Source organism: Lynx canadensis, chromosome B3 (genome assembly GCF_007474595.2).
Source record: "Lynx canadensis isolate LIC74 chromosome B3, mLynCan4.pri.v2, whole genome shotgun sequence".
Classification (NCBI taxonomy): Eukaryota; Metazoa; Chordata; class Mammalia; order Carnivora; family Felidae; genus Lynx; species Lynx canadensis.
In genome coordinates, this window is record NC_044308.2 from 95,922,680 (window position 1) to 95,994,768 (window position 72,089).

The window sequence follows — 72,089 nt, forward strand, 5'->3', positions numbered from 1 at the left end:
TTAACTACAGTAGAATAACTTCCGCATCATACAAAGAAATCACAATAGATATATTGTTATGAATGTTTATCATTTTTTTCTGTCAACTTCTGACTTATTTATACTTTTGTTTGACAAACATTTAGAATAAGTAACATGGTTTAATAGTCCTCATTAATGAGTTTTCATTTTCTGTTTCAATTTAAGACATTTTATAGGATACATTTTTCATGAAGCATTTGTTCATATTGGTTTATTATTAGCATTTATTTATTATAAATTTATTATTATGAGTATCCTTATACTAAATTATTTTAGGAAATAATGTTTCCTCATGTTTATTAACTACAGGAAATATGCAGGGTAAAAAGTGTATTTACAATCCTATTTCATAGGGATTTTTGGCATTGATGTTGTCTTATATTTATTTACACATATGTTATAAATTCCATTTGGTGTTATTTTTTAGTCAATTATATTTTTAAAAGACCTAATTCATAATAAGAATATCCTATACATTTACTCATATAGTTATCCTTTGTCCTTTTTGTGCTTTTATTTCATTGTGCAGCTCTTATATTTCAATCTATTCTCATTTTATTCTGCCTGAAAGACTAGCTTTTATTGTAATGCTGGTCTATAGGTGATGAACTCTTTGAACTTTTGTATGTCTGAAAAAGTCTATTTTGCCTCAAATTTTTGAAAGATATTTTCTCTGGATATGGAATCCCAAATTGAATTTCTTTGCAATACTTAAAGATGGGGTTCTGTGTCTTCTGAGTTACATTCTTTGAAATGAGAAATCTGCTGTCATCCATATCTTTATTCCTTTGTAAATAACGTGCCTGTTTCTTGCTGCTTACAGATTTTCTTGTTCTAAATGGCTGGGAGGGGCGCCTGGGTGGCGCAGTCGGTTAAGCGTCCGACTTCAGCCAGGTCACGATCTCGCGGTCCGTGAGTTCGAGCCCCGCGTCGGGCTCTGGGCTGATGGCTCAGAGCCTGGAGCCTGGAGCCTGTTTCCGATTCTGTGTCTCCCTCTCTCTCTGCCCCTCCCCCGTTCATGCTCTGTCTCTCTCTGTCCCAAAAAATAAATAAAAACGTTGAAAAAAAAATAAAAAAATAAAATGGCTTGGGCAATTTCACTAGGATTCATGTGTCTCATGATTGGTTTTTGTTTTGCTTCTTGAGTTTATAGTTTTCATGAAATTTGGATACCTTTCTGCCTTAATTTCTCTAAATATTTTCTCCCCCTTTCATTGATTTAGGATGCTTAAATTGATCCACAATTCACCAATGCTTATCTAACTTTTAAATTCTCTTGGCATTTAATTTTGCTAGTTTGTTTTAGTTCTTTTAAAGTTACTAACCTTTTATTCATTAATATCTAATTGTAATTAATCTCATCCAGTATATTCTTTATTTAAGACACTGTAGTTTCAACTCTAAATTTGATTTGAGTCTTGTATATGGCTTTACCTAACTTTTGAACATACGGAATTTAGTTCCAATAACTTTTAAAATGTCCTTGTTTTATAAATTAGTATTTGTGTCAGTGCTCATCAATGTCATCAATAGACTTCTCCTCACTTTGGGATATATTATCCTACTCTTTTGCATTCCTGGTAATCTGCTTTGATCCATACATTCTGAATCTTGCATTGTTTGTTGTATGCTGGGTACTTTTGTATTCCAGAAGTATTCTTGGGCTTTATTTGTGACACAATTTAGTATTTAGAAACAGTATGATATTTTGTTTAGTTATTTGTAAACAGCTGTGATGTTATTAAAATTTGTTAGGCAGTACCAAAAGAGCATTTAGTCTAAGGTTAAACATTCACCACCACTGAGGTAACACCCTTCTAAGTACTCTACCCAACACTGTAAATTTTTAGATTTTTTACACTGGCTGAGGGTCATAGATACTAATTTTGTCCCTATTTGATCTCTGAGTATTGTTTCCACTGATCCTTTTGGACAGTGCCTTGGCCTCAAGTAATTTCTACACATTCATGTACTGATCAGTTCTCTCATCTCTAATACTCTGTCTTATAATTCTGGCTACCTTGGTCTATGAAGACTCTAACTTCAATCCTCTTAACTTAAAGGCTCCACTTTGCTTCCCCTTCTCTGTGTCAGGACCTGTAAACTTTTCAGGTCAGGAAGCTGGGGCATTCCTAGGGCTAACGCATTTTTTCCTTGTCTCAGTGATTACTGCCCTTTGTGGCCTGCTGTCCGATGTCTTGAAAACCATTGTTTAACATATTTAGTTTTTTTTTCTTTTTGTTTTAGATGTGTGTCTGAAATTTCTATTTCGATAAAAGAATGTACTTTTATTAAATTGATTTTAAGCAATTAGATGCTCAGAATTAACCAAACAACTGCATCAAATCTATGTTATGTATTTATACAGACAATGAAATACACAATAAGAGAAAGTTTGTAAGTTACTATATGACTACCTTTATTGCTGTAAATTGTCAGCTCCCGAAACTATTAAAATTATCCCCATCAACCCCATTATAATAAAAAATACCCATTTTACCTTTAGATGATATCAGTTTCCTCACAGTATTACTGTAGCTTCAATTTTCAAACTAAGCCAGAAATTCCAAAGAATTCACTCAGAGAATTGGAATAACACAATAATTTCTTTTCTATTATGGAGATCAGTTCAAATGCAGAGAGAGCGAAAGAGAGAGAGAAGGTCTTAGTTAAAAATCTGCCTTTTATCTGACCTCCATTTTTAGATATTTTAAATTTTATAAACTTTTAGTTTAAGTTTTTGAAATACCATTTTAATAGCATCAGATATACAAAGTACATAGGAATGAAAGAAAATGTGTAAGAAAAAATAAATTATTGAGAAACATAAGAAGACCAAATCAATGGAGAGATTAATATATATATATATATATATATATATATATATATGAATTTTTAATCTTCAAAAATTCAATTCTCCATAATTTAATTCTAGATTTACTACAGCACTATTCAAAATCCCAGTGGAATTGACTATGGATTCTAAAATTCATATGGAAATGCAATGGACAAAAAATGCCAAGTTAGTCATAAAGAAGAACAAAGAATACTTACATTATCAGGTGCAGACACTAAAGATATGTGGTCATGAAACCAACATATCTTTGTTTGCGAACAAATAGACTGATATAATATGATTTCTCATAAATAGGTCCACATACACAGACAATTGAAATATGATGAGACGGTAATGTAAAGCAGTGAACCCATATAGCATTTTAACAATAAAAAAAACAAACCAGATCTAAGTGATATCTATATAGAAAAAAATGAAAGTGGACCCCTATCTCATGCCAAAACAAGTCACTTCTAGCCAGATCAAAGACTTGAATGTGAAATCCCAACTGTACATATTTCTAGCATGTACTATAGAAAGTAATCTCCAATATTTTATGGTAAGAGAGACTTGTGAAAGAAGGGGTAAAAACACCAAATACAAATTAAAATAATAATAAAATTTAATAAAAGTGCGAAATGCAAAAGATACTTTACAGAAAGAAAAGGCAAGATTGCAAGTGAAGAAGATATTTGTTACATACACAACAGACCATGAATTAACTAGTCCCTAGAATGGATAACGAATGCTTACATCAAGGAGAGAAAGAGAAGGAATCAGTATTAGGATTAAGTACTTCACATGTGAGGAAATGCAAATGGCTGACAAAAACGTGAAAAGGTTTTCAACGCTTGATAATACAGAAAATGTTAATTAAAAAGACAATATGTTACCACTGCTCACCAATCATAAACATGTGATGATCATATTGGCAAGGTTACAGACACACAGTATCTTCATATTCAAGTTACTAAGAATGCATATTGCTTTAACCACCTTGGAACAGTTTCGCATTATTTAACCAATTTTAAGACGCAGACACCTGTCATTTAGCAATTTTTCTCCTAAGCATAAATGCAAATCTTCTATATACTTTTCTCAGCATATATGAAGAAGAATTTTCTTTGCATATTTGTTTTTAATTAGATTTGATAATAGCACACATATATTTCATTAGTAAAATGGATTAATACAATAAATATATAAATAAATAAAAAATGCAATGAATAAATATATTCATTCAATGCAAAGTAAAGCACAAAAAATTAATAAGCAATGTAAAGTATAGGCTAAAGTATAGTTGAATTTAAGAAACTTAATTCTTGAAGAAAAAGACCCAGAATAATTCATATTTATATCATCTAAAAGTACAACTAGGGAAGAATAACTGCAGAAGATAAAAGAATGTGCATAATCTGATAAACTTCTTGATTCCTATTATATCAATCTTTCCTCACATTAACAGATAGGGCAGATGGGAATCCAAGTTTAAGGAGGGTTTGAAAAATCAGGCTACAGGAAACTCTAGAAAACAATTAACTTGATTAAACTGTTAGAAACAAAATATGGATTATAGAAGCAAGGTCAGAATTATTAAAAATAATTTACGCAATTCATCATTCACTGTGAGCGGTCAAAATAAACAGGGAAGGTATTTATTTTAAAATTTCAATTAGATGGGACACCTGGGTGGCTCAGTAAGTTAAGCGCCTGACTTTGGCTTAGGTCATGATCTCAGGGTTTGTGAGTTCTAGAGCCCTGCATTGGTCCCTCTGCTGTCACTGTACAGCCGGCTTTGGATCCTTTTTTCCCCCACTCTCCCTCTGTCCCTCCCCCACGAAATAAATAAAAGATTAAAAAAAAAAACCAAAATTTCAACTAGAAACAAGTGAAATTGTTTATTTAAATCAATGAGAAATAATTCTACTTACTGAAATATAGATATTAATATTCCCTTGATTTAAACCAAACAATTAGAATATAAATATAATTTATCTATAATCAAATTTTAAATTTTAGAAGAAATTCAAATTATAAATTCCAACAAACGTCTGGTAACATGTGCTATACTTACTTTAGCAAAGCATGTTTTATACACATTTAAAAGATTGCACAGTTGTAATTATTTTTCTATTTTTTCCTTTGTTTTATTATTCTTTTCTCTGTATATTATTTTTTCACACTGTTATACTCTTTTCCCATCCTTGGAATAAGCCAACAATAAATAACCTGTCAGGATCAATTCCAAGTTGTATAATATATGGGCTATTAACAAAGAGAGCACAGCTGGTTGTGTGCATCTTTAGTTTTATTTCATGGAAACAGTAGATAATATGGGGAAATAGGAAGAAATACATGATTTTAATATTAATTATTGACAATCAGTTTAGGGGAGGATACTCATATTAAAATACATGATTTTAATATTAATTATTGATAATCAGGTTAGAGGAGGATACTCATAATAGAGGAGGCATCTATTTTAAGAATGTTATAAATAAGTTTATTTTCTTGTACCTATGTATTTTTTTAACATACAGTAGAGGGATAAAGGCAAGATCTTGTTGAGCAGCTTTTCAAAATTCAAGGTCTCTTTTTTTTTTCCCCTTTAATCATCTTGTAAAGCCTAAAGCTAACATTTTCTTTCCCTGATACCCTTTTTGCTTTCTAATTCATATATGTCCTTAGTGAGGAGATAATGTTCATTTTTCTTTTTCTTCTTTCCCTTCCTTTTCCCTCTCACCCAAATTACTTCCTCAAATAACATATAGCATTTATGTTATAGTTATATAAACTTGGAATGCAGTTTCAGTTAACTTAAATATGAGCAGAAATTCATTACTAGATCTTAACTATTTCAAAACTTGAATATACAAAACATGTTTAAAAAATATACCCCATTGTGCAATGTACTAAATTATAATTTTGGCCCCTTCGATGCATGTCTTCTTGTGACTAAGCATTGTTTTTTTATGAGAATGAATGGGACTGCTACCGTATTCTGTCAGTAGGTTGGAAAAAACTTTCATATGCCTGTGTCTTTCAGGCAATGATTCTTCCAAATATGTTCAAATTCAGAATGATGGTTGTGAAAATTAAGACCTCTATCTATTTAGAATTTTTTTGTATGGCCCTTCACCTACACAAGTTTTATTTTAATTTTTGTTGCAATCATTTTGACCATTTAAAAAAGTTACTTTTTAAAACAAATTAAGAATTCTAACGTTTGCTTTTATCATCACATTGGTGATATCATAAGAACTTCAGTGGTTTTTCTTCTACATGCACACTGAAAAGCTTTGAAAACTTTGGTCTTAAGCATTACTTACTGTAGAATGGAAAATTCCTAGATTCTACTTGACTGTGCATTCACTGAGGTAGACGGTAGGAATTAAAAACCACACCGAAAAAATTGCCCTAAGTCACTACAGATTTGTATGTGTATTTGTATGTTGTCATATAAATCATTTTCCAGCATGGTTGACTTCTGCATTAGACCAAGCTATGGAAAATTGTATTCAAGTTAGTCAAGAAACTAGAACATTCTGGTTGTAAGAAAAGTGTCTGTAAAAGCAGAATGTGACAGCTCTGCTCAAATAGAAAGTCTCTCCTAACATTCCGCAGTGCCTATCTCTCAGGCTATTGACAACTCTAAAAAGTCTGATCATTAATTGCTACAAAATTTCCTTGAAAAAGGAAAAACAAATATATATAATTCAAACTTATTTTTCAAGTATTCTCTCCCCATGAATTTCTTCAGGATTCTATGAAGAAAATATTCTACATTTCTTTGATGACAAGGCTAAAGCAAAACTAATTCTGGTACAAATGGCTCAAATTTTGGATTGAATTGGTTTCCTGATACCCATTACAGGTTTGAATATTAATGACTTCTCTACTGAGAAACTGCATATTTCCATCTGCCCTGAGCTCCAAGAGCTCTCTGACTGCAGCTCTCAGTTCCTGACAAATATGACAAAGAGGTTGCTCTGAGCTGCTCATATGTTTCATATTCAATATGTGGGTTTTTTTTTTAACATTAGCCATCAAAATGGCTGTTGTTTTTTTTTTTTTTTTCCTAAAAGGAGTGTCAGGATAAGCTACTGAAATGGATAAAAATGTCTTTAGCACAATGTAGTTATGATGCTATGGTGTAAAATATGTTATACACATGAACAGATGAGAACTGGAAGAAGTATATTAAAAATCCTATTTAAAAAATAATGTACAGATGATGGCAATGTTTGTTATTTCTTATAGGATCTCTTTAATATATCGGTGACTGCCATTTGAAGCAATGTAGGGAGACCTGAAGGTGGCTGTTTACTGCCACACCTTATCTAGCATAGATAAATGAAGTGTGGAGGAATCTGTTCTTAGATGCCTTTTGTTAGCAACGTGATAGCATCAGTCTTTAATTTATTAAATAATAGCCTTTTTAATATTACTTGCAGTTAGCATTTTACCATCTCCCATCACATTTGGACATTTCAATTTGCATAGATTTGAGTGATTGTTTAATTTTCAGAAATTAAGCTATCGCTTTTAACTTTCAACTCATATAAATCACTTTATGGCTAAATGTTGAAAAGGACAAATGTAATAAATGCTTGAAGAAAAGGCAGGAGTATCTTACTTCTGTTCTTGTGAGTTGGTATTTGACAAAATATCAGTAATGGAGCAGGTGTTTTAAGAATAAAGAAATCACTGTTTCAGTAATTTCTAAAATTACATACATAATACAGAATTTTCAAGCTCATATTTAAAAAGAAAAGCTTCCATATGTTTCAGATTGGTAGCTGAAATTAGGTGAATTAACAGGTGAATTCTAAAGGGATATGAAGAATTACAATAATTTAGCTACAATTTATTGAACATTTACTAGATGTCAAGATCCGTACTAGGTGCTTGATATGGATTATTTCTAATACCACCAGTAATCATGCAAGATGATGAGGTTAGCTTCATTTAAGTTGTGGGAATTTAAACTTGGAATTTAAGTAATTTACCCAAGGGACACAGAAAAACCGAATTTCAACTGAAGTCCTCATTCTTAAAAAGCCCTGTCCTTTACCATTGCATATCTCAGATGACCTTAAAAACCTGAGTTACCACAATAGTCACTCCTTTCTCTTCCTTTCTCCCATATTTCCTCATCTATATCACCTTAGGAAAATGACCTCTGAAACTAGGATGTATCAAATCTTTCCCAGCATGAGTATCTGGTTTTAGTCAGAAATTAGGGCACAGTTGTCAGGGCAACATTTAAGACGTTGTATGTCCAGAAGGTATTCTAAACTCCCTAAGTTATACTGAATTGTAACTTCTATCCTTGATGAGATCTCTTTCAGGAAAATTAAAGGTGCAAGTTACAGAGGTGAGGAGTTGAAGGTGATGGGCGATAGTAGTGACAAGGTTCCCAGAAGGATTACCTGGACTTACATAATAGGACTTTACATGGGAACCTAAGTATGGAGTATTGGTTGCTATTTTTTTTTAATTTTTTTTTTCAACGTTTATTTATTTTTGGGACAGAGAGAGACAGAGCATTATGGGGGAGGGGCAGAGAGAGAGGGAGACACAGAATCAGAAACAGGCTCCAGGCTCTGAGCCATCAGCCCAGAGCCTGATGCGGGGCTCGAACTCCCGGACCGGGAGATCGTGACCTGGCTGAAGTCGGACGCTTAACCGACTGCGCCACCCAGGCGCCCCACTATTTTAATTCAACCGAAAACCAAGGCAAGACAAAATTGATCTTTTATTTAACTCATTAGATTACTTGTTTAGTTTCAGGAAACAAATCATGATTTTAAGGTCTGCAAGATGCTAAGATAAGCCACAAAATGAAATGATGGGTGTGCCTTAATTTGCTTCATATTTTTTAGAACAAAAGTGGGCAGCTATCTTTTCCCTCAATAAGTTTTGAGTGCAGTCCTATTTCAAAACAAAGGTACATATTAGCAATTCCTTTAGCCTTATTGTTAAAATTTTGTGCTGTGTTTTTCCTTTTATCTCTTGATGAATAAAACATGATAAATAAAACATGAAAAGGTGAGAAGATGTTGTGCATAGTGATGGGAATTTGCAAATATAGAAGCTCCCTCTTTGATTTCCCATCAAGTTACTTATTTAATTAATTCTGATTTAATTTCTGATGAAATTTTAGAGATATAATATGCAGTAAATATGTATTTTATATACTGAGCTTAATACAAATATATTCTGATTAAGCCTGTACAAATTACAATCTTATTTTATTATTGTAGAATGATGTGATTAGGGAGTGTGAACCAGTGTGGAAACACTCACCAACAAATCATACATCCTGCTGAACAAATTGCAAATGGAGCCCAGTCAACATAAACACCTATATCTTGCTTTAGTTCTATGGGTAAGACATTAGAAAAAAAGCAGTCTAAGGCTATATTAGTCATGAACATGACTCTTATGATTCAAGCATGTCTTTTCACTTTGTTTTCAGCTGACACCATGGCTGCTGACAGCCTTCCTGTCATTCCTCAGTCACCAATTTCATAAGCCAGTCAGTTGAAAAGATCAGTGTGGATCCCTGAGAAGTCCCCAGTTGTGCTTCTCAATAAAACTTTAGAGCTAAAAGCTTATAGAGCCCAGGAGGGGAAATAAGGAAACCGGAGACTGCAGCACTGCACAAATGAAAAAAAAAAAAAAAAAAAAAATCCCTTTCAAAAAATAATCCCGTGGCTTCCACAAATTCTCAGCTCCTCACTCCTCTGGGGTGTTGGTGAGGCCCAGTTATCTGGTTGCTTTCATTATTTATTGAAAAGCACCGTGGGGAGCAACACATTGCTCCCCACAGTGTTATTCAATGGATAATGAATTAATGAACAGAAGCGCAAAGAGATTTGTGCTTCAGAAGGAAAGAAAAGATATTTGTGTGCAGCAAAGAGGCTAGAGGAATAAATAAAAAAAAGTTTCTGCTGAATGTAAAAAGGGGTAGTCCTGTAAAAAGGGTATTGTCCCAATACCTTGCCTCCTTCTCTTATAAAACTGAAATAATAAGAGAAAATAAAATATAATTGAATAATCCTAATATCTAAGAGGCCAGCAATGTAACCTTTGGGTTTGAACACTGATATAATAAACGTATGTCAAAAATTAAAAAAAAACAATCTACCCAATAGTTTTGGTTTTAAAAAAGTGAAAATAAATGGTTCATGAACATGTGTGGCCATTAATGTGAAAGCCAATATTGTTGTTCCATGATAAGCAGAGAAGGTCAATACAGGGACCCAATGGCATTCAGAAACTACACATTTTCATTTTTTCATCTCTGGACTCTGTATTAGTTTTACTCTTCTCATGTGAGGATGTCTCCTCTGATTCACTGGATTTATTTTCTTCTAGGAGCCATGAGATGTTAAGATTGCTGGATTTTTGGGTATGGTCTTTCATAAAATTTTCTTGTAGTTTACTTGGATACAAACAGATCTACAGAACTGTTAATAAATAATCATATATCTGGGGGCGCCTGGGTGGCTCAGTCGGTTAAGTGTCCGACCTCAGCTCAGGTCATGATCTCATAGTCTGTGGGTTCGAGCCCCGCGTAGGGCTCTAGGCTGACAGCCAGAGCCTGGAGCCTGCTTCAAATTCTGTGTCTCCCTCTCTCTCTGCCCCTCCCCTGCTCATGCTCTGTCTCTCTTTGTCTCAAAAATAAATAAAAACATTAAAAAATTAAAAAAAATAATCATATATCTGATATTTCTACTGTGGGATAATTGGCAAAACTCCTTCACTTGGGATCCAAAACAAATCCATCCATGGTGAAAAGTGCCATGTCATATTTCAAATATATTGCCACCACTGTAATTAATATAACAACTCTCTTTAAAACTTGTCTAACAAATATTTCCTAAATATTCCTTATTGTAAAGCTATATGTAAGAGTAGTGCTCTCTGATGCTACGTTTTTCTTCCTCAGAACAGGAAGAGTTCTTTCTCCTCACCAATTAATTTGAAACAGTTTTAGAAATATGGGCGCAGATGGATTCAATGGCTGCCTTATGCACATGCATAAATCTGAATAGGGACCCTCATACACACATAGACACACATTTGAAGAAAATATGAAACTTGGAGTCAGCTAACAGGGTGAAAGAAGCCTCAAGTTCACTGTCAGATGAGTAAGAAATATGAATAAAGCAAAATTGTTAAAAACGTTAAGAGTTTGCAATTGAAATGAGGTGTGTTAAGTAAGAATGGACTAAGAATCCAGAGGGCCAATTAAGAATCTCATGAAGAGGGGCGCCTGGGTGGCGTAGTCGGTTAAGCGTCCGACTTCAGCCAGGTCACGATCTCGCGGTCCGTGAGTTCGAGCCCCGCGTCGGGCTCTGGGCTGATGGCTCAGAGCCTGGAGCCTGTTTCCAATTCTGTGTCTCCCTCTCTCTCTGCCCCTCCCCCGTTCATGCTCTGTCTCTCTCTGTCCCAAAAATAAATAAACGTTGGAAAAAAAAAAAAAAAGAATCTCATGAAGAAAGTAGGGCATTAAGACAGTGTCTGCAATGATAATGTCTTTGTTCATGCAGTGAAATTTAAAATACTACAAATTAAAGGAAGATGATTTACATGAAACTTTTTAATAAACTTAAGCCCATTTAAATAGCTAATCACCAATGTCATCCTAATGTACATACAGTGCTTGATATGAATTATCAGTATTTCCTTTATAGCCAAGCCCTCCCTCATTTTTCTTTATTATCTTTATTATGCTTGTGTGGAAATAGTCCATGTTCTAGAGGAAGAGAGATTAAACTCTACGTAAGAGTATTCACTTTTGACCTTATGTAACAGTCTAGGAATCTACTGGTAAATGTAAAATATATAGGTAAAAGTTCTAATATCATTAGATTTTGATAGCCAGGAGCTATAAAATACATCTGACACTAAATGAGCAAACAATTAATGTTAGCTCATACTATTTATTTTATGGTACTTAAAAAATTCTTTCTCATTAGTTTATAAGGTCACATGATTTTCAGTTTGCAATATTTTTTCCTAGCACTTGTCCAAAGTTTATAAGCTATTATACTTTTCCTTATTCTTCATTCATTTCAAAAATTATTTAACCAATATTTCTAGTTTTAATTTTTTTAGTTTTAATTCTTAATATTTTAGTCAAGTTTCTTTTTCTTCTATTTCTTCTATAACATTAACATTTAATTTTTCTCATTTCCTTTAAAAATTCTTATGATTTTGTATTAAAATTTAATTCTTCCTGGGGTGCCTGGTTGGCTAAGTTGGTTGAGCATCCAACTTCAGCTCAAGTCATGATCTCATGGTTGATGGGTTTGGCCCAGTGTTGGGCTCTGTGCTGACAGCTCAGAGCCTGGAGCCTGCTTCAGATTCTATGTCTCCCTATTTCTCTGCCTACCCCCCACCTCCCTCCTTGCACTCTCTCTTAAAAATAAACATTAAAATTTTTTTTAAAAAAAGTGAATTCTTCCTATTTTGGGTACCACTGTATTTTTTTTTAACTTTTCACTTTTAGCTTTTAGTTTTTGTCCATCGGTTTTGTTTTTGTGAGTATTTTATTTTACTGTATTTATTTTTTACTATAAATACTTCTGAACTTAATGATATTTCTTATTAAAATTTACATAAATCTTGTCAGCAGAGATTTAGGAGCTACAGGTTTAAGGATGGTCAATTTAATTTAATTAATTTAATTTATCTTAATGTTTCTTTATTTTGAGAGAGAAAGAGGGGAGGGGCAGAGACAGAAGGAGAGAGAGAATTTTAGAGAATCCTGTGCTGTCAGTGCAGAGCCCTATGCAGGGCTTCATCTCACCAACCATGAGATCATGACCTGAGCCAAAATCATGAGTAAGATGCTGAACCTACTAAGCCACCCAGGTGCCCCGAGAGATGGAAAATTTCATTAAAAAAATTTTTTTAACGTTTATTCATTTTTGAGAGAGAGAGAGAGAGAGAGAGAGAGAGAGAGAGCATGAGTGGGAGAGGGGCAGTGAGAGAGGAAGACACAGAATCTGAAGCAGGCTCCAGGCTCTGAGCTGTCAGCACAGACCCCAGCGTGGGGCTTGAACCCACGAACCGTGAGATCATGACCTGAGCCGAAGCTGGACACTCAACCAACTGAGCCCCCCAGACACCCCAGGGATGGAAAATTTTAAAGGCCTATTTACCCCATCACATCTAATTTCCTGCAGCTCTATGTCTAGGACTCTGCAATAAACCTCAAATGCAAGCAAACAGGAGGGAAGGAAGGAAGGAAGGAAGGAAGGAAGGAAGGAAGGAAGGAAGGAAGGAAGAAATATGTCCCTAGGTTGCATACAAAATCTGCTAGTTATTTCAAGATCTTTTCTGTAGATTCATGATAAACTCAGCATAGATAGTTTACTTGAGTGGTTACAGTGTTTTGACATCATCTACCATCCAATGTACTTTTGGGTAGCTCTTTGCTTTGAAATCTGTCCAATATAAAAAGGCCGTGGATTTTGAGCATGCTATGAACATGATCTCTGTGATCTCTGTGATTACTCTCTGTGATTACTGTGATCTCTGGTACCCTGAGAGAAAGCTCTGATAAATTGTTTTATAAATACATGAATTAAATTTTTTTAAATGTTTATTTATATTTTGAGAGAGAGAGTGAGCAGGGGAGGTGCAGAGAAAGAGAGAGAGAGAGAGAATCTGAAGCAGACTCCAGGTTCTGGGCTGTCAGCTCAGAGGCCTGACACTGGGCTTGAACTCACAAGGCATGAGATAATAACCTGAGCTGAAGTCAGAGGCTTAATCGATTGAGCCAGCCAGGTGCCCTTATATGAATGACTCTAATTCAGTTATGCTGAATGTTAAGTTCTGCCTTAGTATTTATGAGATGTCTTTTGTGATATGACATAACATTTAGTTTATATAATTCACTCTATTTAAAATAAAAAACTCCCAAGTTCCTGAAAGGTTTGATTTTGTCTCTAAGTGTTTGGTTTCAGAGTTTGGAAGCACTTAATATCATTTCAGAACTTTTTTTCTCTCTTTTAAAACATATACAATCAGAATAAAAATGGAAAAAACTAGGCAACTTAAGAGTTTAAGAATCTTTGAAATGAGGCTAGGAAAAATAATAAATACAGATAAGAAAAATAATTACATGCATAGACCAAACACTACATGTGTGAATTCTGAATGATTGGTGTATATAATTTCAGATTAATTTTCATGTATTGCAAAAATATTACTTTAAAGACACTAGTTCATTAATATAGAAGTTTCATGTTTTATACAGACGACTAAGGTTCTTATACTGGGAATCTTTTATCTTTGCCTTTGTTCTGGGTTTTCTTTTGGTCATGTTGCTGTAGTTGCTTTTAATCTAATTTAATTTTAATTCTAATTGTGGGATGTTTAAATTCTCTTTAAAAATGTCTAATATTTTCTCTATTAAAAATATATTCCATTGTGTCTACTATGTATATAATTAATACTTCAGTTTATAACTCCTGTTGCCCAAACTTTTACAATGAGGAAAATCAGAGGTAACTCTGTGCATTATAATTTACTTCAAGCTTCTGTATGATATACAAGCCTTGCTAATGTGTCTGTAGATATTTGTGGATGTTTTAAAGGAAACTGGCGATAATTTATACTTTTTAGGTGCCTTCAAAACACTTCAGTGGTACAAAGATCACAAATGCCAGACTTGTCTCCATTTTTCTAAGAGAAATTAAATCTATTTACAACATTCAAAAATTAGAAGACTTAACAGAAGTATGGATTTCTGGATTTTCCCGCAGAATTAAGTTTTTACAATACTAGCAATATTTAAAAAAAATTTTTAACGTTTATTTATTTTTGAGAGACAGAGTGCAAGTGGGGGAGGGGCAGTGAGAGAGGGAGACACAGAATCCGAAGCATGGTCCAGGCTCTGAGCTATCAACACAGAACCCGACGCAGCGCTTGAACTCATGAACCCTGAAATCATGACCTGAGCTGAAATCGGATGCTTAACTGACTGAGCCACCCAGGTACCCCAATACTAGCAATATTTTATCATGAGCTGTGACTGTCACAGTAAGGAGGGCATGAGCTCCTCAGTTCACCACAGTCTCTACTTCTCTCTGTTGTGGACCTAAACCACCTGGCTTTGGTTTTTTTTATGATCGATAGCCACTTGGTCTCTGTATGCATTTAAAATGGAAATCCCAGCTTTATTGCTCTTTCCTGTTTTTCATTATCAACATCCTTCCTATGGGGCAATCATATTAATTCCCCGAGGCTTATCATATTTTGTCACACTTGGTTAAACTGGCTGCTTAACTGTAACATGTTCAATATACCAGGGTTACAAATGCATTAACAAATCTGATTTTCTTTGTAAAGATGCTGGAGCGTCCTTTATTTCCTAATTAGAAGCAACTGGTGAACTATGATTGTGATTATCATGGTATAGATACCTGCAATATATTAGTTTATTGATTTCATTAAATTATCCTCCTTCTCTGGTTTAGAATGGTAAGATAATAGTGAATGCCTAGCTTTGGTCTATATTCATAGATGTTCCATCAAATGCAAAAAGCAAGGACAAACCTTAGCGATCACTGCATACACGGCTTAACCTTGAAGCTAGTTTTGTGATAAACAGCAGGGGCTAATGAGAAATGGCAGCTTTCTGCTTGCATGAGGATCACCCTGGCCATCAGAGCTCAACAATGCCTAAAATAAAGCCAACAGTGAAAAGGGTTGAACTGATTCCAGAAAAAGTCTGGAGGAATTAATAATTCAGGAAAAGCTAGAATGAGAAAAATATGTAGGAAAGAGCAATTTTTTGTGAATATTGTAAAAAGTAAAATGCTAGGTAAAATATTAAATATAGAAGTAGTAGTGACTTTGGGGCAGTAAAATATGGGTTTAAATCTTGGCACTTTTGATATTTAGCTGTTTAATCGGTGGCTATTGGCCTAGGGAAACTAGTTAACCTCTGACAGTTTCCTCATCTTTATAGTGTCAGCTATATATGCTTAGAGAAAAATGTTTGAGATACACATATATTTGTGTGTGTGTTTGTATATTTATACATATATACACATAGCAGTCATCCAATAAATAGCATCAGGAGTTGCTGCAGCTGCAGCTGAGGCTACTATTTCCATTACATTACTCCTACTAATTCTATCACTGTATACTATAGTCTTGCACCTGTCACTTTCTATCACACTAAACAGAGTTTGTGAAGAGCACCGAACTCTTCCATGTGCTATAAGGAGACTACCTTCTACACTCTGGGACTGCTGACCCATTATGATCTGTTATATTTAATTACCACCTCTAGAAGAGTCTGCACTCTATAACAAAGAAGGATGCTGTCTTCTAATTCTCACTGAAATTTTGGGAATTACACCCCAGACTTTATATTAGATTTATACTCCCTTACTCACCATTTGACCATGTGAGCTAATTTTTTTTTTTCAATATGCCAGTATGAACAAAAAATAATTTCCCAATCGTTTGCAAATCCAGTAAGACATTTGTTGAAAAAGGAATGCTAATGTTTGACCAAAAAGAAACAAAACCTCTATTTCTATAGACTTCAAAGAGGTCTCAAACACCTCTCTTCATAGCTTCTCTAACATCCAAGATTCTATTTCCTGGCTCTTGAGTTCAGGAAGGAAATGGAATGGAGAAGCTGGTGTTCGGTTAGTGATTACTATGCAGATCTGTAACCCTTGACCACGGACTTTTTAGCCTTTCTTTTTTGACTCAGACTCAGAAAATATATCTCCCAAAATGGCCCTTGTCAGGTATTCATTGTTTATTTCAAGGAATAATCAGGAAGGAAAGAATATTGGCTGCCTTCCAGACCTGAAAAAAATTATTTAGTTGTTCTTTTTGTCCTACAGTTGATGTTAAAAAATAGGAATAAGAATGGCTAGAACTGGATTAAAGTAGCACTTGTCTTATGTAAGTAGTATATATTTACTTTTTAGAAATCATCTCTGCACTAAACATAATTGTGGGGACTGAAAGCTATCTTTTCTCTAGTTACGAATACCAACTTAGGAGCAAGAGGACAGACATTCAAGAAGATTCTAATGTTGAAGATTTATATTTATATGATGTGATTTATAATAAATAACTAATACCTTTTGACTTATTATAAATAATGTCATTACAATCAAAATTAATATAATTCTATTGAAAATTATAGTTTTATACATAAATATTTTTCCTACTTCGTTTAGTAGTGACAGCAAGCTTTGTGCAGAAAATCCTTCCTATAAAGGCGTCATGAAAATCCAACCAAAGAAATAGTTTTAAGACATCAGAGAATTCTAAGGCAATGAGATTTATAAGCCATGGTCTTTTAGAGAAGGAAGTAAAGCTTCTCTCAAGAGATATGAGCTAAATATGGAGCTTCCCCCTCTTTGAGATATTTGTTGGTTTAAAAATTGCAAGAGAGGATGAGAAGAATTGGGGGGCTAAAACAAAATAGATCTGCTGGCAATTTTACAGGATCAGGAGGCATAATATGGAATTCTTGGGATCTACACAAGAGAGGATCTGTGTGATAATACCCCAGGGTTTTATTAGGGACCTCCACAAAGGTGTAGGCCTACATCCTAGAAATAGATGAAGAGGAAAATAAACAATCTTCTAAAAAGGACTGGAACAGAGATAATTTCCATTCTTTGAGTAAATTAAGTATTTGCTTGTTTAGTTTTGTTTGTGTGTTTGTTTTGTGAACAAAAGTAATCTTCATTGGAGGAATGTAATATCAAACAGAGGCATAAATTGTCTCTATAACTTTTCATTCCAAAATGTATGGCAATCAGATCAAAATTTGCAGAACTGCCACAAGGATAAGATGTCTGACATAAGCCATATAAAATAGAAAATAAAAAGAGACATGCAGGATATATAGGTTTGAATTTATCAAACAACAATTTACACACGAGAGTAATAAAGTTCAAGAACTTAGATAACAACAGGGACAATTGCAGTTGGAAAATAGAAAAAAGTATCCAGTGGCAAGTCTAGGACTTGAACCATACCATGACCGTGAATGAAATTAAGAATTGAAACTTTATTTTGTAACAGGGTAGAAAAAATCTAAAGAAAAAGAAGTTAGCTACTGAACAGAGAAAATCCCAACTATAATACTGAGAGAAAAAAGAGTGAAAAGTACAGATAGAGGTATAAAGAAAGTCCCTAGCATATATCTGTACATATATGGTGGAAATGCGAAGAGAAGCAATTTGATGTAAGTAATATCTGAAGAGATAATTGATAAAATTTTTTCTAAATTATATTAAGCCAGAGCTCCAGAATAAATTAAAATAAAAAACAAAACTTCATCAAGCAAATGAAAATATAACTTCTGAAAAGCAAAAGCAATAAAAACCTTAAAGGCAGACAGAGGAAAAACAATTTCAGAGAAAACTCTAAAACTGACTCAGCCTTTGCAACGGACAATAAAAGACTGAAAGAATGATATGGCCATCTTGAAAGTGTGAAACAAAATAACCACAGATCTAGAATTCTATTCCAGCAAAGTCTGCTATAAAAATTAGTCTTAAACTAGGAAATTTTGATATAAAAATGAGATAATCAGCAACATATAAGTATAAGAAAATACTAAACTCTTCTGTCATCAAAAGGAAAATAATCCCAGATGGATGCAAGAATATGAAGAAAGGAATGAAAAGGGGTAAATGTGATAAATAAAGAATAATTATTTATGACATGTTGAGGGTATGGTAATGTATTTTTTGTAAAAATAGAAGATTACTACATGGTAAAAATTGCATAAAAATTGGAGATATGAATGAATTAAAACATTTTAAAGTCTTTATATTGACTGGGATTGGTAAAGTAAAATTTTCACTATACTTTAAGAAATCAGTAATATATGTTGTAATAGTTGTGGAAACTGTTTGTTTATTTATATATATTCAAATTTGCTATAAAATACAGAAACAGTATAAAAATCAGAAACATATAGTTTAATTATCACAAGGTTAACACAACTGTGTTAACAACTTAGAGAAAATTTCATATATATATGTAATTACATATTATGTATATGTTTAAAATACACATGCTGTTTTCCTCTAAATGGTTTTTTTGTGTTACTGGGTTTATATATATATGTATATATATGAATATATATATATACACACACATATATAGACACATATACATATATATTTATGTGTTTATATATTATATATTATATAGTATGTTATATATATAATATATATATTATGTTTATATTATATATAAATATAATGGGATATCTCTCAAAAAAAGATTCATTCGTGTTCTTCCACTTTTTATGTGATTTTAGCATGTAGTACTCTTTCTTCATTTTATACATAAAAAGAATTATTATACCTGTAGTGTGTCATAAATAATTATCTGTATCATATTTACTCTTTTTTCATCCTTCATATTTGTGTTTCTTTCTGGGATTATCTGGGATTATTATTCTTGGTTGCATAACTGGTTATGTACTATATATATGTATGCACATGTTCAAGAGAAACACTAAAACCGACTTGGCCTTCTCAGTAACAATAAAAGACAAAAGGAAATGAATGTGCTATTATATCCATGTATCAATGTTCTCCAAAACATGGCGAAGATAGTCAAGTTATTCATAGTAGTACTAGTCACAGCAGCCTCAAAGTTTAAACAGTTCAAATGTCTTTTAATAGTAGAATGAAAAAATAAATTGTGTTAGGTATATAAAATGGGATATTATATATCAGTTAAAATCAGTAATAAAGCTACTTGCAGTAGCATGGATTAGCCTCACCATCATAATGCAGATTATATGAAGGTTTTGTGTTTTCTTTTGTAAAGAAAATATATTATTATTCCACTTAAATGTAGTTCAAAATCAGGTCACAACTAATCTGTAGTGTTACAACTAGCAGAGTGTTTTCCTTTGGAAACAGATTAGGGGTAATACAGGAAGTGATTTGAAAGGAGCTACTGATATGCTGATAATTTTCTATATCTTGATATGGTAGTAACACAGTGGTATACATTTTGTGATAATTTAAGCCACATGCTTATGAATTTTATACTTTAAGTGTATTAAACTTGAATAAGAGTTAAATTTAAAAAGTATACACACTGTTTTCCTGGGCATCTTACATAAAAAATAAAATGTGATATCCCATAAAAATTAATGACACGGGAAGTACAGATAAAATCAGCAACAGGGTTGTACATTAGAGAGGCTTCTAAATTGAAAAGGTAGTGTTTTGTTTCATAATCTTCTATCACTAATTAACAGGAAGACTTGTCATGTCACAGATACATGAAACAGCAAGTTCTATATGTCTAAAGGGAAGTGGGGTAGAGGTTGAAGGGAAGTGGAAGGGAAAGTAAAGAGTTCTGAGTTATGGGGCTATGCACCAGATAATGGCACCAGATCATGCCATACTTTACAAGAAATGTTTAGAACTTTGTAATTTATCCAAAACTCTTAAGAAGTACTAAACACACACACAAACACACACAAAAACACACATATTGGTTGTTTTTGAGTATAACAATGAACATATTTTAAATTTGATGTTATCAGTAACATTATTTAAAGGTTAGCTGGCCAGACTGTCAAAGATAGTTTAGATTCTAAGGGAAGACAAAATACTCAGTTGTACCATGGCAGAAAGCCAAGCAAGAATAGATTAAGTCAGTAGTAGTGGAAACAACATGGGAAATGGTAGAGATTTGAGGAATATTGAGATTTAAACGACTGGATTTGCTGGTTAAATGTGGGAAGACAAGGCATGGGCAAAACGAGATCAGATAAATATAATTTTTCTTTTTGTGGGCTGAATGATTTTGTGATTCACGGAGATGGAAAATACAAGAGGAGGAAAAGCAATGACTCAAAAACAGAACATTTTCCTTAATTACTAACAAACCAGTACTCCCAGTTTGATGCCTTATATTTTTTTCTGAAATGTTGTTCCGATATTTATTACACAGATCCAATAGAGCCAATCAATTATATCTGTAAGGGACTTGTAATGCATTGCTTTATAGAAATCTCCATGAATGAAGGAGAGAGCCTCTTAGGAGAATTGAGTGGTGGAAACTAAATACACTAATTTCACAGCTGATGAGTTGAATAATCTAACCAGGTTCTGTATGACAGCCTCTTGTTTAACATTTCAAGGGGATCCTATAACTAAAATAAATTTTCTAGACACAAGCCGTCAATCTTTCTTTTTTGCTTGGCTCTAATCTGAGGAGGGAATCTGAGAACCAAAAACACAGGATTGAAAATGATGCATGAAATAAAAATTTCGAAATATATTGAAAAGTGAAAGGATGACAAGATTGGATGTGTTTCCTAGTTACCAATTTGTCTCCCTTCTAAAGAATCACACTGTAATAGAGGTCTTTCAGTGTTTCTTCCAGATGTACTTACACTGTTCACCCTAAACCATATTCACACCCCACCCAATATAAAAGCAATTTGATTTTCCAACTCTACTTATGGAAAAAAAAAAAGTTCCATCTTAACTAATTCTTAATTTTCTTGGTGCCCTTGATCCATATGTTCCATGTATACCTGGATGTGAGGGGACTCTAATGGAGTGAATGGCTGTAAAGGAAGTGTGACGTTAATTGAGGGAAGCAGTGCATCATGATGGAGAGAGTATGGAATCAGACACATCTGGGTTCATATCTACACTCCGGATCTTTGTGGCTGTACGATGATTATCATGTATGAACTTTAGTTTCCTCATGTGTAAAATGGAACTAACATTCAACAACTCTCAGAATTGGTGTGGTTGTCAAGTTAAACACATACCTTAAATTTAATGATATTAAATGAAAATAATCTAATCAGAACATTTATAAAATGGTCTAACACAAATGCTAAGTCAATATTTGAAAATTACATTATCAAAGTGTTAATACCATTAAGTACTTAATTCATACCTTTTTATATAAAGTATAAGATTATTACTTTAGAATCTTACCTACCTGCCATATTTGAAATAATTATAGAGTAAAAAATTTTCATTTTAAAAATAATTTTCTAGATTTAATACATAAGTGAATTTTTATGTGCACTTTGATTAGAAGTATAGAATATATAAAAATTACTTAAAATTGAAGAGTTATACTCAAGTCTCTTTTGCTAATCTCTCTCAAATATCTATCTATACTATTCACTTTCTAAAAAATGATTTGAATTTGTGTATATTTATCTGTGCTCATGTCTATATGTAGGGGAAAATTTCTTTTTCCCCCCAAAATATATATGTATTTTTCCATTTCCATTTGAAAAATAGAAAAATTTGAAAACATACTAGTAATATACTTTAAATTGGGAGTGTTTCCTGCTGCTGTAATAAATTGGTTTTGAATATTATTTGATGCCATTATCATCTGTTTTCAGTATTGCTGCCCAATAAATAGATATTAAAGAAAATATAACAGGAAAAACAGTTAAAAAGTAATACATCACAAAAAAGTCTGGAACTGGATGTATATAAATCCCCAGAAGCAGATGGAATTTCCCTAAGAGTTTTAAAAGAACTGAAGGGTGAAATTGTGAAATTGTTAGCCAAAATGAATTACCTGTTGGAGCAAAGACTGCAGTGTTAGAGTACAAAAAGCCTGCCAATGTGACTGACATCTAGAAGACAATCTGCAAACACAATTGTTGAAATTTGATTTTCTAGTGCCCAAGCCAGTAGAAGATATAAAAAAACAGTGGATCACAGATCTTTCTACATTTTGAAAAACAACTTGAATTCTATAAGCAAAAATAAACCTTACTAAATTATATTTTATTTTATTTATTTTTAAAGAGTAGGTTTGGGATGTCTGAGTGGCTCAGTTGGTTAAGCTTCTGACTCTTGATTTTGGCTCAGGTCATGATCTCAGGGACATGGGATTGAGTCCCGCATGGGGCTCCATGCTGGGCATGGAGTCTGCTTAAGGTTCTTCTCTCCCTCCTCTCTCTGCCCCTCCCTCACTCACATGTGTGAGTAGTCTCTCTCTCTCTCTCTCAAAAAAAAAAAAAAAAAGGAAAAAAAAAGACTGAGTAGCTTTATTCAAGGTCATATACCTAGTTAATAAAACAGGTGACATTAAGATCAAGGACAGAGGTCTTCTGAATGAACTCCTGGCCTTTACCATTAGCACAGGCTTTTCTTGGAGATCATGTACCCTTTCCTAGACATACCTTTTAAAAAAAATAAAGCAGTTTTTGGTTTGGTTTTGGTGATACTTCTTTGATTATTTTTAAGTCTTTATTAAAAAAATTAATGTATTTAATGTTTTTATTATTTTGAGAGAGAGCAAGAGAGAGAGAGCAGGGGAGGGGCAGAGAGAGAGGGGGACACAGAATCTGAAGCAGGCTCCAGGCTCTGAGCTGTCAGCACAGAGCCTGAGGCGGGGCTTGAACCCTTGAGCCTTGAGATCATGACCTGAGCTGAAGTAGGACGCTTGACTGACTGAGCCACCCAGGTACCCCTTATTTTTAATTCTTAATTTTCTTATTTGAGTACATTAAGTATATCACACAATATTTGTGGTGAGCATAACATAATGTATAGAGCTGTTGTATATGTTGTGTACCTGAAACTAAAATTCTATTGTAAATTTAATTATCTAGGATTTCAAAACGTCTTTTTGACATGTTCTTTTGCTAAAAATAATGAAACACTTCTATTTAGATACTAGGAGATTTTTTTTAAGTTTTTGATTTTTTATCATGTGTACCCCTTAGAAACAGGAATGAAAAGAGTTAATGTCTGGATGTCAAAGTGTCAGTAGTGATGCTTCACTGCAAACTATGTTTCTTATCTATATTTTAAACATTAATAGGAAAATAGACTACAAGTAGTAAAATCCCACATATAAAATATTTATATTTGTAGGTTAGATTTTCCATTTAAAGTCATAAAAATCATTTTCAAATTAATGAACACAGTGCAGAATACTAGAACTAAAAGCTCACAATGAAATAAGTAGTTATTAGCTAAATAAGACTACAGCAGGTAGCAAACAATACTGTCATTATCCAAAGTGCTACTGAAGGCTAAAATATAAATGAAAACCAGTGAAGTTATTTCATGAGTTAGCCAGTTTTTACACAAAGTTGAGGATGCTTGAAAATTATTAAACCTTATAAATTTCCTAGGTGAAATCGGTCATTGATGGAAAATAGGATACCATTAACTCATGTATTTATTTGGTCAGACAGATACATTTGTCTAATAGCTAAGTTTATCACCTCATCACAAATATAAGTACACCTCTGAGATACTGCAGATTTGGTTCCAGACTGCTGCAATAAAGTGAATATTTCAATAAAGTATATCAAATGAATTTTTTGGCTTCCCAATACGTATAAAAGTTATGTTCACACTCTACTGTAATCTATTAAGTGTGCAATAGCATTATTTGTAAAAAAAAAATGCATATCTTAAAATATTGCTAAAAATGCTAATCATCTGAACTTTCTTTGAGTCTTTTTTTTTTTTTTTTTGGACTGTGGAAGGTCTCACCTTGATGGCTGACTGAACAGGGTGTGGTTGCTAAAGGGTGGGGTGGCTGTGGCAATTTCATAAAATAAGACAGCCTCATCTGTTGACTCTTACTCTCACAATTTCTGTGTAGCATGCCATATTGTTTGATAGCATTTTACCCACAGTAGAACTTCTTTCAAAATTGAAGTCAGTCCTTTCAAATTCTGCTGCTGCTTTATCAACTAAGTCTATGTCATATTCTTAATCCTTTATTGTCAGATTCCACAATCTTCACAACATCTTCACCAGGAGTAGATTCCATCAAGCAAAGAAACTGCTTTATTTGCTCATCCCTAAGGAGCAACTTCTCATCTCTTCAAATTTCATCATGCATTTACAGCAATTCAGTTGATGCCTTCAGACTCCATTTCTAATTCTCTTGCTGTTTCCATCACGTCTGCAGTTATGTCCTCTACTGAAGCTTTGAACCCCTCAAAGTCAATCATGAGGGTTGGAAAACTTTTTTTTTTTTTTTTAGGTTTCTATTTATTTATTTTGAGAGAGAGAGAGAGAGAGAGAGAGAGAGAGAGAGAGAGAGAATGAGTGGGGTAGGGGCAGAGAGGGAGAAAGAATTCCAAACAGGCGCTGCACTGCCAGCACAGAGCCCAACATGGGATTGAACTCACGGACTGTGAGATCATGACCTGAGCCAAGATCAAGAGTCAGACGTTTAATCGACTGAGCCACTTAGGTGCCCCAAGAGTTGGAAAAACTTCTAAGCTCTTGTTATTGTTGATATTTATACCTTTTCTCCTGAATCACAAATGTTCTCAATAGCATCTAGAATGGTAACTCATTCCAGAAGGTTTTCAATTTACTTTGCCCAGATCAGCTTCTATGGCAACCATAGTCTTACAAAAATGTATTTATTAAATAATAAAACTTGAAAGTCAAAATGACTCTTGATCCATGGGCTGCAGAGTAGATAGTGTATTAGCAGGCATGAAAACAACATAGTTCCCATTGTCCGTCTCCATCAGAGCTCTTGATTGACAAGGTGCATTGCCAATGAGCAGTCACGTTCAATGGAGTCTTTTTTTTCCTGAACAGTAGATCTCAGCAGTGGGCTTCAAATATTTAGTAAACCATGTTCTAAACAGATGTGCTGTCATCCAGGCTTTGTTGTTCCATTTATAGAGTACAGCGGGAGTAGAGTTAGCACAATTCTTCAGAGTCCTAGGATTTTCCGAATGGTCACTGAATATTGGTTTCAGCTTCAAATCACCAGCTGCATTGGACCCTAACAAGAGAGTTGGCCTGATCTTCGCAGTTTGAAGTCAGACATTGACTTCTCTTCTCTAGCTGTGAAGGTCCTGGATGGCATCTTTTTTTCTTTTTTAATTTTTTTTTAAATAGAAGTCTGTTGGTCTACATTGGAAATCTCTCATTTAGACTGGCTACCTTTGTTAACGATCTGAGCTAGATCTCCTGGAAAAATTGCTGCAGCTTGTACAGCACCGCTTGCTGCTTCCCCTTTCTCATTTATGTTATAGAGATGGCTTCCTTCCTAAACCCTTGTGGACCGACCTCTCCTAACTTCAGTATTTTTTTTTTTTTTTTTTTTTTTTTTTAATTTTTTTTTTCAACGTTTATTTATTTTTTGGGACAGAGAGAGACAGAGCATGAACGGGGGAGGGGCAGAGAGAGAGAGACACACACAGAATCGGAAGCAGGCTCCAGGCTCTGAGCCATCAGCCCAGAGCCTGACGCGGGGCTCGAACTCCCGGACCGCGAGATCGTGACCTGGCTGAAGTCGGACGCTTAACCGACTGCGCCACCCAGGCGCCCACTTCAGTATTTTTTTCTGTAGGCTCCCCACATGTCTCGGCCTCCATAGAATTCAAGAGAGTTAGGGCTTTGTTCTGCATTAGGCTTTTGTTTAAGATAATGTTGTGGCTGGTTTGATCTTCTCTCTACACCACCAAAAACTTCCTCTGTATCAGCAACAAGTCTGCTTCCCTTCCTCAACATTTGCATATTCACTCTTGTAGCATTTTTAATTTCCTTCAAGAATGTTTCCTTTGCATTCACAACTTGGATATCTGTTTGCCACGAGAGGCCTAGATTTTGGCCTATCTTGGCTTTTGGCATGGCTTCCTCAATAAACTTAATCGTTTCTAGCTTTTGATTGAAAGTGAGAGATGTGACTTTTCCTATCACTTGAGCACTTAGAGGCAATGATGGGTTATTAGTTGGTCTAATTTCAATATTGCATCTCATGGGATAGGGAGGCCTGAGAAAAAAGAGAAAGACGGGGGAAAGGGCTAGGAAGTGGAGCAGTCAGGACACACACATTTAACAATTAATATGCCAACTTATATGGTTGCAATTTGTGGCACTCCAAAACAATTACAATAACATCAAAGATCACTGATAACAGATCACCCTAACAAATGTAATAATAACGGAAAAGTTTGAAGTTTTCTGAGAATTACCAAAATGTAACTTAGAGATACAAAAGTGAGCAGATTCCACTGAAAGATGATGCCGATAGTCTTGTTTGACGCAGGGTTGCCAGAAACCTTCAATTTGTAAAAAAGTGCAGTATCTGTGAAATGGAATGAAGCAAGATATCGCTGTATTGTGGAAAAGGAAATCAATCTTAAGGTTTGGCATAATACTGACTATTTAAGCAATAGTGTGTTTAATAATAATTTAATGTGTTAGTCACTGAAGATAGAAAAGAAATAAATATCCCTGGTTCTCAAGAGTCACACAGTTAGACATTAAATGGGGCAGATGTGCACATATATATTCTTTCCCTTTATTCATGGTTTCAGAATTGACCAGGGCCTACAGATACTAATATGAATAGAAGCTCCAAATTCCCTTTACCTTGTGTTGCCTGGAAGAGAAGAGTGATCTGAGGCACTAGCAATCTGGCTCCATTGAAGGAACAGACTTGGGTCTGATTCTATCTAAGGCTCATCCAATTCTTGATCCTATACCTTGATTTCTCTTTAATCTCAAGGGAAAACACAAGCAAAGAGGGGAGAAATGAATTTTGCTGATATAAATGATGAGATAATGGCATGTAAGAGCTGTCCTCTCTTCTGAATATAATTTTCACAATCAAGTAAGGAAACATATTTCAGAGAAATGGGAGAATAGACATATGGAATGAACTTTGGATAAACCTGAGATGGGTACCTGTGATGAAATGTAGCCAGACAGAAAAAAAAAAAAATGGCTTTGCCAGGAGATAATATAGAAAATGATAAGGAAAGAAAATGGAGAGAGAAGCTGATTCATTTCTTTGATATTTTTGGAGAGAAGCTAAATTTCAGCAAGTTGTTTTGTTTTCAAAACATCTGCCTGATTTTGTTCTCCTGTGATTCTTACAATCATTTTGGTAGTTAGCAAAGCTTCTCGCTTGCGTATATGGAACTGATTATTTGTCACAGTAGGAGTAGGTACATTTAAATTTCTTCTTGGCTCTGGAGAAAAAAATGTGTTGCTTTATGACAGTACAAAGAGGGGTCAAAGAGATCCAGATATTAGAAAGAATCATTTCCAAACACATACTGCTTGCTATTTCTTAAATAGCAGGGTGACATTTATTTTAATGCTATTTAAATGCATCTAGATTCTATTACACTGTTCTGCATGCATGTATTCATGAGAAAGTCTACATTCTGTGCATAATGCATGGAATTTTGAGCTAATCATGTTCCATTTTTACATAGTTATTAAATATAAAAATATGTTTTCATTAATCAGCTGGCATTTAATTAATGTAAAATATCCATTTGATTAAACCTCAATAAGATGCCTATTCAAAACAGTGACATTTCATGTGTTATTGGACAACCTTACTGCCCACACAGATGGCATGCAATAAAAACATTAGCCAAATATTTTACCATGACTGGTTGAACAAACTAAAGCACATCCATCTTAATAAAATACATTATAGACCAGGCCTCTGCAATACAGCCAACAATGAAATTATCACCATAACAGATTGGTGTTCATTCTAACATATGCTGCCAATCGAACATATTTTGCAATTGTGTGTGTAAACAAGCAGTTGCAGATGTGTAATGTTCTGACTTTGATCTTGAGCACATTTACTTAGTATTAAGTAATAAACACCATAACAGATGGGTCATGGAGTTATGAGTTTGAGCATATCTGATGACCACTTGGGTAATCAGAATAGCACCTTATAGCATCAGAGGTATGATATTAGAATTATTAAAATGAGTTATTAATCATAATGTGGACATTTGTCAATAGAAAGATGATATCTTTACTTTTTTATTAATAGATATTTGGACAAAAATATATCCAAGACAGAACACAATAGTATTTATTAATAATTAGACTAAACATTATTATTAGAATATATCGGGTATTATTCTAAGAGTTTTACCTAGATTATGTAGTTAAATACTTCAGGGGCACCTGGGTGGCTCAATTGAGCATGGGGCTCTTGGTTTTGGCTCAGGTCAGGATCTCAGGGTTTCATGAGTTCAAACCCCACCTCGGGCTCTGTGTTTCTAGCGGGGAGCCTGCTTGCAATTCTCTCTCCTTCTCTCTCTGCCTCTTCCCTGCTCGTGCTATTTCTCTCTCAAATAAATAAATAAACTTTAAAAATATATAAATCCTTCAAAGATGCTGAAGAAATATTAATGTTACACCCATATTTTACTAATAGAAAAAAGTAAGTGTAAAGATATGAATTAATCTCCCTCAATGTTCAACTAAAGTTAGTTGATCATGCGGCTGGGATTCAAATCCAGTGTTCTGACTTTAAAACCCATAATTTTAAACAATGTGCTATTTTGTCTTCAAATACATTCACTCAAAGCCAGACATCACTATTGTTCACTGAACTTTGGTGCCACTGGGAACTACTTTATAGAATAGACTGTAAGATCATTAAGTAAAGGGATAATTCTTGTTGATTTCTGTAATCCACAAACCTAACATAGTGCTTAAAATAAAAGTAAACATTGAATATGCTTAAATGGTCAAATGATTAAACAAATGATCTATTGATTGCTGAGTAGCTGATATATGTGGTGATGTATACAATGATGTGTGTTTTCTTAGAAATATTGACATTTTTTCTATTTCATGTTTTTAAATTAAGATTTTTTTTTAGAGCACTTTAAGGTTTATAGCAAAATTGAAGAGAAGGCACAGAGATTTCCCATATACACTTTGACCCCACACGTGCATAGCCTTCCCCACTATCACCATCCCCCACCAGACCACATTTGTTACATTGATGAACCTATACTCACATATCATAATCACCCAAAGTCTATAGTTCACATTTATGATTCACTCGTGGTGTTGTAAACATTGATTCTTTAAGACACATTTGTTGATCATATGCTCATACAAATGTGTTGATTAGTTGGGTCGAGACTTATGATTAGAAGACTTCTGAGAATCACACGTATAAAAATGTATACACCTACACAAATATTCATGTACATATATATATATAAATATAGATGAAAACATTTGCTTAAAGACATTTTACACATTGATGCAAACATCAAAAAGCTAAATTATACTGTCTACCTTTTGCAAAGAACTCCTGTTTCTTTGGTGAAAGGAAAAAGTCTGCTTTAGAATATAAATTGAGCCTGAGTGCACTTTGGTGAATGAGTGAAGGCAGTAATTGCTGACTTATCACCCTTTTCATGACAGGAATCTCTTTCAGCCATTAGCTGGCATGACAGTATTTGTTTCTCATTTTTCCTCTAATGATGCAGCTCGATTTACCTTTTTTCGATACTAAGGGTGAGTTGGTTAACATTCATGTAATCATATCATTGTTTTGACAATGAAAAATTACACAGTACACTGGGAGATCATATACTAACACTCCATGCACTGTTTTTAAATACTCAAAATTATCACAAACCTTAAAATGGATTTCCATTTTATTTCCACATTTTCTTAAGTTTATTTATTGCTTTTGAAAGAAAGAAGTGGGGAGGGGCAGGGAGAGAGATAGAAGAAGAGAATCCCAAGCAGGATCTGTGCCATCAGCTCATGTCCTGAAGTGGGGCTCGAACCCACAAACCATGAAATCATGACCTGAGCTGAAATTGAGTCAGATGCTTAATTGACTGAGCCACCCAGATGCCCCTCCACAATTTTTTAATTAGTGGAAATATCAGGCACAATGTGTCTGTTTTCAAAGCAATGGCTATGTAATCCACTGAAACATATTATTCACCATAGCATTTCTCTTACAAAATGATTTGGAAAAGTTACAGTTTCCCTGATTCTTTGTTAATCATAGAGTGAGTTGTTAAGTTGAATAGTTCCTTCATAAGGAGAGGCATTTATTTGGTAGGTATTAGTCTTTGATATTCCATTTTCCTCCATTCCTCTCTACTAATTCATTTTCCACATCACCTCTAGATTGACTTGGTTTATTAAATGTCTCATTAGGTAACTCCATCTTTCAAAACACTCATTATTTCATTGCTATCAGAATTATTTATCAAGGAAAGAAATATTCATCAAAGGTGGATTCCCTTTCCCACCACTCTTCTTCCTGACTACTAATCTCTGGCTGCAATGTTCTTCCCTATTTAAGATTTGTGTCTGAGACAAAAAGATCAGTTGAACGGGCCTCACAGTCATGTGTGACTTGGAGGTTAACAGGGGATAAAGTCAGATTTGGAGTAGCATCCCAAAATAAAATCAAGGGTGCATTTCTGTATTTCTGTAACAAAGACACAAGGCTATATTCAAGAGAATATCTGTGTTCAGAATCAGATGACAGTTCAGTTGGAAGAGGGCAAGCAGAGTAAGCAGCGAGTTCCGTGCTTTGGAAATATAAGAACATAGGAACAAGGGCAAGGTGTGAATTCCACTGAACAATTTGAGTCATTCATCCAAAAGAGATAAATCATAGGATAGCTTTTTATATGGTGTCCACGCACTGCATTTCAGTATAGACAGGTTAATACAACTATTTAAACTTTGTGTTGGAGTGAGCCATGGAAGGCTATAGCATATTTAAAAATCCTTTAAGAATGGAATGTGAGCTTGCCATGATGCTAGAACTGAACTGATATCTGTGGTAACATGAGGCAAAAACCACCTATATGGGGCACTCTAGATCTTTCTTATTTTTAATATTCATTGTCAGATGAGATTCTCAAAGCAGGGAATTTTAAAATCTGGGTTCAGAAGAAAATAGTGAAATACAAGACTAATGTACTTGAGGGTAACTATGTGTTCCGAAATTGGGATTGTTAGTATAAGATACTTGGACCGAAGTGTCATGGTTCAATTCTGGAATGGGCTCCTTAGCAAATGACTTTTTCACAAAAAGTTCTGGTAGCAGGTTTGGGGCCCAGAAAGGGACTTTTAGAGTTTTATAAACCTAGAGTTGCTGGCTGTCAGAAAGTTTTGCCATCATTTAACAATTTAGGAAAAAGTCAATGACTGTCAGGATTATCATTTCCATACAGGTGTTTTGAAATTTAGGAAGGGATTTTCACAGGAGACTTGATCAACGGGAGGGGTATAATTATCTTGATGGGGGAAGACATAACACTTAAGGACCTTGTTCAAAATCTTAATTGTGTCTTCTGTCTGGATTTTGCTTTGGAAGAAACAAATATTGGAAACAAGTTTTATAGGGACTTGAAAAAGGCTATTAATTGAGAAAAATGTCCAAGAATACAAGAATACTACAAGAATATTTTTGAAAATCTCTTTGCTCATTTTAAAAAAATTTAAATGGACATATTAATCGTATATTCAATAATTAGTAAATTGATATAATTTCTAATGAATTCCATAAATCCCTTGAAGTTTTCTCCTTAGAAAATGAGATAATCTGTGAGTAGTGGCAGTTTTGTTACTTCTGTTCAACCCTTTAGTTTTTTCATTTAACTTATATTATTACTTAGCTAGGTCCACCAATACAAGTTCAATAGAAACTATGTCAGATACTGACTTTTTTCTGATTTTAAAGAAAAATTTCTACTATTCTTCATTTAGGGTAATAATTATTATAGGTTTTAGTAGCTACTCTTTAGCAAATTAAGAATGTGAACTTCTAATACTATATTTGAAATTTTTCATTTGCTTATTTTCAAGAATGAATTGTAAAATTATCAAATGTCTTTTCTAAATCTATTAAAATAATGGTTTTCCATTTAAGCTTGTCATATTAATTAGTTACAAATCTTTTTAATGGTTTTGTTGTTTTTGAAAGTAATCATAGACTGGGTGGGCTAATATTTGTTAAAAGTTTTCCATTATTTTCATTAGGTGAGATTAGTTTATAATTTTGCTTGCTTTTGTAATCAAGATTATTGTAGCCTAGAAATAGCTGAGATAGAGTTTCTGTTTTTCTTTCTTATCTATAAGAGTTTGTATAAGACAAAATTATCTCTCCTTTGATATACTGGCAGAATTCACCTTCAAACACACCTGAGTTTATGTTCTTAACTGTTTTCCAATTCATCAATATCTCTGTAATTATTTATGGTATCTAACTTTTATATTTTCAAAATTACATTTTTCTAGAAATTTTTCTTAGGTTTTAAAATTTCTCAGAGCAAAGATTTTTGTATTATTGTCCTCATTGGTTTATTTGTGTCTTCAGTCATTCAGCAATAACACAAGATATTGGACAAGTCTTTAAGAAAACAATCTATATATGTATTTTGATCATCTCTATTGTAACATTGTCTTTTATCCATTACTTTCTGCTCCATTGTTTACTTTTTTTTCTACTCACAATGATAATTAACACTTCTTTGAGCATATAATGATTCAATTGTTTTCTTATTTCTTTATATACTGATTATTAGGATTTTTCTTTTCTAATGTAAGAATGGAAGGATATAATTTCTCCTCAAAGTATATCTTACTCAGAATTTGTACTTCTGATGTATAATGTTTTAATTTTTATTCAGCTCAAATATTTAACCTATTAGCTATTTAATCATTATTATTTAGGTTTCTAGACTATGGTTAACTTTTTTTTTGCCTTCCAAAACTATTGTTAACATTTTTTTGCCTTTCAATCATTGATATTTAAATTTAATGTCATTGTAGTCACAGAACAGTGTATGACACATATTTTTAAAATTTTGTTGAGATTTTTTTATGATTCTTTTTTTTTGGTTGTTGTTTTTTGTAGCTTCAAGGTTTACTTAAATTCCAGTTAGTGAACATAAAGTATAATATCTGTTTTGAGTAGAATTTAGTGATTCATCACTTACATACAACATCCAGTGCTCATCATAAGTGCTCTCCCTAATACTCATCACCTAGTTAGCCCATTGCCCTGCCCACCTGTTCCATGTGCTTTTGGACAAATTGACATAATCTAATTTTTGAATGCAAGGCTTTATAAATGCTCATTAAAGGAGTTGTCATTTATTTCATAAATTCAATTTTATAGTTGTTATACTGACCTAATAAATCATGCTTTTTAATCATTTTGTATGTATAACATGATTCAGAATAAATTTAAATAAATAAGAGAATATGCATATAAGATTCAGTGTTGTATATTTTTAAAAAATACATACATATTCAAAGGCTTTAACAGTTAGAGTGGGTATAAATGGGAAGAGTAGGAATTAACAGCGAAAACATTTTAACTATAAAAAAATAAGTAAAGTCGGAAGGGTACCTCAACCAAACTCTTAAATTACCATAAACTGAGAGGGAAGATTGTCTCTCAGAACTATGTGACTCAAGAGATAGAGAGAGAGAGAGTGAGTGAGAGAGGGTTATTTTTAGAGAGAATGGTTAAAGCCTGTGACCCTTTAGCAAAGTTAAATGCTTGAGGAATTTCTTAAACATTCTGAGCATTTGTTTCAAAATTTGAAAAGGAAATTGAAGTGCCAAACCAAACACAAATGATAACGTAAGAAAATATTTAGGGGCACCTGGGTGGCTCAGTCGGTTGAGCGTCCAACTTCCGCTCAGGTCATGATCTTGCAGTCTGTGGGTTCAAGCCCCGCGTCTGGCTCTGTGCTGACATCTCAGAGCCTGGAGCCTGCTTCGGATTCTGTGACTCTCTCTCTCTCTCTGCCCCTCCCCCGCTCATGCTCTGTCTCTCTCTCTTTCTGTCAAAAATAAATAAACATTAAAAAAAAATTAAAAAAAAGAAAATATTTTATTCAGATATTAGAAAAAGCAAGTAGCCAAAAATAAAAGGAAAGTAGGAAATTCCTTTGTTTAAAATTTTGGGAAGCAAAGCACACATCACTTCTCCCCACCGAAAGGAAAGGTAATATAGAAAATAACTTTACCCTAAGCTTACTTTCCAGTCTTGTAAATAATTACTTGTGCAGTCAGTTATCCATTTATTGATAAATATTTTCATCAACATAAACAAAACACTGAAATTATATAACATTACGCCTACATCTAAGAGGAAGATGGTAGTCTTTACCACCATCAAAATTATTGATTATTTTTGGTATAGTTAAGACTAGCTTTCTCATCATAAAAATAATACATTCTCATTTTATAACAAAATTACCAGACACATGTAGATAACTTGAAACAGTGTAAAAGACTTTTAATTCCCAGGGCAGAGATAGCCACCATTGGTATATGTATAGTTATAGATTATTCTCGTATGTGTATGGAGAGGCAGGTCATATCTTTCCATTTCAATGAATATTGAAGACCAAAAAAATTTTCATTGGGTACAAAGTATCCCACAGTAAGGTGATTTATTTAATTCGGTCATTTCTGTTGTTTCTTAATCATCATACGATTACTGTTACCATCCTACATTTTTTTTTTTTTTGGTGGGGGGGACTCATTTTCAGAAATGGTATCACTAGAATGAAGGAAATGAATACTCTTAAGGATTTTTTAAAAAAATTTTTAAATGTTTATTTGTTTTTGAGAGAGAGAGAGAAAGAGAGAGCGAGAGAGAGAGAGAGAGAGAGAGGGGGAGAGAAAGAGCATGAGCAAGGGAGGAGCAGAGAGAGAGGGAGACACAGAATCTGAAACAGGCTCCAGGCTCTGAGCTGTCAGCACAGAGCCCGATGCCCGGCTCGGCTGAGCTCTCAAACTGTGAGATCATGACCTGAGCTGAAGCGGGATGCTCAACCAACTGAGCCACCCAGGCGCCCCACTCTTAAGGATTTTTGAAACGATTTGCTATCATTGGACTAAATCTGTGCTCTTATCAACATTGAATTTTTTTTTTTGAAATTGAAACTGTAAGAATTATGTGTAAATACCTGGATAGATGTAGTAGATTTCTTTTTTTAATATTGCACAATTACCTATTTGAATTGAATTTTTGTTATTGAAATATATATCTTTATATTGCGATTTAATAAATTATTAATCATAGATGACAAAAAAATAGTTATCCCTCTGAAATACATTTTACATGTATCTGATTCACAAGTATGTGTGTTTTTTTGAATCTATGAAATAGTTCTTCATATGATTTTTTTCTTTGATAAGTAATTTTCATTTTTTTATGAATGTAAGAATTATTTGTTTCCCTATATGAATAAATTAGAGCCTATTGAATGATGGTTTAAAAAAAAGAAATTTATTGTAAGCAAGATAATTGAAAATGCTTTGTATTTTTTAGCATTTGAATTAAGGCAAATCAAATAACATTGCATTCAATTTAAAGAAAAAAAATCGGTTTTTGTCTATGAATATTATTATAAGATAGGGTAAACTTTAGAATTTTATCCAAATTTCAAAATATTTTTATTAGTATATTATTAGAATTCAAACATAAAAATAACTAAAAATTAGCTTTTAGATATCAAATTTGACAGGTTGTTATTAATCATATTGTCTGTGATATTACATTTGAGATTCATAGAAAATGTCCCATTTAATATGGAAATTAGTAATGTTTCATATTTCTGATTTCAAACCCTTTAATTTTCTGAGGATAGAGATTAAGGGACTTGTTTGAACTATAGGTTGGTGCTTGCTCTGTTTAATCTTGGAACAATTTTATCTTCATGATATTACTGAATAATTTTATTAATCTTGATATTCTCTATTCCTTGGGGCAATCATCACTTCTGAATCACCCCAGGTAAATGAAGTGAAGTGACATACCTCCCGTTATATTTCATCACAGCACTTGTTTTTGTTTGTTTCTTTGTTTATCTTTAAAAAAATTTTTTTTTAATGTTTATTAGAGAGAGAGAGGGCATGCATGGAAATGAGTGGGGAAGGGGCAGAGAGAAAGGGAGACAAATCCAAAGCAGGTTCCAGACTCTGAGCTGTCAGCACAGAGCCTGACATGGAGCTTGAACTCATAAACCACGAGATCATGACTTGAGTGAAAGTCAGATGCTCAAAGGGTGCCTGAGCCACCCAGGCACCCCTCTGTTTATCTTTTGTAAGAACTATCACTATTGTAATCACTGCTTTCTTTCTATTTTTTACTTTTTTATAATTATAGAGACAGAATGAGAGAAAGTACACAAGCAGGGGAGAGGGGCAGAGGGAGAATCTTAGGCAGGCTTCATGCCCATGACCCATGACCCATGACCCTGGGATCATGACCTTAACCAGAATCAAGAGTCAAATAAATCCTCATCTGATTGAGCCACCCAGGCACCTTTTATCTTTAAAAAAGTTAAAAAAAGAGGGGCACCTGGGTGGCTCAGTCGGTTAAGCGGCCGACTTCGGCTCAGGTCGCGATCTCGCGGTCCGTGAGTTCGAGCCCGTGTCGGGCTCTGTGCTGACAGCTCAGAGCCTGGAGCCTGTTTCGGATTCTGTGTCTCCCTCTCTCTGACCCTCCCCTGTTCATGCTCTGTCTCTCCCTGTCTCAAAAATAAATAAAACGTTAAAAAAATTAAAAAAAAGTTAAACAAAGAAACAAACAAAAATAGGTGAATAAGGCACTAAACTCTCTGAAGCCGAAGACATATCTATTTTATTCACTCTAGAATTTAGTATGAACAACATACTCCTGTTGTTTAGATTTAGAAACAGTTAGGAAATCTTGACTTCTCTTTGGATATGGAGAAAGGAAAGGCAAAAAGCAGAATTCCACAAAGAAGTCAGGGAAGATTATCTGGCTTGCAAATTGCAACCTGTATCATGAGAATCCGGAGAGAAACAGCAGGCTTCTGGCGACCCAAAGTTACAGTGAACATCAGTGAACAGGGGCTAATGAAAAAGATCTATGAAAGAAGACAAAGTTTCCTGTCCAGAAAAGGTGACACAAGGCACTGGAAGAGTTTAAGACTTAGGAAGAAAATTCCAATTATCTTCTAAAAATGCCACCAGCCAACCTGCTCCACCAAGACATCCTGAGGGCCTGGTGCCAGCAACTAAAGCTGAGCACCAAAAGCTGGAAATTAGACACATATAAATGATTCTGTGAATATGCTTACTTACCCTGATCATAGGAAGAACATTCCTGTCACCGCAAAGGAGGCCAAGATTCTCACACAGTCACAAAGAAGATCAAAGATGGACAAGGGAGAAACATCTCTGGAAAGGTCTAAAAAAAGACATTTTCTGATGGAACCTATTTTCCTCGAGTGGCTGCTCCCCCTGAGGGTGGGATGCCTGCCTTGTTGGGTCTGATGCTCTCCTGGAGACAGCCAACGCCATTGTTGTGACAACTTCAGCCCCAGAAGCTGTGTTTGCCTCCCGGTCCAGGATGGCAGCCAGGGCTGGGAAGATGGAGACAGTGGAATCGCCACGGGAGGCCTGTGGTGTTTAGTGGTGTCTGATCCATGCGGGACATCTGCCTACGGACACAGAGGGATGGGTTGGCCTTCAATTTCACGCACGACAAGCCTGGATGCCTAAAACGCAGGGATGAATGTGTGCACTCTTCTTGCTACCTGCTTGTGGTTTTCCACCCCCACACCTGGAGGCCAACAGGCTGTGCCCAGATGTGTTCGGAGGAATAAGATTTTAATGAAAAGCCTCCAATGAGATTACGATCCCAGGAAAAGGGGTCTAGTTGTGATTATAATTAATGGTAGAAAGGGAACTACAATCAACTCCTTGGTGCCACTGACAGCTGGAAGGAATGCAGGCACTCCACACCCTCCATGCTTCCTGCTTACAGGGCACACAGGCTGGTGGGTTGTGGATGTTACCCTCAGACCCCCCAACAAGGCCCGTGGCTTTGTGGGTTGGGATACAGAGGCTCTTGTGTTTTAAACTGGAAAAGCATTTCAGAAATTACCATTCATTCCAGTTAATAAGATGAAAAAGTCATTCATACTACCAAATGTTTACTTTTCTGAAATAGAAGTGAACTTAAACAGTTCTTTTCTTCTTTCTTTCTTTCTTTCTTTCTTTCTTTCTTTCTTTCTTTCTTTCTTTCTCTCTCTCTCTCTCTCTCCCTCTCTCTCTCCCTTCCTTCCTTCCTTCCTTCCTTCCTTCCTTCCTTCCTTCCTTCCTTCTCTCTTTTCTTTTTTTTTAGTTTATTTTGAGAGAGAGAGAGTGCGAGATGGGGAGGGGCAGAGAGAGGCAGAGAATCCCCAGCTGTCAGCACAGAGCTGGATGTAGGATTTGAACTCACAGAATAATGATATTATGACCGGAGCAGACATCAGGAGTCTGATGCTTCACTGAGGTACCTGGACACCCCAACAGTTCTCTTCAAGTGAGAGACGGAGCTGACCATCGTGGAGGAGTAGAATGGAAAGCAGGTGTGTTTTCATGCTGGATGCCCCTTCCCGGGATTCATGACTTTAAAACTGTTGAATATTTTAAACCAAAGGGAAAGCTGTTATTCTTTCCCCATTCCCAAAAACATATTCTTAATATACAAAACAACATTTTTTGACATTTTCTTAATAACCTGAGACCTCTATGGTATGTCTCAAGGTTAAAAAACAGAATATTTTGCCAGTATTATTTCCACTTGTAACTGTTATGCAAGTTCTACTGCTTGAAAATACTTAAGGTTACTTATGAATCATAAATTCATAATGTATTGGATTTTATTTATATATATATTTATTTTAAAGTTTATTTTGAGAGAGAGAGAGAGACAGAGCACAGAGTGGGGGAGGGGCAGATTGAGAGGGGGAGAGAGAGAGAGAATCTCAAGCCATTTCCACACTGCCAGTGTAAAGCCCAATATGGGCTTGAACCCATGAACCGTGAGATCATGACCTGAGCTGAAATAAAGAGCCAGATGCTTAACCGACTGAGCTACCCAGGTGCCTCCATAATGTATTGGATTTTAAATGTGTATATAAACTCATCTATGGTATATAGGAGACCATATGCACTATGAGCAAATTATTGTTAATATTCTCAATTCAGGATTAAGCCAAAAATTATGATTTTATTTGGCATGATTCTTTTTTTAAAACCACTCAAATGAAGTATAATTGGACATAAAAAAATTATGTACACATGCACATACAAATTATGTATACATGTATGTACATGTACATACAAATTATGTATACATGTAAATGTATACATTTAATGTATATAATTTGACGAGTTTGATTCATTTTAAATTTTTTGTACTTCCTGAATTTATAGTCCTGTGACTTAGAAAAGATGTATTTTTTCACTTGTGTTTTCATGGCAGCTTCCAACATTGTTTTATTGTTATGAATTTTTGAATTATGAGATTTTCCCCCTCTAAAATGTACTGGAAAGAGTAGTAGAGTTGGAAAGTTTGTAACCATCATGACATGGAGAGATTTGGGCAAGACACCTCAATAAATGTTAAAAACTAGAGAGGAATGTTTGTTGATGAGCAAGGTATTTCCATGATCTTTCAGTGTCTCCCCACTGACTACTCATTAATAGTCAGAATCTTTCAGTGTAAGTAAATAATATTCATATTTAAAAAAAGAAACTATTAGAATCATGCTTACCTTTATTAAAATCATTTCCAACTTCTGCAAAAATGAGACAAGAAGCAAAGCTTTCTTTTAAAAATAGTACTGGGATATTCTATCGTTTTGATACCTGGAACAAAGAACCTAGTGTTTTTGTAGGGAAAAACAAACAAAGAAACAAACAAACACATTCTTGAAAGTTTATTTTCATCACATCTAACGTCATCAGCTATATAGGTGATTGCCCAGGGAGGTATCAGCCAATTATTCTTGACTAAATGTTTTCAAAGTAATTATTTTAAATTGTGGAAGTAGAAAAAAGGGTTGGAAGGCAAATTTCTTTTCATATCTCCCCATGTTGGCACTGCTGAAAGCAGTTGGGGTAGGTATAATACACTTTCAAAACCCTGGAATATAGTATTCACATTAAGAGGTATAAATGTGGCAATAAAATGTATCTTTAAGATCTCTCTGACCGCTTTCATACTTTTATCTTTATAGCTCTTTTGCCCTTGCAGTATTTTTTTCTTAATGCTTATGTTGGAGTTATTGTTTAAAGATTTTCTGCTTTAAAATTAATACCTATAATACGCCTTGAAAAAAATTTAGATATTGTCTTGTGTATTCGTTAATTTAGATACCATTTCATGTATCATCAGTATCACAAATAACTACTGAGGTCCTAGTTTTTTCAATGATGTGATTTGATTAATATTTTTCTTAACAAACCCTAATTATACATGTTAGTTTTCTTTAGTAATTATGAAACACAGATGTACTATAATATTGCATTTAGGATTACTATTTTTTATAATTTATTTAATATTATATACACAATTAACAATTTAAATATATGAAAGCCTATGACAGATAGGAGATCATAACAGGTAAGACTGTTAAAGCAGTCTTTTTTCTTTTGTCTTTCTCTCTCTCTTTCTATTTGCCCTTCACCTGCATCAAGTGACTCATGTTACTAATCTAGTATGTACCCTAATGTGTTTTTCTCCTTGTTCATATAATCCTATTAAGCATTTTATAAATGAAGTGGATTTGGGGTACTTGACAAAAATGAATTAATTCTATTAGTTGTTCTACATTTTGTTTCTTTCACTCAAAACTTATCAAGCCTTGTAAAACCCAATTATTTTTCATATAGTCTCTCATTGTCATCCAAAGATTGTTTTATTAATATTGCTGTTATTTTTGTGCATCATGTGAGAGATGGACCCAACTTCCCCCCTCCGCCACCCACAGATGAGTAGTCAGTAATATTAACACCACTTATTGAGGTCAGGTCTGGCTGATGACTAGAAATGAAGGGAATCCATGGCAGGCTGCTATGCCTCCATGAAGGCACCAGGAGGAAATCATACTGCTCCCCAGTCTTCTAGGACTTTCCCAGACTTCTTTGGGTTCTTGGTGGCTCTTCCTTGTGTTCTTGGTGGCCCATGAGACCACACCTACTCATGTTAAGCAGCACTAACGTTACCCCCAAAGGGTGACAGGTTTATACACCAAACTCTTTCCCAAATCCCCAGCATTTTGATCTTTACCTCAAGTTTCATTAAACATGGAATGTTTTCTAATCAAGTATTTGCTAACCCAGAGGGAAGAAAATGCTATAGTATTTTTTCCTGCTGGGATTTCTGTAGAGTCCTGATTATCAACCAAGAGTCAGCAGTCAGGCATGATAGTTTCTGTGCCGTGGAGAGGAACACAGATTAAGGAGGGAAAGGAGGGAGAAAAACTCAAGTTTGCCATTGTCTCAAGGATTCTCACCCATATTGCACTAATTAGGAACAAAAAATATGAGACAGGAAAAATGATATGTTATAATCAAATAATATTTAAAAATAGCATTTTACTTAAACTCAGGATGTGTGACCTTTTCCTTTTTGTGGACTGTATAAATAAGGTGGTGTTATTTCAAAGTATACATATGTATATGTATACACAAACAAACATAATTCTATAATAATACAGCATTATACATATGGAATATAGAATATATTACATATGGGATACAGATTTCCATATAGAATATAAAATATATTCTATATTCCATATAGAATATAGAATTCTATACAGAATTATGTGTATATGTATATGTATTATATATATATGTGTATAATATATATGTATTATATATATGTAACATACACACTAGTGCACATCTTATTTTGGTTGCAATGGTTACCATACCTCTTATAGCCATCAGTCCCAGTGTACTGATGGAATGTAACAAAAACCCCTGTACTTGTGTCTGAAAATTATTGCACCATAAACAGTTGTATGTTCTCTAGAAAGAAACCTTCCTTTATTGATTCTTTCAGATGTTTTCTGCTGCAAGTTATCAGCAACATTTTTACTGGGCATCTGCATCAAAATTCATGTGCAACTAGTCTGCCTAGTGAAGCATTGTATTCTTTACTTTATATTCAAGACAGTTGAATGATTCTACTTAGTTTGAGTGGCACTCTGCCACACATATAATACAGAGCCAGGAGAAGTCGGAGGAATCACTGAAGCTCACCGTACATTACATGCATGGTGCACACCAGATGTCTCTCCTTACATTGTTATGGTTTCATAAGCTACGCTGACATTGTCATTAAGTTCAGAAATTTGATTCTGCTTACTTTGCCAACCTTAAAATAGATGACGCTGAAGGTTGTTGCTTTAACAAATCGAATTTGCACACAGAGAGAGTTCTTTCACAAACATATAAATAATTATGTTATTCCATTTATTTGTAGGAAGTAATGAAACAGTCAATTTAGAACTAAGAAATCATACCAACCACGAGCCTGAAGAAACTCTAAAAATTCTGTCACTGAGTTTTCTTCCCTACGGTATTCTAATATAAAATAACCACATCCCTATCTCTCTTTTACTCACTTTTGGAGGCATTTATTTTTTTATGGTGTGAACTAACATATATGACTGAGTCTGTAAAGTACCATGGATTGGATAAGACTGAAACATTGTCCTCATTAAAGTTTATGTAGCTTAGTTATATAGCTAAATTTGACTTTGTGGTGTAACGCTGAAAATGCCGATCTTCCCTTAATTATGCCATTGATGACTTTCTGACTTGTGGACCTAATGTCTGAGCCTGACCATATGATGTTTGCAGCACAGGAAAATGCTCGTGTGCTCAGAACATTGCTTTTCCATCAGGCTATAAAATGCTGCGGATGTCTCAATGAGTGGCATTTTCCAGTAATCAAAAATTCACCTATGATTAAAACCTTGCTGTTTTAGAAATAGGCATTATATGGAAGGATTGTGTGTTGGGATGATGAAAGGGTTCATATATATTTTTTTCATTTATTTTGAGGTTTCCAAATAAATTCACTGTTGACTTAAATTACTTAATGGTTTCTTTATTCTTAATGCTCTGATAACTTTTTTCAAGTAAATTGTGAATTAAAACATACAAATATTATTTAAGTATGTTTCACTCTAATTGAGTTACTACTAGTATTGCTTATTTAATTTTATTCTCCTGTTCACATTTTTAAAAATAAGCATCCCAGAGAGTGGTTCTTTATTGCGAGACACTAATACTTCTCTTTCCCCTTCAATACATATTTCTTTTTAATTGGGGGCATTTGAATAATGATTTATCTTCATGACCAGATTAATGCTTGAGTCCCATAGAGGGCAGATAGGTTTTTTTTTTTCTATTAAATATGCTTTGGTAAATTGCAAATTCTAATTTTTATAGAGAATAATTTTATATGATCAAAATTTGGTTTCAATCACTTCTATTTCTTTTCTGTATTATCTTGCTTCAGTTTACTTTTCCTGCTCCTTTCTAAACTTTAGAAGTTACAGACATTTAAAAATGTTCAAAGTAGGTTGACTAATGCATTTACCATTTATTTTATTTTAATTTTGAGTATCTTTTGAGAATGCTAAAATAGAAAACCTCTTATTCTTTATCAGGATTTACTACTGTAGTATTTCAACTGTACTCGCCATTACCAAATAATAGTCTTATGTATAAAAAAAGGATATCTTTAAACCTTGAGAAATGATCAGAATTTCAAATCCTCTGTAGATGGCCAAATTGGTATATTCACATGATGAGGTGTGAATTTAAAAACTTTTTCTTCTATACAAGATTGAATAATTTTCTCCCATATAAGTAACCTGCAAGATGAAATAATGTAGTCATTTTATTTTGTTGTCTCTGACTTCCTTTTATTTTGTTTTGAATAAATAGTTCTTTCTCTGCCTGAAATCCATGATGACTTAATCACTCTTCAGTAATAAAATGTTGCACTTCATTTTCAATCAGAAAACAAACATTTAATTCAATAATTAAAATGTCTACCCACATGTATTGATCAAAAGTTCCTTCTTGGAGCACCTGGGTGGCTCAGTCGGTTGAGCGTCTGGCTTTTGCTCAGGTCATGATCTCACAGTTTGTGAGTTCGAGTCCCGCGTCAGGCTCTGTGCTGACATCTTGGAGCCTGGAGCCTGGTTCAGATTCTCTCTCTCTCTCTACCTCTCCCCAACTTGTGCTCTGTGTCTCTCTCAAAAATAAATAAAACATTAAAAAAATAAAAAAGTTCCATCTTGATTTAAAACGGAGGCCTCTCTCATCCCTCAGTATAGAATGTTATATGTCAGAAGACTAGTTGAAAACAGGACATGATTGAATTTTGCTTACCTAGTGTTTAGATTTGTGACTACTTGAAGAAGGAAGCATTGTAGGGGAGGAAGTATGGGAGCAGAATAGTTCTTTCCTGATGAATGTCAAGGTGAGCTGGCATTAGTGTCCTCTGAACTTAGCACATGCTTAAAGATGACAGTGTAGGTACTACCTGTTGTCTTCTGATTGCCAAGCCCTCTTTTTTCATCCCTTCTAAACCAGTGTTTGGGTAAAAGTGGGAGGTCAGCCAAAGATTAACAACCTTTCTTTTCTATACCTTCTTTTTCAAATATATATATGGGGATCTAATGTCTCTCTTTGTAACCTGGCATCTATTATGTTAATGCCTCAGCAGGAACTGGAGCGGAAAGCATCCACTTTTGACATCCTGTTCCATAAATATTTGACTACACCTCTAACTTGTTAGAGTTGTTGCATTTGTTTTATTTCTCCCCTTGAGGATAGACTGAGAAAAAGTGTTCCTGCCCTAGATGACAAGGAATATTTCAAAACTCACAAGATAAATTGGAAGGTGATTTTTCAGAAAAGTTGAACCAATTTATAATCCACTAACCATGCTCATAAAAGCACCTATTAGTAAATTCTAGCCTCCAACATTTCATTATTATTCTTTTGATGATTCCATGAGTTAAAAATGGATTGTCTGGATATTTTAATTTACATGAGTTTAATTATTCTCAAGATTTATCCTCTGTGCATATGTTTACCAGATGTCAGTCTTAGATTTTATCTAACCATGTCATTTGTCCAGTTGTTGAGATAGCAATTTTGCTCAATTCTTTAAATACATATGCGGAATAATGTATAGTACAGTATAACTAATAAGCCTAACATATAATATAATTAGTAACTAATTTAGCCATCACTTAACAACAATAGCATGGCCTACACATTTGGAGCCCATATGGTGTGAACCTTCTGCTCTAACAAGACAATTTTTATCAACAATAGTTGTACAAGTATTTTAAGGAGTTGCTTTTAAAAATTTATTTTTATTTACTTATTTTTAGAGAGAGAGTGCGAGAGTAGGCAGAGGAAGAGAGAGAAAGAGGGAGTCTTAAGCAGACTCCTTGCTCAGCGTGGAGCCCCACATGGAGTTCAATCCCACCATCCTGGGATCATGACCTAAGCTGAAATCAAGAGTTGGATGCTAAGCTGACTGAGCCACCCAGACACCCCAATTGTTGCTTTTATTAAGCATTTTTATGTATAACTTTTAAAATAAGTTGAAAAAATTAATAAATATTGAGCATGTTGTATGTAAATTAATTGGCAATAGATTTTATGTCTGTGTAATTTCAATCTTACCATCCAGAGTATCTTTGCATTTACTTAAATCTAAAATATACTTCTGTAGTTTTACTTTTTTCATTCAGGTCCTTGATTTTACTTATTTTTTATATATAGAATGCATCATTTATTGTTATACTAAGAGTTTTATTATATTTTTTAAACTATTTTGTTCTGGTATATTTGAAAGCAATTGATCTTTCCAAATATATTTAGTGACTGGCCAGCTAATTGAACTTTCGTTTCGTTTCCCAGTGATTCTCTTCTGTAGTACTGGAAGGCAAATATATATTTTATTAGGATGATTTTGTCTTTTATTTTCCAATAGCTATTAATTTTATTATTGTGTCTTGTCATATCATAATGGGTATGCTTTCTTGTAATAATATGATCTTATGTCCATAAGGTGAATGAGATATTTCATATCTCTATTAATATTGTTGATATTTATTGAGGTGTATTATTTCAAAAAGTATCTTTCTTCATTTCTCACTTATTTTGTTTTTTATCAGAAATGATGTTTTGTTTTTTTTTAAATGAAAATATTTTACATCTTTGAGCCAGTCATTTATCTGTCATTCAATCCAAAATGGTGCTACTGTATAGACATTGTGACTTACTTTCTGGATAGATTAACTTCCTAAGGAATTACAAAAAAAAAAAAAAAAAATTGACAAGTCTTATTTTGTTTCCAGATTCTGGCTCACACAAACTTGGACCCAGGGTAGAGGACTACTCGTCCATTTTCTGGAAGCTAGACCTTCAGTATCTACTCTGACAGACACTAGAGCAGGTAAGCACTTTTATTTTTGTTTATTTTCAAGCATGTTATTTCATATTTTATAGCACATATGGATCTATAATTCCATTTTTTCTTCCACCACCACTGGCTTTGGGGTTAGTAAAAATTACTTCAGATTATGGAAAAGGACCAAAGTTTATCTGAGTATACACATATATTTTTTTCCCCATGGGACTTGAGTACTCTCACAGAACAATTTTGATTATTGTTTTCTTTTGGGATTAATTTTCATATTATCAAATTATATTTTTATCAGAGTAGAGTGGGAACAATGAGGGTATTTCAGTTTTAATTTTTTATGAGTTCATACTATTTCTCAATAAGTATATTTATAAGAAAATGAATCATTGTGATCAGTATATAATACTCCGGAGGGACAAAAATAATCACAATATAATACTAGAAATAAACCAATGATTTTTATCCATTAGGATGTTTCTGACTGTAAGAAAACTCAAAATTGCTTAAACAATAATATAATGTATTGTTTCATACAACATGTAGAACAGGCTTCTTGATTGGTCTAGTGACCTAACAATAGTATTAAGGTCTCAGACTGTCAATCTCTCTGTCTGTTGTCCATATTGTAAATTTCCTCAGCTTATATCTATAGCTGATTGTAGAAAGGCTGTCAACTTTCCAGGGATTACAGGTTACCTAGTTCACATCTGGCAGAAAAGAATTGAGAACACCTCTTTCCCATCCCTTTCCTTTAGTCTAATTATGCCAGCCTAGCACACATGCCCTACCAAAGCATTAATCAGTACTAGGGGAAATCCTTGCGATGATTCTGTGTGCTGGGCCAGCCCTGGATTCCTGGACTAGCAGTGAAATTGGGATTACTAGTGATGATTTTCACTAATCAAGACCCACATCAAAACCCATTGCTGCCAGAAAAAAGGGAGGAACACAGTGTATGTTGGGATATTGCATGTTGTGTGCTTCCCTAAACTTTATCATTCACTATCTTATATTGAAAGTATCTTTGCGTGTGCATCTATGCTCTCTTCCAGTGGAAACAAAGCTTTTTAAAGGTAGGAACCGTTTCTTCTTATGTGGTAGTATCCTTTTAGGACTTAACAGTGTTTTATAATAGCTATCTCATGAATATTTGCTAAGTGAAGGGAATAGGTTTCTACTTCCCATTTTAATTTATTATTTTTTTAATATTTGGGACATAGACCAAATATTGCACATGCTCTTTTGTCATAATCATAGTTTCATTAGTTTTTGCTTTGAAATCTGCTTATTGGGCGTGCCAGTTTGGCTCAGTTGGTTAAGCGTCCAACTCTTGATTTCAGCTCAGGTCATGATCTCATGGTTTCTGGGATCAAGCCTGGCATCAGACTCCACAATGATAGTGCAGAGCCTGCTTGAGATCCTCTCTTTCCCTCTCCCTCTGCCTCTCTCCTCTCTTTCTCTCAAAATAAATAAATAAATTTTAAAAATCTGCTTATTGAAATCTCACATTATTCTATATGATTTTCCTAAATATGGTTCTATAGGTAAGTACCCTACTTATATATTTATTCTGTGGTTATAATAGGTATATATAGTGTCTTTCACTATATAAACTTGCCCTGATGTGTTCTCTTACTTTCAAATGCCTTGCTACCACTGTAAATATGATGTTTCTATTTTCTAGAATATTTGGTGTTTATGAGATCCTATATTGCTCATGTAAAATCCTTAAAACAGAGTTTGTGTTTTCTTTGGAATTGAAAGCATTTTCTCCTGTTTAAAAAAACTTCCATGTGCTGTTAAACTGATTTGTAATACTATAGGCACTTCACTAAAATTATATTTGTGGGGTGCCTGGGTTGTTCAGTTGGCTAAGCATCTATCTCTTGATTTCAGCTCAGGTCATGATCTCATGGGTTCGTGAATTCAAGCCCCACATTGGGCTCTGTACTGATAGTGTGGAGCCTGGTTGGGATTCTCTCTCTATCTGCCCCTCTCCAACTCATGCTCGCTTGTGCTCTCTCATGCTCTCTCTCTCCCCCTTACTCTTTAAATATTTAAATAAACTTAAAATAAAACTATACTTGTGAAGAAATATACATTTTACTTTGTGTATCTACTTTAGGAATGGTGATCTACTTGTTAAGGCTAAGGTTTATAGGATTAAATTAGAAATGGCTTATACTTTTTGGCATGTACATGTATCTCACATGTACATCCTGTGAGATAAAGTATGGCAGAATTAATTAGGCGTATACATTGATATATAATTTATAAATCATCATGTTTAATTTTATTATTATAAAAAATTAACATCACCTCATAAATTCTCTTCAGTGTAATTCTTGTTATTAATTTATTTTTAATAGGAATGTGTGAACTATAAGAAATTCCTTATCCATTATGTCTATTTTCTCGACATTAAGCATTAGCAAAAAATGCACTATATACCAAGCACCATTCAAGCACTTGGAATAAAAGATGAATAAAACAGTCTCCATATTAAAGGAGCGCAAAGTCTACTAATGCAAATGACAATAATGAGATAATATACTACACTAGAGTCATTACAAAGTTGCCATGATGTGGAAAACCTTTCTGAAATACAGAAAATCTTTGTGCAATTCTGGGGGAGTCAGGAAATATTTCCAGATGATAAAACCTAAGTTGAAACTGAAATATGTCTATTTTTTCTTTATATTTTTTTCACTTAAACTAAAAGGGGTTTAAAAACATATGGCTATTCTGCAGGAAAAGAGATGTAGAGTGTGCTGGTTAAATCTTGTCACAATTAGACTACAGAGCAGGAAATGGATTAATAGATTTTCATTTTGTGCAAGAATTCAGTAGCAAAGTTATTTCCTCATTCTCAAATTTGTTTGATATTTAGATAACAAGTGAATCAGACAAATTAATAAATATATATGAAATGTTTACAATCAGCCAGAAACAGAAAAGGTATGGAAGCTCACAAATTTAAGGTGAAAAAAACCCAAAGTATTGTTAAAACAAAAACAAAAACAAAAACGAACAAAAAACAAAAAACAAAAACTTTGAGAGTAGAAGAATATTTCCTTTAAGGAGGGAAGAACCCCTAAAAAGAAGATAGAGCTGAACAAGAAGAGGCCAATAAATATGAAATAAGTAACTTTTAAATCCCATTTGTTCAAGAAATACATAATCTAAGCTGTAGAAATCATTCATATGTTACAAACACTGCATGCCAACTTTGTTTCCTGGTCTCGTTAACTATTACATACATCCTTAATCCAGAATTGTTTGTCTTGTTATTTCTACCTTTTTGTTTGTTTATTTATTTTGAGAGACAGAGCGTGTGCATGAGCAGGGGAGGGGTAGAGAGAGAGGGAGAGATCCCAAGCAGGTTCCATACATGCAGAGCGAACCCTACGCATGGTTCCCTTGAGATCATGACCTAACCAGAAATCTAGAGTCAGGTACATAACCGACTGAGCCATCCAGGTGCCCTTATTATTTCTATCTTTTGAGGTCAATTCCCCTGCACTACATTACTATTCAGGTAAATGTTCTTTGCATCTGTTTTAAGTCTGCTCAACTTTAAAGGTAGCAGGTTTGGAGACCCTGGGCAGCTCAGTCTGGTTAAGTGACCAACTCTTGATTTCGGCTCAGGTTATAATCTCACCATTCATGAGATCAAGCTCTGCTGGGACTTGTGCTAAGCACGGAGCCTCTTTGGGACTCTCTCTCTCTGTTTCTCTGCCACCCTGCCCCTAGTTTGCATGTGCATGTGTGCACGTTCTCGCTCTCTCTCTCCCTCTCTCTCTTTCAAAATAAATAAATAAACACTAAAAAAAAATAAAAATAAAGATAAAAACTAAAGGTTAGCAGTTTTGTTGACATCCTGTAAAATATTTCATGTAGTGACATCATGGCTCTCAATAGGTACTCCCATGCTTAAGTACCAGCTTTGTACTGCAGTTATCTTTGCTAATTATTGTCTTTTATAATTTGTAGAGTACTTTGACTTATGTCTTCTAATTTTACCCCTAAAACGTAGTCAGAAGTTATTAGGACAATTTCAGATAAATGCAGTGATTCATTCACTACGTTACACTGCCTCCTATATAGACTGCACAAGCAATTTTTCACTTCTGGAACTTTACCTATATTACTCATTATTTACCACCATGTTATCAACTAGCCACACTCATCCCATAACTGCTGTATGTTTATTAACTTTCTTCAACCATGTAGTTCATATAACTCCACAATATAACCTCTTTTGGTGCTGAGACTGGAAAGACCTGAGAAAATGGGATGTGTGGAATCAAGCTGAACTAAATACTGGTAGGAAAGAAGGAGAAAAATGAAAAGAGCAGTGGAAGTTGTATTCTTATTTTAAAGTATAAGATTCATTTTTATTTCTTGTTAATTAGTTTAATTAATTTGTTAGCTCTAGTGACAATTCCAAAAGAGCACTTCTGAATGTTTGAAAATTTAGCGACATTGTTTGCATACAGGATTTCCACTTTTTTCACTAATTCTGTGAAGGATAGCTTGAATTGGATGGATACGTTGTGATATTATTATTAAAAGACAAACTGATTTAATATTTAAAATTCTTATTACAAAGAAAAAATAATGTCATAGAAATGATTGAGTTACTTTATTAAAACTATCAACATATAAATATTCTTAATATATTTTAAATGCACTTCTGGTTGAGATGGAAACATCTGATTTATTTTTTTGTCAAAATAGCAATTTATAATTTTAAGCTTTTAGCCAGCATTAGAAACAAATATGAGATGTTTTGACAGTAAAATAATTTTACACAAGATCAGATAAACTGACCTTTAGGGGAAGGAAAGATTTCCATGGATTTTAACAGCAGGTGAACTCTTATCCTTTATCATTATAAAATCCCAAGAAAGAATAATACGTTCTATTCTGTGCCAGTCATTACAGTAGTCAATAAATTAAATTCTATTGCCTGTACTATCATAGGAGATAGTGCATAGGAGAAATCAAAAAATAAAATCATAGGAGAGATTCACAAAATAAAAAAAAGAAATCAACAGAAATCCATGAAAGTGTTTCATTAAAGTAGCTATTCATTGACCCAACTTATTTGTTTTTAAATATCCTTGAAGAGAACTGTTAGATCCTTTATTTGTAATATGGGACAAATATAGCACCTATAGCATGCAGTTTGTGAAGATTAAGTGGGATAATCCTCTTTATCTCAAAGCTTAGCATATTTCCTGGCAAATGGCTAGGTATTAGTATTATTATTTCAAAATACAATATGTGTATATATGTGTGAATGTGTGTATTTATAAACCTAGAGATAATGCTACTGCTTTGACATGTATATTTATACACCTATTTAAATGGAAAAAACTTAAATTTGGCATGCATATTGCTGGCTGTAAAACTCTTCAGCTTGATTAAAGCAAACACTCACTTAGTGTCATCAGGGTATATTGAAAGAATAATAGGCTAAGGTATCTGAAATAAGTGCCATGTTTACAAAGCTAATTGGGGCCAATGCATGCAATAGGATGTTTTGCAATGAACAATGATAAAATACATTTTAATTTTGTAATGAAAAACAGTTATTGATAACACAGTGGTTTTACAACACTTAGGTGATAGTAATCTCAAAATAATTAGATTTGAAATCAAAAGTTGGAGATGAAAAATGTTATTAGTAAGATAAAAATGCAAATAGTACAAAGTGCAGTGTTTTTGTATTAAGGAAACTATAAAGGTTAATTGGGAGCAAGAACTGAAGAAAAACTATTAACAAGAATTTGGAAATATTCAGAGCTTTATTGGAAAACAGAATTTGAGTCTAATGCCTCAATCTACTAAATTTCACATGTGGATCTCTCCTTTGTTAATAAGCTTTGCAAATATTCACAAGCATTTATAATATGCATGTTTTGTAGAGAAAGTTAAGAGTTTAATAATGGACACTTAAAAATTTAAAGCACAAAAAAAAGCATTTTGAATGAGTAAATGGTAAGAATTGACTATAGATATCTATCTTTGGTAAGATTAGATTACATTCCCAATATATATTTTTCCAAAGCTGTACAAAGAATTAAAATTCCTTGCTTTTCCTTTTATAGAAATGTTTATAAACAAGGGACTCTCACATATCCATAGGAGAGGAAAAAGCACTGTCAGGCCTTAGCTCTTCCAGAGCAATGAATCTGATATTAGCTTTCTAGCTCTCCAGACAAAATGACATAAAGAGTAAGAGCTACAATATACCTTTTACATGTTTTTCTCAGATTTTTAAATTCAATCTTGCTTGAAAAACCAAAAATTATATAAGTGAAATAGTAAACTTTGATAAAAAAAATCTGTATTTCACTGATTCACCTACCGAAAGTGTGACTCTATTTCTCTATGGTATTTTATTATTTAACACATCAGTCACAAGTAAAATATTCTTATTTTCCCTGTAATTTTATCAACTTTATGGCTTTAAGTAGAAAATGTCAAATATGAACCAGCTATTATGATCCTCTATTATACTTATTTTTCTATAGTGGTAAGTAAGTGATGGGAATTGCATTTTGCCATATAAAATTCATTGTTTTGTTGTTCTAATATGCTACCAACAGGTAAATATGACTATAAAGATAAAGGAACTAATCTCATAGTTAAGTGCTAATTTTCCAAAACAATGTACATCCATATTTAGGTTCAAAAAAATGATTTAAATGAATTATATATGGCTCAGTAGCCACTCTAAATTTATAGGTAAATTTTAATTTTCTTTGTATCCTAATGCTGTTTTAATTCATTTGAATAATTTATTGATTAAAGAGGAATTGAACTCAATTTTACTATTGCACTTGCTATTAAAAGTCCCAAGGCCTATCTTTGACAGTTGCTGGTCATGTGACTTAGCCACTTTCTAAATCATTATTAAAATTTTCACACTGACACCCTGACATAAATTTCTGGATCTGTTTTGAAATTATAAAAGCTTATTTTTCTTTAATTTTCCTTTTAAACATTTTTTATTTGTGGTATTTTGTATAAAGTTAAAAATATGAATACCCTAAAACCCACTGCTTTCATTCTTAGTAATATTGTATAGCAGGTTACAAGTACAAGAGTGTTGATATCAATGCTACTTGTAATTGATCCACATTGGAAACTATTCATATGCAATCAACAGTAGAACAGATAAAGGTATTGATGCATTATTCTTTAATTCTATACAAGAAGAATAACCAAACCAGAGATATGTAGGATAACATGTATAAATCTCTAACAATATCTTAATTCAGTTATCCATGTCTAAAACAAATAATAATATTGCACAAATACAATAATTATGACACTTTCATTTTCTGACACTTTTAAAAATCATAGAGTACTTGATTAGAAAAAAGCAAAGTGATTTCCAGTGAGATCAATATGTGTATTTAGAAAGACCAAATGCCTAAGATATGTCCATTAAAAGTCCTATTGTAAAGACTTTAGTACTATTAGAAATAATTTAAAATCCTATGGTTATACAAAAGGAAATGGAAAGTTCTTATTTGCAGTTAGAAAAATTGGAACATGTCTGCTTTCTTGTCTTTGAACAGGTATTGCCTGTACCTGGTATGCTCTGAATTCTGATTTAGTTCAAGTGCTATCGCTTTCATGGAGTTCTCTATTAAAAGTCAATTGCTGGGGTGCCTGGGTGGCTCAGTCAGTTGAGCATCCGGCTCTTGACACTGGCGTAGGTCCTGATCTCATGGTCGTGAAATTGAGATCCACCCAGGGCTCCAAGGAGGCTGCTTAAGATTCTCTCTCTCCCCCCCTCTGCCTAGCTCCTTGCCCTGCTTGTGCTCTCTCTCAAAAAAAAAAAAAAAAAAAAAAAAAAAAAAAAAAAAAACAATTGCCCATCACAATAATGTTCTGTCAAAATGAGGCTTACCCTGGGTGTGTTAGATAAACCTGCATCTGTAGGAGTTAATGTAATACCCTATTTTGAAGTTTCTGCATTGAATCCTATCACATTTCTAGTAGCAGAACCACAGTTCTCTTAAGATATTGACTATGAATTGATCATCAGACTAATAAAGAATTCTTAAAATATAAAATTCATAATTGTTGCATATTTTTTAAATGTTTATTTTATTTCTGAGAGAGAGATAGAGAGAGAGAGAGAGAGCATAAGTGGGAGGGGGGCAAACAGAGGGGGATACAGGATCCAAAGCCAGCTCTGTGCTGACAGAAGAGAGCCCAATGCGGGGCTAGAACTCACCAATCAGGAGATCATGACCTGACCCGAAGTCGATTGCTTAACCGACTAAGCCTCCCAAGGCACCCCTCTTGCATATGTTTAGTGTGTGAAAGATAGAATTAAAAAAAATCTTAATTTTATTTAGTTCAGGAATTTTCTGAGTGGATGTAAAGATGTAGCTCTAAAAAAAAAAAGGGACTTGTTTTGCAGAAAGCAATTTCTCTCCCCCCATAATAATTTATGAAGAGGTAGACAGTAGTTTTCCAGTGTTTACAAGTATCCTGAAGTTCAAATTGTAGATCTCTCCTATGGAAAAGATCTACTCGTGAGATCTCATGAGATCAACTCATGAGATGACGAGGCAGTCAGCAGTCTGTCTTAAATTACAGACAGGGCCAAACCACATTTACATGTGCATTACCTGCCCTGATACATTATTTTACTTTAATTTTTAAATTTTCATTTATTTTTGAGAGAGAGAGAGAGAGAGAGTGAGCATGAGCAGAGAAGGGGCAGAGAGAGAGATGGAGACACAGAATCCAAAGCAGGCTCCAGGCTCTGGGCTATCAGCACAGAGCCTGATGTGGGACTCGAACTCATGAGCTGTGAGATCATGACCTGTGCTGAAGTAGGATGCTTAACAGACTGAGCCAACCAGGCGCCGCTGCTCTGATACATTATTTTAGAGCAACCCATAATATTCCCCACTAATCTTGACATTTCTTGGGCCATAGACAAGCTTTCTTCTATCTTCATGATGGAGCATTGTGTTAGAACAATTCTAAACTGGATGATAGCGTTTGGTTTTAGTCCATCTTCAGGGTACTTATCTCTTCCTTTTAAGCTCATTCCTCTAGCGATCTCCAACAATAGAACTGGAAAGTTCATCAAAAGCTTTAGAAAACACAAACGTATAACCTATCCAGGCAGTGAGAAGGGACACAGTCATTACAAACTCAAGGACAGATTTTCCATTCCTGCAAAGATGTGGAAATCACTATATAACTTCCTTTTGATTCAGCCCTCTATCATCTACCTTCCATTGCCTACTTACTACACATCTCTCTTCTAGATTAGTTGTCAATAATTTCAACAAGAGTAGACAAAAATTCTCAGTGCCCTTGCTGCTAATTAAGCTTTGAAGGGGTGACTTTCAGTATTATTAAGTGATTCATTGCAATATCATTTAAAAGTTATTTACCTTTGCATGATTACTTCATAATTCAAACAAATGTCTCATTCTTACATTTTAAGGTTGGGTCTATGTGGTTGGAATGATTAAAAATATAAATAATGAAATAGATAATAAAATCCAAAGGACTTTTAACATCATTAATTTTTAATTAAAAAAATTTTTAAGTTCTAGAATTTTGGTAATAGATAAGCTACAAATAAATATATGAGTCTGAAATAAATTTATGTACTCAAACATGATTAACAAACAGTAACAGTTTTCCAGTTTTCTTTATAATTATTTCTTTAATGTTTTTTTTATGTGAAAGAAATGAAACATCACAGGTAAAGTCGAGGAGCTAATTTTTACCTGCCCTCCCTCCCCAAGAATTCACTTACCTTTTTCTGAACGGGAAATTGCTATTATATATTTGCTATATTTTTTCAGTCCTTTCTAAATTTAACTTCATATAAACGAGTCCATGAAAATATAATAGCTGTGTGTGTTTATTTCATTTACTTAAAAGCCATTGTACCGTGAATTGTATGAAATTTCTTGTTTTTTTTTTTTTTAAAGACACATTTATTCAGCGTCATGATCTATTACATTTAGCAATCAACAGCATGGGTGCCAAAAAAAAAATCTACATTAAAACTCTTTGTTGGAATGCTTTACACTTTCCACAGAACAGAAACTAAAATAACTCATTATACAAGTAGTCACAAATACAGTCCTTGAGTTTTTTGCCTGTACACATGAGTATTGTCTAAAACATGTCTGCTTTGTAGCATCTAGGCCCTGTCACCACTGTGCTTGGCTGAATTCACAAATCTGTTGTAACCTATAGCTTCCCTGTCACTTCTCTGGCTCTCCTCTCTTGCTAAGCTTTGTTTCCTGGCAGTAATTAAAACGTTCTGCCACTGCCATAGCTATTGCTGCTGCTGGAACCACCATAGCCACCTTGGTTTCTGGTTGGGCAAAGTATTGGCCTCTACCACCACAGGGGCCAGAGCTTCTGCCTCCAAAACTTCCTCCTTTCATAGGTCCAGAATTTGAAGATTGATTGTTGTAACTGCCAAAATAATTATAGCTTCTACCACCTCCAGAGTTGCTTCCATCATTACCAAATCCGTTATAGCCATCCCCACTGCCACCATATTCACCACCACCTTTACTGCCACCAAAGTCACCTCACCCACTGAAGTTTCCTCCATGGCCAAAGTTGTCATTCCCACCAAAACCACCTCCACGACTGCCACTGAAGTTCCCAGAACCACTTCAACCTCTTTGGCTGGAAGAAGTACTAGCCATCTTTTGTTTAGGTAAAGCTTTCCTTACTTCACAGTTGTGGCCATTCACAGTACGATATTTCTGAATGGCAATCTTGTCTACAGAGTCATGGTCATCAAATGTTACAAAGGCAAAGCCTCTCTTTTTGCCACTTCCTTGGTCAGTCATGATTTCAATCACTTCAATTTTCCCATACTGTTCAAAATAATCTCTTAGATGCTGTTCTTCAGTGTCTTTTTTTTTTTTTTCTTCAGTGTCTTCTTTAATGCCACCGACAAAAATCTTTTTCACAGTTTCACACCAGGTCTTTGAGAATCTTCTTTCAAGACAGCCCTCTTTGGTTCTAGAACTCTTCCATCCACCTTGTGTGGCCTTGCATTCATGGCTGCATCCACCTCTTCCACAGTGGCATAGGTGACAAACCCAAAGCCTCTGGAGAGCTTGGTGTTTGGATCTCTCATTACCACACAGTCCGTAAGTCTTCCCCACTGCTCAAAATGGCTCCTCAGACTCTCATCAATTGTTTCAAAGCTCAAACCTCCGATTAAAACTTCTGCAGCTGTTCAGGCTCTTTGGGGGACTCTGACTTAGACATGATGGCGGTGGGAGGGGAGACTTTCATGAAGCTTACTCGGTGACGCCCATGGACAGAAAGGAAATTTTTTCTATATTTTATTTAGCAGAATATTTTTAAGATCCATCCAAGTTGATAAATATACATCTAACTTCTATATATTATTTTGTTGTTTAACTCAATAATAATTTATTAATTGCTTTTTCTAATGTAAACCTTTGACTTTTTCTCATTTTTCTCTATTATAAACAATTCTGCATTGACCTCAATCGTATTTGTGTTGTCATGAGGACATATCATCTTAAAGGACCCCAGGTTCCTTTCAGATTTATACCTAAGAGCAGTATTACTCAGCCTTTTGCTATTTCAAATCTATTAGATGATGTCAAGTTATTATTCAAAGTGGAGATCCCAATTTGCTTTCTACAAGGTGGTTTAAGAAAATTGTTGTTTCCCATATTCTAGCAGATGTTTTCTGTTAAGAGAATTTTGACTTTTTGTCTACAAATGTGGTTTATTTGATAATTATTTGTCTTCATTGAAACCTATTTCTTTTAAATATATTTGCTCTAATTTAATATTTTATACAAATAGGTCATTTTAACTTTCTGATGCTGTTGACGTGAAATTTGGCTGTCCCATGGTATACATCAAGAACAGGGACTGTTCATAGCCCTGTTTGCAAATATTTCCCCAGGAGTGTTTTCGATGGCTCTTTTCTTGGCCTCAGGTACTTTCTTCACAAGCATGCACTGATCACAGTATTCAGCAAAGTAGTTTATTATCAGAAAATTAATAAACTACAGCTACACTTAAAAACAGTTTAATTTCACAAACATTATGTTAAGTAAAATAAACCATATAGAAAAGAATATATGACACAAATTTATTAATTCCTGAACCAGATCTAAGTAATATTTGAGGTTAAAAATTATATCATTTACATAAGAGTAGTTAGTGATTAGAAGGGGGCACAATCAAGACTTCTGGGTTGGGAAATATATTCTAGTCACTGGCCAGAGTGATAGTTTCCAGGTGTATTTATTTTGTGAAAATCAATTAACATGTACCCTTATGATTTATGAATTATTTCTTATTTTGATGTATTTTACATTGTGATTATATTTTATATTGGTTAATAAACCAATAGAAACATTGGAGCATGAAGGTGAGAAAACCCATGAAAAAAATTTTTTTTTTTTTTTAATGGATGAAACAGAAAAGAAGAAAGGGAAGAGATTCAAGGAATCAGTCCAGGAGGTGAAATATCAGAGTAATTGAAATTCTAAAAAAGAGTACAGGAAAACTTGAGAAAATAGAATTGTTGAAGACATTACAAAAAGAGAAATGCCTGGATCTGAAAGAAGTGTCTTCAAATCAAGAGTGAACTCAGAGCCTTGTGTAATGAATGTGCATCTTGTGATATTAAAATTAAACAGACATTAAAGAGAACACCTGAAGGGGTCTATAATGAAATTTAAAGTACTAAAAATAAGTAAACTAAATCATGAACAAATAAAAACTAAACACAAATGGACTGGAGTAAGAATAGCATCAGACGTGTCATCAATAGCTCTGGACATTAGAGAACAGGGATTGATGCCTTTAACTATCAGTAAGAAAACAATTTTCTACCTACAAGTCCAAAATGAAACAATTAAATGTAAAGGAAGAATAAAGGCACTTTCAGTCATGTAATATTCACTAAGTTTACCTTATAGGCACCTTTACTTAGGATTTGACTGGAGGATTTATTCCCAGCAAAATAAGACACTAAACCAAGAACAGTCTTTGGATCCAACCTAGAACACAATAAGAGAAGATCTAAAACCATATATAAACAGCAGCTTTTAAAATGTAATTGCAGGATGAGAATTTAGAACAGCCCAGACTTATGATAAAGATAATTAATAGATGGTGAAAATGGAAATTCACTTGAACTTGATGCAATGCATATTCTCTGTTGAATAATATGGGAGTTTAGAATTAGGGTCACACTCAAACGCAATATGTTTATATTTTAACTTGACACTACCTTAAAAAATCTTATTTATGGGGTCAAAATTATCTATATAATGTTATTAGTTTTAATCTTTTACAATCAGTCTCAGAAAACCGTGTTTAGTAGAAGAAGATATGAAAGTAAAGGTATTGGTGACAATACAGGAGATGAAGAAAATGTGAGAAGTGCAGGAAATGAGGAATATGCTAATGTTCTTATCTAATACTGTAGAGTCAAAAGATAGCGTTTGTGGTTTATAGAACAAAGAAATGTTTGAACTTATTTGAACTAGTAGAGGTAATTAGAAGAAGGAATATGGGTATCAGTATAACTATTAGGGGAGGTAGTAGTAGAGAGAGAGAGAATTCAATCTAAGTCCTGTCTTCTGTCATCAACATCTGCATCACAACTCCTATGCCCAGAAAAATATGTATCTTAATGTCTTCTTAAACTATTGCTTTTATTATAGTTTTATAAAACCTTTTTTTTTTTAACAAAAACTATTGTTTTTATTCTTGAGCCTCCACCTAGCTTCTGATGGTTGTTCTGCCATTGGCAGGATTCCATGGCTGATTCAATGTAGAGTCAGCTTTGTTCAGAGTTCTTCTTGGTTGATATGACCTCAGTTTGGGTCCCTCTGGCTGAAGCCTCTGAAACACAGCTATATCATGTAAGCTTCCAGCTAACTTGGCATACTCTGCCTAGGCTGTCATGTGGATTATTTGATTCTGGAGTCCTTATGGCAGGTTCATTACCTGCCCCTATTTAGCAGAGGGCTTGGAAAGCCAAACTTCAGACTCCATCTGCCTAAACAAGATTGTGCAATGTTAAGGTAGTATGGTGGGAGATTGGCCTGCAGTCACTTGCCAGGGTTCTGGAGAGATCTGTGTTGGTATCCTGTTGCTGCTGTAACAAATTGCTGCATACTTAGTGGTTTAAAACAACACAGTTATTATCTTAAAATTCTAGTGGTCAGATGTCTGAAATATGTTCCACTTCACTAAAATCAGGGTGTCAGCTGGTTTAGATTTGTTCTGGAGGCTCTAAGGAGAATCTATTTTGTTATCTTTTTTGCATTCTCTGCATTATTTAGCTCTTGGATCCTTAATCCATGTTCAAAACCAACAGAATAACATTTTCACAGTTCTTGCTCTCTTCTTTCTGCCTCCACTTGTAAGGACCCTTATCATTACATTGGATTTACAAAGATAATCCAGGATAACCTCCCCATCTCAAAATTTAGTCACATCTACAAAGTCCCTTTTACCTTGTAAGGTAACATTTTTGCAGATTCTGGGGATTAGGGTAGGGACATCTTTGGGAGACCATTCTCCTTACTAAGGAACCAAGGCAAAAAGTCCATTCTGTCCTAAGTGTCTCTATATTTCTAATGTAACTCCTTCCCAGGAAGCATAGTTGTCTGACAGTTTGCTGTCTTGCCAACTCCTCAATGTCCCCTTCGGGGAGATTTCCCAATGTCATTTGTTCCTTTTTTTTCTGCCTTCACCATTACTGTTGAGCCCTTATGATAAACAGGCATATTTTTTTTTATATGCATTTGGACAACTTGATGTTGTCATGTTAAAGCAAAGGTAGGACAAGAAAGGTTAAATAAGGGTGCCTGGGTGGCTCAGTCAGTTAAGCATCAGACTCTTGATTTTTGGCTCAGGTCTCTGAGTTCGAGCCCTACATCAGGCTTCAAGATGGCAGTGTGGAGCCTGCTTGGGATTCTCTCTCCCATTCTCTCTGCCTCTCTCCTGCTTGCACCTTCTCTCTCAAAATAAATAAATACCTCTTTTAAAAAAAGAAAAAGTTAAATAAATTTAGAATATTTTTAAGGACAATTGCATGGCTCCCAAGATTAAAGTCTTTTTAGATAATCCTTTTGGCAGAAAGGAAGCTGATTTTTACTTTATTTTTTCTCTTTGTTATTTTTTCTGCAACAAATTCTCATCTTCTCTATGTTGGCTAGATGTCTCTCACTTAATAGGGAGAAGAAGGTCAGATACTCAAGAGGCAGCAAAAGAAATGTACAAAAATATCCAAATAGTAATGTGTTAGGAAGTCATTTCTATTATATAGTAAGTAGTAACAAATATGAAAAAAATTATTGATATCATGTTACTTATTAGAAGTGTCAAAAAACACCATGATTTAAATTCTCTAGAATTGTAGGTATCGGGAAAAGACCTTCTGTATTATTTGATTCTTTATCTATCTCTCTATCTATCTATGATTTATATAGGAATAAAAATGTTGAAATAAAATCTTAATAAAATACTAGACTTTTTAAGATATTGATCTGGAGAAAAGTGGAAGTTAACTCTCTTAGTTACAAATATTCAATAAAGGGAATGCTTGTACAAAGCAGAAAATGGTACTCCCTCTGGGTAAATGGAACACCATGGGATACACCTTAAGAAAACAGATGTCTTTATGCTAATTAATAAAATGTGCTACTTTCTCTGGGCAGATGCAGTCATACACATGAGCTCATAGCTTGCCAAACAGAATTTGGGCTAGATTTCATCCCTCATGGGCCACCAGCTGGACATCCTTCTAAAGTCTATAGTCAGCAAAATCATATGAGGCATTCCTGCATGGATAATTCAATTGTCCAATTTTCCTAGTTATATTACTACAAATTGGCAGAAAAATGCAATCTATGGAGCTTCAGAATTCAAACTGTTGGTGCTTATATGCACTTCAGTTGAGTTTCAATATAAACACATTTATGATTTCATTGGCATCTATGCTGTTTTCAGAAGTCTCATTGTTGTACAGCCAACAGCAGCATTGCATTCTTTTTTCTTACCTCATAAAAGTCAGTTTTATGCCAAGAACAAAGCAGTCAAAGTAGCATATCCTTGTGCAAAGAGGTGGTCCCTTGTCTGTGGAGAATTTTTAAATAGTCAAATCATCTATAAGTCACTTTGCTTTATCTTACGACCATGAACTGGAGATTCTAAATAACATCCATGAGAAGATACTTCTCCCTGAAAAAAATAATTTTTATTCAAATTATAAAGACAATTGCCTATAGTTACTAATGAATTTTAGTGGCATATATACAATATCAAAGTAGCTCGTTAAATTATCAGTTAATTTATCACTTTATTATGGTCTTATACTTTATTCTGTTTTTTCATACTTACTTTCACTAAGAAACATTGTATCCTATGTGAAAAGTAATATGGAGAAGTCATAGTTATACATATATTCAGTCCCTGGCATGCACAGATTCAGCTCTCTGCATTCATTTCCAGAGCACATTTGGAATTGTTCCAGTTTGATTCTAATACATTTTATATCTCCAACTCCTGTACTGCTACATTTCACTGACTTTAATTAGTAGTTTTGGAATTAAAAAAATAACTTTTAAGACAGAGAAAGAAACTGATATGCCAGTTCTATCACTCAATACAATCACTTAGAGATTTTATTTGTATTTAAAATTTTAAACAGTGAAAAAATACAAGCTGTAAGATATAACATTTTTGTTTAATATACACAAATTTTAGGTTATATGGAAACTTTTACTGAATTTGTTCCTAAACTGTGGTCATTAAAACCAGAGGGAAGTCTGATACATTATGTAGGCTAATAATGTAGATTTATACAGTTCTATGTGTAGGAAGGAAATAGTGACTCTCTGGAAAAGAACTGATTACAAGGGAAGAAAGAGTTGAGGTGTATAACCTGGGATCAAGGCAGACTGGCAGGAAACAGTATTTGGATCCAACCTTATTAGTACCTATCATTTAAATTATTCTCTTTATTCAAGAAGCCCATAATTGTGTGCTATAGCAAGGATTTCACAATAGGAATGCAGAAACACGTTAAAACATTTATGGAATGAACTAAAGTTCTTATCCACAACTGCACATGATATTAAAAAAAGCAATTAGTATGCAGGTGTGTGTTTAGTAGTGTTGTCAGTTATACTGGTCATAATGGCAGTGGAAAGCATGATCCTGGCATTGACAATGGTGTCCTTGGCCTGTGCCTCTGGTCCTGGGGACACATCTCAGCCTATAGGTCTACCGCAGCTGTATCTCAAATAGTACTCCTTTGTTACTAACAGAAAACCGATTTCATGTCAGTGAACCAGAGTTGGAAGAAAGAAAGTGAAAGTCAGATGCTATGGTGTCAACTAGTTTCCTGTACTCAAGTAAGGTTCTTTTAGATAACTATTTAAGTAGAAGTTAGGAAAGGATGAGAATACCAGGTGCAGATGGGGACGGAGAAGATCAAACATTTGAATCTTCATTTTCCCTTGTGTATCACTGTGTATTTACAGTGATAGGAAGCATATATTCAGAAAGCTTTATTTCTTTTAACCATTTTAATCCTGGGGTAGTGAACTCTCCTATGTAGTAACAACTATATTCTTTAAGGCAATTAAGAGGCTTAATGTCTTCTCACTGCCTACTTTGTGAGATTCATTATTACAAAGAGTTCTATTTATCCATACATTATTTTCTTCAGATTAATGGTTAATTTAATAATTAATAAATCTGAAAGAGAACTTTATTTATTTTTTTTTAATTTTTTTTTTAATGTTCATTTTTGAGAGACAGAGACAGAGCATGAGCAGGGAAGGGGCAGAGAGAGAGGGAGACGCAGAATCTGAAGCAGGCTCCAGGCTCTGAGCTGTCAGCACAGAGCCCGACGCGGGGCTTGAACTCACAAACTGTGAGATCATGACCTGAGCCAAAGTCGGGCACTCAACCGACTGAGCCACCCAGGTGCCCCTGAAAGAGAACTTTAAATATTGCTTAAAGGTTATAAAAATGTAACTTGTAAGCTACTTTTAATCAAAAGATTTGAGCTCATTAAGATTCCAGTACTCAACCCATTTTTTTTTCCTCAAAGAGAAATGAAAACAGACAAGGTTAGTATCCTATGATACTACAGGTTAAGAAAAAGTGAATAACAATAGTGCTACGCCCTGGGTTTTTTGGGACAGCTGGGGCTGGAAGCATCACAGGTCGTCTTGCTAGTTGACATACAATGGTATATTGGTTTAGCATGTACAACATAATGATTTGACAATTCTATACATCATGAAATTCTCCACAATAAGTGTACCTACCATCTGTTGCCATACATTATTACATTATTGACTATATTCCCTATGCTTATGTATATCTGATGTTTAATATATTGTTATTGTAGTGCAATATTCTTCTTGATCAGCTTCTGCTGAAAACTCAGTTGGGATACATATATTCCTACCCTCATAGTTTAGGTCCCTTGAACCTTAATTTAATTATTTGCTTAAAATGATATAAATGTAGACAGGAAATATATTAAAGCTTGCATCTAGAATTCTGGGATGCAAATATTAAGTTCAACCTTGTCCTTAAACACAAGTTTTGTTACCTTTATCATCATCTTCTTTCCAATGTGTACCTCTTGCTTGTCATCTGTTTGGCACCCTCTGTCCTTCCAGGTTTGGTGCCTGTATTAGTCAATATAGACTAATTTATGCTGTGGGGAAAAAAAACCAAGAAGATCAGTGGCTCAATACTATCAAAGTTTGTGCTACCACACTGCAGGTTCCACATGGGTGAGGTGGTGCCTAGGTCCTCAGAACACTCAGATCCCTAGGATGTTAGTAGCACTACCACCTTATAGACAGGTGACTATGGAGTAAGTAGCCTTCTCTGGCATGTAGACATAAAAAAATAAACCCGGAGAACCATGCACAGGGTTTTCAATACCTTACTTAGCTAGGAAGTGTCAAATCACTTTTGCTCATGTGTCACTGGCCATAACTAGCTACATGACCCTGCTCTAATTGCCAGAGAGGCTAAGAGAAGTGAGAGAGCAAATGAAAAGTCTGGTGAACACCAGGGTCACAGTGTTCTTCCTTATTCTTGCTGGCAACTGAATTTTTATCTCTCAATATGAGCATGGTGTCTTGGAAACTGCTCTCTTATTTCTCTCCATCCCTATTTGTATTTCCAAACATTGTCTGCATCTGTATTCCCTAACTCAGATTTTTGAATGCTCTCTTGATATCCATGAATAGATGTAGGAATTCCTTATTGCCTGTTATACAAAATTACTATACTCATTGAGCATCTCCAAGCTCTTGAAATGAGGAGAAATCTCAGAATGGGCATTAAAATCAATTTTTGAAAATGTGACTCTATTCTAAAATTTGGTCAATTCCCTATTACCAACTACTGCCTCTTGTCACTATGCCCCAGTGGCTCAGAAGATTTTGAAATTCTCTACCAATAGACACTAGGGAAGCAAATGGTTTTAAAAAGACTTAGCTGTTCCTTTCCCAATTTTTTTTCACCCTATTTTCCTGTTCACAGGCCTTTCTGTGCAGAACATTGCTTCTCTATTTAAATAAAATTTTAAAGTGCATTGAGGAAGAAGATCAAGTGAAATAAGGCAACATATAGGTAGAGAATTAAGTGGAAAATTTGGTTTGTTGTTTGGTTGGTTTTCCTTTAAGGAGATTTGCTCATGGGATTAGCATAATAAATCATGCAATGAACACTCAGGAAAAATATAAGACAGAGAGATGTCCTCTAAAGTTTACATCATTGGGGATTCAAGGGTATGGGTGTGCTCCAAAGATAAGCTAGATAGGAAAAGAATGGGAGAAAAGAAGTTTGAATCCCAGCACGTAAACTTTTCAATGAAATAACGACCCTTTGAGCCTTGAGGAGAAGACAGAACTGGAGAGAATGGCAAGGAGTTCTATACTGATGGAAGGCCCTCCATATGAAAAATATGATGAAAGTGGAAATAATATTCCACACTTTTTCTCTTTTTAGTCCTTTAGGGTTAGCCAGTAAGTCTGTGATTATCTGGGGATATGGTTTATGCATCAGAAGATCTTCCTTCCTTCAAGAGGCCAACCTCTTGTGACAGCCATGGCCTCTTGTATCCATTAATGCAAGAAAAATAGCAGAAGGCTTAGAATTTTATCTCAAGAGATTCAGAATAACCTGAATAGTAAGAGATTAAATTAAATTCAAGAATAGCTTGCCTATAGGCAAAAATGGATTCCTTTTTTTGTCTTCTGTCTCATGTATCACCAGAAAATTTCTCTTCTGACCAAGATGGAATATGAAGAACTGGGTTTACCCTGCCTAAAACGACAGCGGCAACAAAAAAACAGCAAAAAAAAAAAAATAGAGAAAAAAATAAATATCTGTTTTTAAAACATTGGCCATTAAGCAATGAAGAAAAGGGAAATGGAAAACAAATAAGGTAATTCCTATCATTGCCCAGCTCACTTAATTGAAAGAATTTTCCTGACCACAGCTCAAGGACTGGAAACCGAGGTGAAGCCCAGCATATTCCTTAGGTTGAGGAGATAGAGCTGGGAGTCTGGAGAGATCAAGGATACCAGTGTTTATAGGATAGAGTAACAGAGAGGAGAGAGCACCATGGAGAGACAATCCAGGAAACCTGCATAGAGTTCTCTTGACGTATTCAACAAGTACTTAGCACATGCATGTGAGGAAAATCCCTGAGGTCAGGAAAATAACTATCTAATAATAATAATTAAAAAAGTAGGAGAACAGTACCTGATGTTCAAACAAAGCTACGGACAGTGTCCTTTTCTACCAGCTAAACTGGTAAATATCATTAAATCATGGAATATTGAACAGAGTTTGAGAGAAGGTCTTGCACCAGATGTGGGTTATAATAAGCTGTAGAGTGAGCACTGCTGAGACCCACATGGCAAATCATAAAAGCATGACATGAAAGAACAAACCATTTCCAAGTAACTTAATTGCATCTCAGAGCAGAGCTCAAGAAGGATTTTAGGACTAAAAAATTATCCAGTGTGTAACAAAATAAAATCTACAATGTTAGGAACCCTTCAATGATTACCAGGAATGCAAAGAGGCAGGAAAAGACAATCCAAAATGAGGAGAAAAATCAATCAATCAACAATCAAGAGTGATACAGATGTTTGACTTACCAGAAAAAGTTATTAAAAACAGTTACCAAAACTACAATTAAAAATTAGAGATATGGAAGATATTTTTATAAGATCAAAATCAAACTACTCAAGATGAAATCTGTAATATCTTAGAATAAAAAAAACTCTGAATAGGATAAGTGCCATACCAGATATTACAGATAAATAAATTAATGATCATGAGGATATATCAATAGAAAGTATTCAAAATAAAGTGCAGATGGAAAAAAAATTCGAAGTTACTTTGTAGGACAGCCTCAAGTAGACTGCTATACATGCGATTGTAGACTTTCAGTGGGGAGGGATAGGAAGGACAGAACAAAACTGAATAAATAATGGCCAGTGATTTCACAAACATGATGGAAATTATAAACCCATATATCCAAGAACCTCAATAAACCCCAAGCACAAGAAATAGGAAGAAAACTCTACCAACTCATGTCATAATCAAAAGCAGTGATGAAAAAAATCTTAGGGCATACAGAAAAAAAAGACATTGTGTACAGAGAAACTAAGGTGAAGATGAGGGGATATTTCTCATGAGAAATAATACAAGCAAAAAGACTGATAACGTGTCTTCACAACACTGGAGAAACTTTATGAATGGGGGTAGAATTTTTTATAAAGACACAGTCTTTATGATGAAATAATTGTCAAAGTGAATATGGTAGTGATAAAGGATTGTATCCATTGGTCAAAGCCCAAAGAACTACACACCACAAAGTAATTTTTAGTATGTGCAAACAACAACACACAATAAAAATACTAGGCTGCGACAAATGAATCTTAACTGCATTACAAAGGAATCACACAACACTGAAGTGAATGGGGAGGAAAGGATGTGATCTAAGTAAATTTAGAAAACAGTATTCTGTTCTGACTGCCCACTGTAAAAAAAAATAGTAAAAACAAAACAAAAATACTGTATACAAACACTGCATTCCTGCACTTATTATACAAAGCTTGGCTTAAATTAAGTACTCAGTAAATTATCTCTATTTATGCTTTTGTGATTCTGTGTTTCATTTAAAAAGGGCTATAAAATCGTCTCAAATTTGAGGAGTATTTGGAGCTCGGTCTGACAAAACAGATGATGAGCTGAGCTATAACCAAATTTTTTTTTCAAAGAATCCTAGGAAACTCCTTAACCAAGGTGGAGGTGATATAGTTAGGATACTAGCTATTGAATGGTAGTTGAAAAGCAGTGGAGATGAGATCATGGGTAGTGAGGAGGCCCCATAATTGAGAAGTTGAGCTATTGGAGGGATAGTTTTAATCACAGTACTATGGATGATTTATGATGATAAAAACAAGCAAATATAAAATCATGTTTAAGTATTAATTGAATAGCTTCAATATATCTTGTTAGTCTTAAGACATAGTTTCTGACATGGTCTGTTGGGAAAGAGGAGTCAAGAGTTGGTATGGTTTTAGTGAAAGAAGGGACCTGAGAGCTAAAGAAGCCTCAGGAAGGAATAAAAAGAACAAGCAATTAGGAAATATGGAAAAGAGTTGAAGTTATCCAAATTGTCTTTATTCATATGGAAAATGTTTTAAAAAGTTATTTATTTTAAGATAATCAGAATATTACTTTGAACAGGCCTTCTGTTGTCAGTATTGGATAATTCTACAGGAAATAATTCTTATGAAGAATTTTTTAGCAAAGCAAAATTTTCAAATCCTGCTGATAAAAGACTCTCTAAAGCACAAATAATATTTATTTAAACAGCATAAAATCTGGCTCTAAGGAGCACAGTTAACATCCTTGGATATGGGATTTACCTGAACAGATGCTCTGGTACTTTTATTTGAAGTAGCAAATGAGGCCACATGTATTTGCAGAATTAGCACATATAACAGATGAAAATTGGACGTTGTACCCATTTTTACTGTTATGGGGATTGTGCTATGAGACACCCCAGATGTTACTCTTTGGCAAACAGTTGTTATTCTTTGTTTGGGGCTCGGATGATCATCTTATGATTCTGGATATGTACCAAACTCACTCTCTAAGCACCTGGCCTAATTTAGTCAAGCAGATAATATAAATGGACTTCCTTACTAACAAGGTAATGTGTAAAATGACAGTTCACTTGGTTTGGGAATCCTTCATGAATAACACTACCCTTCCCATGCAGCATGATATACTTCACTATTTAATGAATGATAGTTTCTGGTTGAACAGAAGGCTCCATGTTGAACATGGAGACAAATTTCTTAATTTATACTGTGTGTTACAACTTCCTTTGGGCTCTACTTGCTTTCATTGTAGTATGAAATTTTAATAGATGCTAAAAAGCAGACGGCTTCTAATCCAAAAACAGTCATTGGTTAATTTTATTTTTCTTTACATATTTACAATGTTGCATCTCTTTCATAATTTCATTTTGTATTTTTGATATTATTCAATTTTTCAGTTATTCATTTGGAATCCAAACCATGTATTGAATGCTGGCAATGAACCAGATAAGTGATGTGAATATATACATGTTCCATTATTCTTCCATTTTGGTGAGATGTCCAAAGTTGGTTTAATCTACCTAAACTATGACAGATGTGGAAACTGTTCTTTTTGTTACCATTGGTGGCCTAGGTAGATGAGGCACCACTCTTTCATTGCTTTGAAACCCTGGGATTTTCCTGGGTGTAATCTGAACCCAGCTCCTTTATGCAGAGGGCAAGGAGGAACTGAAGAAAGAGGCAGAGAAGTTCAGATTGGCAGGTTTCATAAACGAGGGAACTTATACAAAGCTTGTCTTGGGCAGTCACAAGACAAGTTGGTCTCTGACGTGCCTGCCAAATTTTAAAAGTTTATGTGAGGGCCTTAACTGGATTTAGTCACATATACTTTCTAGAGGGTCTTGACATCATACCATGATCTAAATGCTATGCTCTTGAGGCAGCTTCTAGGAGCAGGGAAGGAAAGTGGAACACATTCCAAGGACAGGGGAGGGAGTAAAGACTCTCTGGTTGCTTGGATCTGGTTCATGGGTCTACAGATTCATTGGGTTATCTGTCAGGAACATCTTGGCAATAGTGATTTATTACTCATACTTCACCAATTTAATTTGGTGGCCACCATAGTGTTTCATATGGTGGAGTGGAATCACTTTTGCATACATTGTATGCAAAGACCTTCAAAAGATTTGGGTATTCTCTTTGTCCTGGTATATACAGTTAGTTTAATAAATGTCAACAAGACATTTGGGAGAATACTTGTGGTGGTGTTTTAGGGTTCTTTTTCAAGGGAAGTCAACCTCCTTTTTAATTCATGTGCTCTGACTCAGAACTGACCAAAAGTCGGAAACTAGATGGAACTTCCATTTACTAGTTTTTGTTTTTTGCTAGTTCTTCAATTAAACTTAATCTTGTTGATTATCCACTCATCTTGTACCATGCTTATTAATGGATCTTAGGTTTCCATTTCAGCCTTGCTCCAGTGGTAGCAATTATATTCACCTTGCCTCTGACATACTAAGTAATTTAAGTTACTTCATTTTCCTTATCCACGATTCTGTGACTCACATTGAACAAATGAGATCAGCTACAAGGTATCATCTCATTCTGGGTTAGAAGATACAGCCACCACAGAGCTTCTCAAATATACTGCCACGTTAATTCATTCATTATTGATTTAATAAAAAGTGTGTCCTCTGAGACCTCCTAGTATCTGGTGGATTCTTTGGTCTGAAAAACAAAGAAACAAACAAACAAAAAACCTGATTCTAACATATTCGCTACCTTGAGGCTTTAAGATCCCCCCTTTTTTAGTGAAATGTAATTAACATACAGCATGATATTAGCTCTGGGTGTACAATATAATGATTCAACAATTCGATACATTACTCAGTGTTCATCACAGTAAGTGTACTCTTATTCCTTATCATCTATTTCACTCACCCTCCCAACCACCA

The 72,089-nt window shown here is 34.3% G+C and overlaps 2 pseudogenes; one reads left to right on the forward strand and one right to left on the reverse strand.

The window, feature by feature from the left end:
* Positions 1-37,555: 37,555 nt before the first annotated feature.
* LOC115515870 lies at positions 37,556-38,319 on the forward strand (annotated as a pseudogene).
* Positions 38,320-57,154: 18,835 nt separating this feature from the next.
* LOC115517228 lies at positions 57,155-58,234 on the reverse strand (annotated as a pseudogene).
* Positions 58,235-72,089: the final 13,855 nt, after the last annotated feature.